This window comes from Dreissena polymorpha, chromosome 9 (genome assembly GCF_020536995.1).
Source record: "Dreissena polymorpha isolate Duluth1 chromosome 9, UMN_Dpol_1.0, whole genome shotgun sequence".
Taxonomy (NCBI): domain Eukaryota; kingdom Metazoa; phylum Mollusca; class Bivalvia; order Myida; family Dreissenidae; genus Dreissena; species Dreissena polymorpha.
The window spans coordinates 91,791,661-91,863,749 of NC_068363.1; the positions used below are offsets into that span (position 1 = coordinate 91,791,661).

Consider the following 72,089-nt stretch of genomic DNA (forward strand, 5'->3'; position numbering starts at 1 on the left):
CTATGAGCATATGTGCGACGGTGCACTATTTGGAATTTTGATCTCACCCCTGGGTAAAAAGTAATTGTCATGCGCGTCGCATGTTGTTAGTAAAATGATTTTTTTACCCATTTTACACATTCATTTACCCATAATTTTTGGCACAGGGGTCAGATCGAAATTCCGTCGCCGTCACCGTCGCACATATGGTCATAGCTAACATGGATGTAAGTTTCAAGGTTCTAGTGCTAATAGTGTAGGGGGATATAGTGGCCGGGCGGACGGACAGAAAAGCGGAGATCAATACAATATCCCCCCGCTTTTAAAAGTGCTGGATAATTATGTAGGTTATTTGAGAATGATTACTCAAATATAAGTCCTTTGCCAAAGATTACTTTAATTATGTAGGTTGTTCCATAATTATTATTTAAATTGTGCAGGTTATTTTATGATAAAATGCTTAAGTTATTTGGTTCTTTAATAATTATTAACCCATTTATGCCTAGCGTCTAGAAAAAAAAGTCCTAACAAACATCGTAGACCCAGATGAGACGCCGCATGATGTGGCGCCTCATCAGGGTCTGCGCTGTTTGCTTAAAGGGATTTGTGTAAAAAATATTTTAAATATAGCAATACATATAAATGTACTAGACATCCCTAATTTTGGAAATAATTTGACCCAATTTAGAAAGATGGGAGAGTACACTAGGCATAAATGGGTTAATTCTATTATTTACGTCCTTCAATTATATAGGTCCAAGCTGAGTGGGGAAAGGCAGACCAGCTAGGGTATAACGTTGTTCTAGAGATCAAGGAGATCGCATTCTGGAGGACTAACCCGGTATGTATTGTTATTTAACCCATGTATGCCGAGCGGACTCTCCTACAGTTCTAAATTGGATCAATTTATTTCCAAAATTAGGGATGTCTAGTATATTTGTATATATATTAAGAATATTTCTTACAGAAATTCCTTAAAGCAAACAGCGCAGACCCGATGAGACGCCGCGTGATGCGGCGTCTCATCTGGGTTACGTTGTTTGCCAATGCATTTTTTCTAGACGCTGGGCATTAATGGGTTTAATGTCATGATATTACTATTCAGTAAAATGTTATTGAAATGTATTTGTGTTTTCTTAAAAGCATAGCAACAACAAAAACTAAACACTATACGTTACGTTTTATATTATAATAGCATGTTGAATTTGTCATATGTTAAATGCATTGCAGGGGATAAAGTGACATGATTCAAGTTATTTCTGAGAGTAAGAGTGAAATTAAAATGTCAAAATGTTCTTGTTATTCATGCTAAAACATAATAAACGGTGAAATATGAGATGGGAATATACAATTTCCTCATTTTCACCAGGGCAATACGCATAATAGAGCATACCCTTCTGTATGCTCTATCAAATTCTATATCGTTGATACAAAAGAAATTGAAGATCCTCTTTTGCTATCGAAGTTTCTTAAAAAGAACGAGTGCGAAGCCATAATTAAATATTTTGTGTCTGGGCAAGAGTAAAATAAATATTCCATCATTCACCTTTTTTAAGAACTGTTATTATACTTTATATCGTGAAATAAACAAACACTTCACCGCTTTGCCTCTGTGTATTCCGGTGTCCTCAAAATGTGTTCCAAATGACGTAATTACTTGATTCTTCATAATTTTGACGAATAATAATAATTATGTGTGCGTCATTGTAAGGAATTGAAAACCTACACGATTTGTGGCATTGATTAATAGTGATCACATTTTGTTGATAGGTTAAACGCATGCTTATTTTTAACCCATTTATGCCTAGCGTCTAGAACAAAGGCCTTGACAAACAGCGTAGACCCAGATGACACGCCGCATGATGCGGCGTCTCATCAGGGTCTGCGCTGTTTGCTTTAAAGGAATTTCTGTAAGAAATATTCTAAATATAGAGTCCACTAGACATAAATGGGTTAAGGAGAGTAACGAAGTAGACTGATTGAATTGATAGACAAAATATGTGCTTTGTCATGTTTATTTGTTTTCTTACATATCTATCTTATATTTTCACTGAAATCGAGTTTTCCTTTCACCAAAACAATATTTTCAACAGAAAATCATGTAGTACGCTGTAATATAAGTATTATGTCGTAGTTAAACGCAAAACAGAAATGCAATTCGACTAGAACTATATTTATATATTTGTGAGAACTGGCTTTAACACAAACACTTGAAGTCGTACAATTTCGCATCAGGGAATGCTTAATTTGTGCATGTTTATTACATTGATTTCGAGTCTGTAACAATTTGCTACGAGTAGATTGTGATTTTCAGACTTGGTACGTGCCCAGTAAAATACTAGGAGATACACTGATTAGTGTATGCAGCGGAACAAATTCTTACAACCTATATATGGAGTATGACCATATACATTTATACACAGGGTATGTACAAATATTCTTTTGTTCGACGGTATTGCGCTATACTGAACACCTTCATGTTGTTATTTAAAACACGTCCATGAACTCGTTTTGTTACCAGTAGATCTACCTAAATTCAAATGTATACTGCAGACGAAATAAAACATTTATGATAATTGTGTATATTATTGTTTAAAGCGTTAACTTACCACGAAACAAAGTTGACAGTGCAAAAAAATATTAAGATGACTTGGCGTTATTTTCAATATTGTCGACTTTCATGTTTAATAGCTTATTCATTTATAATGTAGTGTCTTTATGAAAATTCCCTGAGAGAAACATCTTTGGGTTTACCTTTTTTTGTTTAAATTAAGTTACACGCAGATGGCATTCAAATGCTTAATTTTTCCTCTAGTCTTAAAACAATATAGTTCGTTGTTTCTCGTCGTTTTTTTAAACAAGTCGAACATGGCATTTTAAATATCCACCGTCGTGCTATGATAATCTTTTGCAACGTACTGCATCATAAAATGTGATTGCTATACGTTATAAAAGTGCAATTCGTGTTTATTTGTACAGAGAAGCTCATTTCACATGTATTAAATCTTACAACTCACACAGGCACAAACCTATCGTGTTTTATCAAGGTATGTTTACACTCGTAGCATCACGGGGACAGATGTGTCTGGAAATGCGTTCACAGGCAAAATATGCAGCGATGGTTATAAATGTGCAGTTTCTACTGCAACTGGTGTTACAGAGTACGTCACTTCTGCCCACGAACTTGGTCACTGGTAAGACTCTAAAAACGAATTGGTTCTACGGGCCTGTTGTGCTAATTATCTTAATTCAATGACGGATACAGGGACTTCCTTGTTTCGAAATTATCTTTACAAAAAAAAGCTGATTTTACGTTCTAAGTGTGTACCGAAGTGGTTAGTGGAGTTTAATTCAGTGTCGGTGACAGATCGATGCTCGATTTTAAAAGCGTGTTCTTCTTATTGCAGTATGAACATGAATCACGACGCTGATATGGGGTGCCCTTCTCCCAACGATGGCATCATGGGTAGCAAGACTTCCGGTTGGAGCACTTGTAGCGTCGACAGTATGCATTCACTTGTGCAGTAGGTTTTTATTTTCGCACAGAACCTTTCGTCTTCCCTTAAAAGAAAAAAATTTAAGATTACATTCGAAATGTTTAAGCATCACCCGGATCCTTTGCATTAGATCAGGCCGAATCGAGTTATAATCGTTGTGAGTGTGTACATGTTGTTGTAACTATTGCATTGAATACGAATTTTTGTCTCAAATTAAAGGTTATTCAATGGAAACGTGTGCGTTATTGGCGTAGGTGTTTGACCTGAATAAATGACCTAAACATTACTAGTTATTTTACCGCTGTAACTATACAAAATTGTTAATTTTGTCAAATTTGATAGAAAAAAATCTGGACTTATTGTCCCGATGTTTCTCATTTTAAATGAGGTAAAAATGCTCATTGATATGAAGACACTGTAAGTCTGGAAAGAATCTGATGAAAAATGTTGACAAAATCACCTAACCAAGCAGTTTTTCACTTTTATCTTTAAATTCGAAGAGACATAATTCTGGACTTATGGTCCGATATTGCTCATATAGAGTTTGGGTTGGGTCCTCATTGATAAAAAAAAACCTGTGCAAGTTTGGGAACAATCGGATGAAAATTTTGGACTTCGAATAAGGATTTCACAATTTCTCAAATTCTAAGGAAGATAATTATGGGCGTAATGGTCGGATAATGCTAAAGGGCCCATACCACCTGGATAGTAATACGTGTCGCGCTACGCGCTCTATATGTGGTTCTTAAAAAAAAAACCTCCGAGAAGTGCTTGACTCTAGGGAAACGGGTTGCTGGGACACAGCTCCTCCTTGATAAGCGGCTGCTTTCTTTATCGCAACTCGTTGTTACAATCAGTAATACATGTCGCGCTTCGCGCTCTATATGTGGTAGGGGAAAGTACTTAAGGCCTATGATAGACAACCATAAAAAACATGGATAATAGATGTGTTGTTTGCATTTATTTGTTAATACAAAAACACGTGTATTTTTATGAGATATTTAAGTGATGTAAGAAATTAACGTAGTCACCACGTTGCATCCATTAATTTTAATAAAAATGTCCAATTATATTTAAATGGATCTTAAAATGTCTACATAAAATAAAGCTTTATTATATTTATTAACCTGACTGAAAAAAATTGTCAGCCGCCGAAATGTTCCGATCGTGCCGAAACCCGGGATTGAACCGGGGGCCTTTAGATGACTGTTGCGTAAACTACTTCAGACTAACGCTCTCCTAACTGAGATATTCCGGCTGACATTCAATTATGTACTGCTATTTGGTGAAGTTGTGTATATCGATCGTTATTATATGTCTATTAATAAACTAATACATTGTACGTTTTCGTACCACTACGCCTTCCAATAAACTTGATTGCGCGATAGGTCGTAAAATATCGTACTACATTGATTCTCCACTAAATAAGCAAATTAGAAAAAACAAAAAAAAATATATTTTGATTATGTTTTGTTTTTATACAAAACATCATTTGTTTTTATACAAAACCAGAAAGTTTCGCGTCTTTGCCCAGTCCCTGTGATCTTTCCCCTGTGATCAGTTGTGGATCAGTGATTAATTAAAACAATTAGCTTTGCATTATTGGCAATAAATGTTGTAATAAATGTAATAGGCACAAATGCAGTACTTATTTACACTAATTTACACAAAACATCACCACTATGCAAAATATTCTTAAAACAAAAATATATGCATTGATCCGTAAAATAACTTCTCCTTCCATAAGCGAAAAAAATGCATAATAGTCGCCGCACTCCAGTGCGACGCCAATGATATGACAACTCGTGCCATATCCTATATTTACTTGATAAAAGTGTAAATATTTATTGTACTATTCAGGAATACTGCTCAGGCTGGCTGTCTTACTACAACGGATGTTTCATCAGCTCTCGCCATGGAACTGTCTGTGAAATGGCCAGGTTAGATTATATATACATTATATCCCGTTCTATTCAATGGGTATGCGTAACTTATTTTGGTTTGAGCATTTATGTATCTTAGCCATGTGTACGCTTAGCATGCGTTTTCAACATTTACCGATTATATTGACCAGTTATTATATTTATTTGTAAAAATATTTTGATAATATGTGAATTAATTAATAGAACAATAGAGCATAACTGTCTGATTCTAAGAATCTTTACTACATTTGAATAGGATATGGGCATGTTTACTGCTATCATTGTATGACAATTCAATTCAGTGTTCACTGTATAAACCATATGGGCTACCAATATATTGAACATTTATTGATTACAACCAATATTTAATACGTCTCTTTCCTGCATTGGTTTTGAAGGGATGATTTACACTAACGACGAGATTTGCGAATTTAAGCGCGGCCCCGGATACAGATTCAGGAAATTTCCACTCAGGAAAAATGCACACACAACTTTAGTAAGATGTGTTTTTTATTGACAGGCTTCAACGGATCTTATTGTTTTGTTTGATACATCAACGATGATGAATAATACATGAACATTATTTAGCGCTCAATTTTATTGCGTCGGGATTTCGTCGGCAGTGTTGATTGAAACAATGACTTTCGTAATGAATAATGCAAGCATCAAATTAATACTAGTATGTGACATACGTGTAACGTACTATCCGCGTAAACATTGTTTATTATTTGGTCAGCATATTAAGCTCAATTAATAAATATTTAACATTTTGTATTTCGTTACAGAGTTCTTGTAGCTTGTATTCGTGTATCAATATGAATGTCAATTCGACAGACTACAGTATCATGTTCAACTACCCTACCCCCGCCGACGGTAGCTACTGTGGTCCGGAGATGGTAAGAGATTTATCTTTTATTTTCATATGAAAAGCGAATGTTTTCGGAGTACCTATTTAAAAGAGTTTTGACTAGGATTTAATGCGACAGTTACATGCAAATCGACCTGAAAATATATTTTAACATTGTTTTGTGTATATAAAAAAAACTGTTCGAGGTTAAAATTCGCAACAGTTAGAATTAAGTAAAATAAAGTAGTCGACCATCATTCTTAAATTGAGCATGTTTCTCAAAATTAATTATTATGATGTCATGATCAGAGGCAGAAGAAAACAACTATTTTAAATAGCCTTCACTTACATAACATTCAATGCTGCACTTCTTTGGTTGAGCATTAGGTTGCTTGGGATCTGTATTATCTGTGCATAATGTGCTTATACCTCGTTTCATGTTTTATTAAGTACATGAACAATTGAACACACATATGATATGCAATGTGATCGATATTATATTTCTAATTATAATTGTCGAATTTTTTAAAAATAATTGTATATGTTTTATCTGACTTCCGAAATAGCTGGGAGTCACGTGCTCCCACGTGTTCTTGCAGTGAAATAAAATATGCATATGTGCCTTGTTCTGAGAAAACTGGGCTTAATGCATGTGCGTAAAGTTTCATCCCAGATTAGATTGTGCAGTCCGCACAGACTAATCAGGGACGACACTTTCCGCCTAAACTTGATTTTCGGTAAGGAAGGACTTCCTTGAAACTTAAAATACCATAAAAGCGAAAAGTGTCGTCCCTGATAAGCCTGTGCGGACGGCACGAGCTAATCTGGGATGACACTTTACGCACATGCATTTATGCCTAGCGTCCTGAAAAAAAGGACATTGCAAACAGCGTAGACCCAGATGAAACGCCGCATAATGCGGCGTCTCATCTGGGTCTGCGCTGTTTGCTTAAAGGAGTTTCTGTAAGAAATATTCTAAAAATAGAAATTAATATACTAGACATCCCTAATTTTAAAAATAAATTGATCCAATTTAGAAGGATGGGAGAGTCCACTAGGCATAAAAGGGTTAAGCCCACGGCTCATATAATGGTTAGGATAAGACATTTCCATCTAAAGATCTTTTATCTAAAAATATAGTGCGTCTGTTTTAATAAAAACAAACCATGAACTATGCGTATAGTAGAATTGTTCACCGAAGAAATTCATTAAATAACGAATAAATAATTGTAAGTAAACTGAATGTGTCTATGTAAACGTCCATGTGGTTGTGTTGTACGACTTGTTAAGATTTGTTTATCGTTGTGCCTGTAAAATAACCTCTCCAACCGATGGTTTTAAAGCGTTCGTTGTAAATGCCTTTATTTTAAGAAAATATGGTGTCAAAGGATGTGTTAAAAGTAGACATGCATTCTTGGAATTACATCACCGAGCATGTATGCGCTTGTTTTGGTACGAATAAAACATATTATATTACGCATAATAAGAATATGCTTTTTGCCTGATGTTCCATTGCTGTTCGACTCACGATCATGTTTTAATTGGTTCAGATTACCTAAGCAATAATGAACAGAAAAACATACATTTGTATAAGTTATTTTTTGACTGTTCAATATGAGTTGCGAAGATCTAGGTAGCCAATAATTTGTACAATGCTGTTGTTTATTTTTAACGAAACTTACATAACCATTAATTACAACGCCGATTTACATAAGTTAAACTATTCCGGATAGGCACTTGTGTAAAATGAAGTATTAAACGTGTACTTTGCTGCTTAGCGATACTATTTTGAAGTTCGTCTGTTATTATATTTTATCTGCATGAAAACCTGAGCACATTTGTCGGTTCTACTGTTCGTTAAACACACTTATATAGTCTGCACATAACTAGTTTTCTCTATAAAACCGTCCAAGTTGGGAAAACAAAGTAAAAAGAAAAAATACTGCCCGACGGCATAAATATATTTTTTTAAATATGAAACCAGAATTCAGTATTTTTTAATTAACGGTGGGTAAACTGCATATATATATATATATATATATATATATATATATATATATATATATATATATATATATATATATATATATATCTATATATATAAACACCTAATTATTGACACAATCCATTTCATGGCCATTAAGGTATGCTCCTCTAAGCTGCTTGGTGGGGTATCTCAATGCATATATTGGAACAATACCGGCCTTGACCTCTCCTTATTCGAAGTGGTTCCGGGTGGATGGTCTGACTGGGGACCTAACACGACATGCAGTCGCACGTGTGGGACGGGAATTATTTATCGGAGAAGGACGTGCAACAATCCCAAGTATGATGCACAGAATAATGACACTATTTTGTGTTGACTAGTATGCAGACAAGATACAATTACACCTACTAATAGTGTATTCCAATGCCTAAAATAGATACCGTATGAGTATTCATATGATGTATGAATTGTAACTGCTTCCAAATACCATAAATATTGCTGGTCGTTTAATTGTTATTTATATGCATGCATCATTAAAGACAAAGTTAAATAAAAACATCTTATATTTCCTTATTTGATTCGACATGTTCGTAAATTATGTAAACGATTTATTTGACTTGGGTGATCAGTTTCAAGTGTGTCATAAAGTTACAATATTGTAGACCAAAGAACAGTGCATCCTGCGAGGGAAATGAATATGAGTCAGTTTTATGTAATACCCAGGTAAGTACCGTCAGACTATTTTTTCAAACATATGTTATATATTGTATATATAATTATTAACCAAATTAAACAAACTTTCAGCCAAATAAGTATCAGCTATTCGTATACTTGTTTAAAATGAAATCCGATTTAGACACCTTATATGTTAAAGAGTTTGTCTATATTAATTTAAAAAATCTACATCTTTATATTCACCACCTCCCTATTATAAAATAATTCAGCTGTTTTTATTTTATATAACAAATGAATACATATTAACCCATGTATGCCTAGCGTCTAGAAAAAAAGGCCTTGGCAAACAGCGTAGACCCAGATGAGATGCCGCATGTCTCATCAGGGTCTGCGCTGTTTGCTTTAAGGAATATCTGTAAGAAATATTATAAATATAGAAATAAATATACTAGATAGCCTTAATTTTGGAAATAAATTGATCCAATTTAGAAGGTTGGGAGAGTCAACTAGGCATAAATGGGTTAAGGCGCGCACATTTTCGGCGCGATATTCACACGGTTTGAACCACATTTGGCTTACAACGAACAAGCATTTACACGGTACCTAACCATTACGCTATAATACTGGAAACATTTATACTATTCAGGATACGCGAAACGGCAACGAATCTTATCGGAAAATAAACAAGGTAAAATGCAGGATGCGCCTAGTATTGGAAGCGAAATTGGCAACAAAACCGCGTTAAAATGCCAAATACTATTGCTCACGGAACATTATGGTATTTCAGCTAATAGTTTACTTCAAAATTCGTTATGTAAATAAAACATTTTATCAAAACGAACGAAAACAAATGAACCATACTTACCTCAAAGTCATGAAATAGTTTAAAATACTTGCTTTTTTGTAACTGGAGAGAAAAAACGTATAATACTACTACTTTACATTGTTGTTATAATCATTCAGAATTACATGTATAATGACATTGTAGGAAATTACTGGCATCTTCAAAAACGTGAGTATTTGCGTTTAAAAAGGATCGCATATTGATTTCACGGGCACCGGATAACACAGGAAACCACAAAATACTGGCACCTTCACTCATCATGGCAATGATTTAACAATAATTATGCTGCCGTTTTCATCAGGCAACTAGCTCCGAAATTTGAATTCCATTGTAAATATGGACCAATATCTGCATTTTAATTCGTTTCCACAGGTTGTGTGCATAACCTGTTGGACAATATAGGTTCCCACTGCATAATGACGTTTTTGTTACTGAGCACGAGTATACAATTTACTGAATAAATGTCTTAGTTGTTCCGTGGAATTTTGGTTTGGTGAAAAATGTTAACGTAAAAAAGAGAATATTGAAACAAAAGAGCACACTTACCTCAAAACAGTCAATATATTTCTGATATGATCCGGTGCCGTTTCGGGTATTATCCGGAAACTTTCAAATGTTTCCGATATTATCCGTATTGGTTCGGCACCGTGAATTACCCAGTCTTGATCAATTCATTTGATGTTGTGCTTGGCCTTGAATTACATGGGTAACTGATCACTGGCCCTTAATAGAAAATACCAGACATTTACATATATTTTTCTAGATATTGTTTTTGAATGTGTACGTTCGTATTTTAATGTTGTAATGTATTGTAGGCGTGTGATAACGACCCGGATGATGAGAGTGAACTGCTAATTGCCCGCGCATCAGAGACATGCGCAACGTTAAAGGCCAACAGGGTGTACGAAAAACTCGGCTTAAGTGCTTCAATCTATGGTGACTTCGGGGAACAATTTAATCCGTATGATGGTGAGTAAGCCGTATATTTATATTAGTCGTGTTCTGAGAAAACTGGGCATAATGCATGTTCGTAAAGTGTCGTTCCAGATAAGCATGTGCAGTTCGCACAGGCTAATCAGGGACGACACTTCCGCTTTTATGACATTTTTCGTTTAAAGGAAGTCTCTTCTACGCGAAAATCCAGTTAAGGCGGAAAGTGTCGTCCCTTATTAGCCTGTGCGGACTGCGAGTTTTCAAATTCTACAACTGTACCCTTTTCCTGCCCTCACATTTTTATAACCGCTCTATATGAATCGTTAAAAGCGTTTGTTGCGTTTCCGCTTCATACTATCTATACTAATGTTATCATTTTAAAATACAAAATGAGGATAGTTGCAAGTTATAACATATTGCCGTTTATATAAGATGTGTGAGTGGGTTGAATTAGTTCAACCATTTTCATTAACGAACAATTTGTAAAACATTTTACCATATCTATTCTTGAATGTTGAATATCAAAAGTAGTTTTCAATGTGAAATATTCATTTAAATACGTCTTGTATTTTTTTAATATAATTTTACATATTTTCAAAACGACAGCATATTCAATATATCGTGGTCAGGTAAATGTTGGCGATCATATTTTAGTTTTGCGTAAACATAGCTATTGCATCTCATAAGACCTATTATATTTCAGTTGCCAGTATATTTAAAACAAAGCAAATGAAATTACAAGTAATAGCTAAACGGATCATTTTTAAGTAGTTAACAAATGTTATTTTCTTTCATTTACTTATTCATTTAATAATTGATATATTGAACACTCACAGATTACGGTCGATGCGAGGTTAGGTGTAAAAGTCATTACGGGCACAGTGGTTACGACTATTACCAGAGGTTTGGTCTGCTGCCTGATGGGACACCATGCCAAAGTGTCGGCGATTATGAAAACATTGTACTTGGTCTTAGGTCTGGACGATACGGCCAATACGGCCGATGCGTACAGGGCTACTGTCAAGTAAGTGTTATGTCATTCGAAATTTGACCTTTAATTTTACACGATATGGGCTTAGACTTGGCAAATAACGTTGGCTGTGTTTGTATTTGCAGATGTTCGGTTGTGATAACGTATCGGGTACGAAGGCAAAAGACGAATGTGGGTTGTGTGGTGGAACTAATACGACGTGCAACGTTGTTACAGGAGTGTTTACCGAGCGTGTTACCAGTTTGTAGTTCTACCCATTCTAATACGTTTGTTATGAAACTAATAATCATGTGATATGTTTTTTTAAACAATTACGCGTTAAATGCAAACGGGTCAACTCACGTGTTCAGACGTCTAAATATGCGCTATAGGTTTTAAAAAAATATAGAATTAAGAACAGAGACCGCAGGTTTTGACACTGCGCAGTTTCCATATTACAGGGATCAGCAATTAAATTCAGACTCTCTGAATGTTATGGACAGGGTAACGAAGATTTTTACGAAGGTTATTTCCTGTATACCACAATTTTCACTTTCGTCTGACGCCAAAAATAAATTTAAAATCTTTTTAGACTAGCATTCTTTTGTGATTAATAATTGGAGTAAGTGTGAGTTTTTGGGAGCCCGCAAAACCGTTTAAAACCCCAAATGCTTCGAAATGCCTTTTCCGATGCGGTTATCAGAGGTTTAATTATTTAATGTTTATAATTAGTGTTATATTATACAAGTAGTAGAGAATAATAGTACTGATTTGCTGTATTAATTGCATCGTTTGTTGTATTAAACACGTTAATAGTTTGATTCGCGCTATGTTGATGCAGTAAAATACATCGCCGTAAGATCTTTAACCCATTTATGCCTAGCGTCCTGAAAAAAGGACATTGCAAACAGCGTAGACCCAGACGAGACGCCGCATAATGCGGCGTCTCATCTGGGTCTGCGCTGTTTGCTTAAATGAATTTCTTTATGAAATATTCTAAATATAGAAATAAATATACTTGACACCCCTAATTTTGGAAATAAATTGATCCAATTTATAAGGATGGGAGAGTCCACTGAGCATTAATGGGTTAATGATGTCATGTGACAGTCTTCTGAGGCTTGATGTAGTAGAACAAATGTCCGTTATGTATACAACACATAGTAAGGATCTTTCTTAAACTTAGTTTGTTGAAAAGATGCATGAAGATACATCCTTACCCTGCTAGTTTGATATCTTGTAGAGGAATCATATTTAAGTGTATTCAAGTCGCTTTAAAACATATCCCCAAATAGTTAATTTGCGTATTTATTTGCATATTCAGCACTATTTTTTCCCAAAATACAGTTATCCAGTTGTACAAATATATATTTATGATCGTCTGATTATTTTACTACAAGTATATATGAAATGAATTTATTGCGTGCGACGGACGTGTATTAACCCATTTATGCCTAGTGGACTCTCCCATCCTTCTAAATTGGATCCATTTATTTCCAAAATTAGTGATGTTTAGTATACTCATTTCTATATTTTTCTTACATAAATTCCTTTAAGCAAACAGCGTAGACCCAGATGAGACGCCGCATCATGTGGCGTCTCATCTGGGTCTACGCTGTTTGCCAAGGCCTTTTTTCTAGACGCTAGGCATAATGGTTTAATGACATGCATATATACAATCAAGAGGTAACATGAAGAAACAATATACATTATGAATAGGAACACCAATTTATATATATTTTTCATATCGATAAATTTCAATACTTTGTAAATACCTCTTACATAAGTTCATGGCCTATTTTTTCGAAGCCGTCCAATGTATTAGATCAAAGCTGCTTGTTGAATTCGACCATCAGATCTCTTTATAGATGAAAAATCATAGAAATAGAAATTGTTATTTAACCATACCAATATTGCACACTGTATACTTACGATCATGGGCGTATAAATAAGTATTAAATCTTCCTAGTTTTTGTTTGAAAGATGCAAAAGTAATAGAAATCTACTCGATGTAATTCTATGTTTTTCATTTTCTATATAAATCAAGTAGCTTACCTACTGAATTTTTTATTCAATGTGGTATACTTTGTAAGCTTACCTACTGAATTCTTTATTCAATGTGGTATACTTTGTAAGCTTATTTTTAATCTGTATGTATTGAAATCAAGTTTGAATGTTAATGTCGATTTCTTGATACTGGTATAATTCAACATTACTGAAACTAATCGAATCAATTACAGTTCCAATTGTATTTAGACCAACGTAATTGTATGAAAACAATCTAAAAAGTATATTTACATTTGATTTTTCGAAAAATACACACTTTTTGTTTCAGAAATATGATTGAGTTTCGATACTTATGACAATAATACAATACATCTAGATGCATCATGCGGCGTCTCATCTGGGTCTACGCTGTTTGTCAAGGCCTTTTTTCTAGACGCTTGCCATAAATGGGTTGAGCTTTGTGTTTGTTGTTCATCTTGATAGATTAATGTTCGTGTTACAAGTTTAAGGTTTAGTTTAAACATTATGCCATAATAAGAATTACATTTTTAAACATAAGGCAAAGATAATCATATAAACTGAAACTATTAAATATTTACACAATTTTCCTTTACAGGAAACACGAGAAAGGTGGTCGATAATTTGCCGGCCGGGTCATTCAACATCTTAGTATATTTCTACTATCCTTCGACAGACAATGCCCTAGGTTGTAAATTTAGGTCTATTGTTTTTTATTATCTTGCTATTATACGTTGTAAGAAAAGTTATTTATCAAATGAAATATGTTTATATAATTCATAATGCCGTGTTCTAGCCATCATCGGTCATTTTTGTAATGACTTGTACATATGACTTATTACGTTTTGTTTTTTGCACAAACCGCCAAGCACACATAGTTGTCATATTTGTTAGGTCAACATAACATTAAAATTAGCAAAGTATTATTTAAAGATTGTGCAGCCTACATGTAATTATATTTCATAACTAAAAGTGGGTGTTGTAGAGTTGTACACCCTGGAGGACATGCTTGTAAAGACAATCGTATACGAGCACTTGACAAACCCGTTCAACTATGCAGGGGGCTACTGGTATGGGTCCTACTACAAGAAATTCCTATACACGGAGGGTCCTTTATCACGGCCAGTTGTCATTAAGGTACACGTTCTTATGTAAAATAATCCACCCTCTTTAACAAATTGGTAAAAGGTAAAAATTGACATTGAAACATTAACATAATAATAATAAAAAATCCGAAGCATCGTGCAGTTGGCTGGAAAATATTCACTTTAGTTTCACTAAATTTTGAAACCCACCATTTAAATACATCCTTAATATTTGAACACATATTTGTCGAAACAAGAAGCGTCCGGAAGCAATTATATTGTGCAGTGATATATAAAATAACAAAACAAAGATATACATATAGTAATGCGATGTGTAAGGGACTTGTTAACTCACACCTACATAATTTCAGAAATCACAAGCCTACTTTATACTATGTGTAACGTAACAGTCCCGGATTTGTTTATTCAAATAACATACATATTATGTTATATAATATAATAATATGATAGAAATTTAGTTACATATAATACTAATACTGTGATAGGAATTTATAAGTAAATTTAATTACTTGTATGTCAGAAATTATCAAGAGATATTTAAATAATATGACAAAATCATGTATGCATTTCAGAAATTAAATAGATGTTTTAATAATGTAAGAAAATGTTGAAATTTTATTTACATTAATATTTATAAATAAAAATAACTGTTGTAATTATGATTCATCTTATATCATAACAATAAGGGTTCTATAAAGAAAATATTTGAATGTTAGAAACAATAATAACGTAAATCAAGTTTGGAAATTTAATAATAAATCTTTCTGATATATTGGACATAATTATAGGATTTGAAAATTATTCTTCTTAAATTAAGATCTCTCGCAAGTAAAAACAAGACATAACTTTACATGCATTGTTAAAGTAGGCTAAATCAACAATTTGAAAGGTAAAAAGATAAGATACTATAGACAAATGAATCTGTTACTCTGTGAAGTGTATTTAACAAGGTATCTAAGTTGATAAAATGGTCAAAAGTACTGCCGAGGGAATCCTAATCTTTTTAAATTATCTCTTACATCCATTGAGCTATACGATGAAGACAATACAAAAATACATTATTATCACCAAAAGTAGTCAAATCGGATGTCTGAAAGGAATATCCGATAAATGGGTAAACACGTGAATAATTTGGTTACATCATTCCCGGGGAGTGTCATTTTGGAACAATACTTTAGAGGGCAGCTAATCGGCAAGTAACAAGTAGAAATGGAACTCTTTGACCAAGCCAATTAAAAATCAACGAGTAGTCAGTAAAACGCTTTGACCAATCAAATATGTTATAAGGAATAGTATTATTTTATGTCTATGCGTATTTCAGTAAACAAAACTAGATATTTTATGTAAAAAGGACATTCTGCGGTTAGATTTGATAGCTGGGCATTGTTGCTTGCTTTCGCGGGCTGGGCCCGTTGCGGGCTTCGCGTGTTATCTTGAATTTGATAAACGATTTGAAAACGGTGTGTTGTCTTAATAAGCAGAAATCAAACGTAAAGAAATTAGAAATTGACTCTGTTTAGCTTTAAGAGGTCACGACGAACTATGCGACATATATATACAAAGTCATATACAGTTAATACTCATGGGCATTTGCAGTTTTATGTTCATGTCATTCATAGAGAATTTACCACTTCTAATAGACTGATTTGCCCCTCAGAAATACCTCCACGACAAAAACTAACAACAACTACATTTTTAAATATATTTTGCTTTCAAGGTCGTTGTTAAGCCGTCCATAAAACACCTTAATGACTATACTGTTGTTTCAATGCACAATCATTTATAATGTTACCAATGTGAATTATAAATATTGCAATTGTGTGGCTTACTATTTTGAAATATACTTTGTATGGCTTGTTTCAGTACTACCAGAGAGGTTCGCATCCTAACTTAGGAGTACATTATGCCTACTCCTTACCATGTACGAATATGTTTTATATGATATTTACTTTCAAAACATTATACATTTGTCTATAAATTATTTTTCAAACCGCTATTGAATAGAGAATACATAGCTAAAAGCACAACATGGTGGCTCCGTGTCTTTCAGCCATGCCCAATTTGTGGTGTGTCGCAAGTATTAGCTTGCATTGTATTCATACGTTATCACTTGTCTAAAGTTAACGATCAGACGACTGTAAAGTATTAGAGTTTATTTAAATAAGTTGTATGTATGAACTATTGAAACTATAGGCATTTTAAGATGCGCCATGTGGAATAATTAGTCTTTTTTCCAGTGGATAATTGTACAGGTTCATGCGGAAGTTACGGCACATGGAACCAAACTCTGTGCGGATGTCAATGCAATGCCGGCTACTATGGTAACGAAAAGAATTGTCATGGCCGTGATGGTATTTTGTTCTGTTTTTCTTTTAAATAAGAAGAAACAATCTTGTTTAATTATCGCCATTGTTGATTTGAGTATATTTAAATCACCGCCTTATTGAATGTAGTTTATTTTAATTCCATATCAATATACCGCTTTTTTCATGTATTGTTTCAGTAAAACTTTTGATTGTTAAGTTTTGATTAGTTTGTCTTTGATGGCGAATAACCTGTATGCATGGATTGCATTTGGTCCGATTGATCAGTTTTATTGTAGTTTAACGTACTCATTCGTACCCTTTGCATGCTGGGAAATTTGTCGTCTGCTAAAATGTCGTCTGCAGAATTTCTAAAATTAGCATTTTCTTCGATTTTTTTCAAAGAATACTATCAGAATAGCAAACAGTTTGGATCCTAATGAGACGCCACGTTTTGTGGCGTCTCATCTGGATCCAAACTGTTTGCAAAGGCCTTTAAAATTCAGCTCCAGCGCTTTAAGAATTAAGTTCAGATCTTAAAATGTCAAATCCAGGTGTTCTTCAGCAACATTTTAAACTGATTTAAAGCACATGATCAAGTGATTCAATCTTTCGTGAGATTCAATCTCTATTATTATTGCTGTCAATGTGCTCGTTTAAATGACATTCAGTTCTATTTAGCGAAATATGAATCTCGGGTTTAGTGCTAAATAACAGATAGCTCTTGACAAAAAGCTATTAATATCAGAAATAGTATTGATCAATTCGTCAAAATCTTCCGCTTAACTTTGCACAATTTAACTATCTCTATAAAATCATTCATTATTTTACCGATAAGCGTTTGTATCATGTTAATTGTCAGATATTATGTTATTGGTATACTGCCCTACCACAAGACCGAAATATGTTTTCAGGTGCAGCGTGCGATACCACGTGTAATAAGATTTGCAATAACGGAATGGGCCTAAAGTCGACTGAGTGCGGCTGTGACTGTCAGGGTAAAACGTACGGATCAACATGCGAATGCAGGTAACAATCTATAGGAATAATTAAACTTCAAAAAAGTATCGAGATAGAAATCTCCTCCGTAGTCTTTTATTGAAGACACATGCCCGTTGTTTTGATAAATATAGGACGCTACAAAACCAAGACATTAAACATAACACATGAATGGACATTGGATTTAGATTTGAACGGCTAACGAACAGCTTAGTGAGTTTAAACTGTGAAGTCAAGAACAATTATTTGCTTTCAGTTGGTGAATCTACTTTTATGTATATGTAGTTGTTTCACTATATTTTTTATTGATCGAAATCGCTAATTATAAAAGGGTTTTTTAACTTCTATAAAGAGTGATGCTCCTGTTGTCACAAAGAACAGCAATAAGTCGCCTTGGCGAACTAAGTCTGCTATACGCATAATTGCTTGGGGGTAACGGGTTCGCTTCCCACTGTTGGGCCTGGGGGTAACGGGTTCGCTTCCCACTGTTGGGCCTGGGGGTAACGTGTTCGCTTCCAACTGTTGGGCCTGGGGGTAACGTGTTTGCTTCCAACTGTTGGGCCTGTGGGTAACGGGTTCGCCTCCCACTGTTGGGCCTGGGGGTAACGGGTAAACAAAATACCATAAACAAGATCCCAAACATATTTAATATTGGATAAGCTAGTAGATATAATGGTATGATTGAGAATGCGATTAAAATAGTATATTAAAAAAATCCGTGTTTTGTTTTTGAAAATGTGATGTTCTTGTACAATGTTTGTATTAATTGCTTTGATGGTATTGTGTCAAAGCCAGAAGCACATGGTATTTTTGATAAATATTACAGCGGCTTATATAAAGTTACACTATATTGACGGCATCTATAAAACTATTTAGATCCGATTAGATTGGAACATACTTATTTCATGTTTGCTGTAAAATAACAGTTAAACCTTTTATTGAAAACACACGTATTCGCACTTGGTGTGTGGAATTTGTTCGCATGATGTATGTTTCCGACTAACAGGTACCCGTTTAAAGGCAAAGACTGTCAAGACTGCAAGATTAGAACGTGCAAGAACGGAGGCACGTTTAATTCAACCGCATGTCGGTGTTCATGTCCACAAGGGTACGGCAACTTAGACTGCAGCTGTGAGTTAAATTTGTTGTACATATTTTATTGAATATAAGTCCACAACAAATTGATGATGTGTTCTACGGATTTTAGCCAACCAAAAATTGAGCGAGCGAGCAAAATAAAAATAAATTTATTTGTATTCCATTTTTTTATAAATCGCAGGCGAGCGAAAAGCGAAAAACACACAAGAGGGCCATGGTGGCCCTGTCTCGCTCCACTGTTGTTTTATGCAAAAAAGCGTGCAATGCGCATGGGTTGAAATGTACTCAAGCATGTGACTTTCTCTTCCTATCCCTCGTCCCACTGGGCGCTTAAAGTTGGAAGGGTGAGAATTTTTATATATGGAAAACGTTACTACGGTGTTAACTAAACAGACTAAAAGTCCGGGAATTGTCGCACAGGTCTTTTGCTTATAACGTCGGTACATTTATCTCTCCAAAAGATATTGTCGTTCTTTCTATTTCACATATTTTTAGATGCTGAAGATCAAATCTACGCATGTTCTACAAGATTAATGAAAGTTCCTTCATTCAATCATGAATCTTTTTCCAAAATTCCAAAAAGTGTTTGTAGGTTTCAAAGTTTCTGTTACTTATATAGTTCATGACATATGAAAAAAACCAAATGACGTAGATCACCTGAACTTTACTTCATTCTTGAGGCATTAGTCAGTGTAGCAGGATTGTTAACGTGATGAAGAAATTGTTTATCGTAAAAAGAAGATATTTGCTTGAGGAAACATAAAGTTACGAGTTGTTCAGGTTCATGAGATGCCGAAAGGCAGTAGGAATGATAACTTTGTAGAGGTTGTTTGTTAAACAAGGTCAATGTTTATGAGACAAAAAATTGAATGATATTTCATCAAGATGTTGCGATCATGGCAACACTACTTGCATATGTCGTGAGGTTTAAAGAGATATCATGACAAACAATTAGCTTGACCGAACTTTCCATTACTTTTTCCATCTGACATTGGTTACCTGGCATGTTTGTTTTTGAAAATTACTAGGATTGCCATATATTGAAATTAGGTATCTGACATATTCTCTGATAGGTTGCTAGTAATAGACTTAGCGGCAGTCATGTTATAAACAAGGGAATTGTTCACGGCATTGGTAGAATATACTTTTAATAGATACATCTTTTTTTAAGTTGGATTCTCCTTACTTTTTTGCTACTGAATATTAAAATCACTTAATTTCAATGTAACAATTTGTTGTTAAGTTTATCTTGAACAAAAATATTTTGCAATCTGTTAATAAATCATAAAATGATGTCATTAAAAAAATTGATAAATAGAGCCTATAATAAAACAAGAATTTTGAGAATGTTAACATAAAAGAATAATACTAACCATTTGATGAAAACAAACAAAACAATACATTTTTTTTATGAAATGTTATATACAAACAAGGTTAATGGATTAAATATAAACAAACACTTGAGTGTTCTTCTTGTGTTAAAGATGTATTAAACTTAGTTAAATTAATATATATTATTTGTTTACATTTCAATATCTTGCATTTCACATCTTTAGTTCAATGCTATTTCAATTAACTGAACAGCGTGACAAACATAATAAAGCAGAATATGCATATGAATCTGATAATACACAGATCCACTATCATATAAATCGAATGATGTTTGTCTATTTGCATGTTCGAAAGATCCTCTTCTAAATTGTTTCACTTCGCGAGTAGACTGAACTCCCACTTTGCAAAAAGAAACACTGATTTCCGTGACACAAATTCACTGTGCACATTTCTAAACAAAATATGTGTTTCTTGTATCTAAAACATAGTCTTTTTCGTTGACATACACATTTCATTATTCCTATCAAACTATGATGTCAAGTCGTTAATTCGATTGATATTTGTCATTTCAATAATCTTAATTTTCGCTTCACAACGGCGCCATTTGCATACAAAATACCAAACACATTTTATGAAACCGATTTTAATTGGAAGATTGAGAAACGACAGCCAATTATATCGCTCGTTCTAAAAATGCTTAGGCAGAATCTACCAGTGTAAAATACGGAGAGATTTCGCGGGCCGCGGATATATTAAGCATATGTTCATTTGTGTAACCCCGGGGCAGGGTCAAATTTGATTCCAGGGACATGTCACTACATACCGAATTTGGTAAGCCCTAGGCCCTACGGTTATAGACAAAAAGATTTTTTAAAGTTTGCACAAAATATACTTTATATAAGCATTTGTTCAATGTTGTGACCCCTCGGGGCAGGGTCAAATTTGTCCCCAGGGGCATAATTTGAAGAAATTTTGTAGAGGACTATTGGAGGTCTCTACATTCTCAATTTGATTATCCTAGGCCCAATGGTTATGGACGATCAAATTTTCAAAGTTTTTACAAAATAGGCCTTATATAAGCAAATTTTTAATTTTGTGACCCCCGGGGCGGGGTCAAAATTGACCACAGGGGCATAATTTGAACAAATTTGAAAGAGGTTCACCCAAGGAACATTCCTGAGAAATTTCATCAGAATTAGACCAGTACTTTATGAGAAGAAGATGTTTAAAGAAAAAGTTAACGCACACACGGACGGACGCACGCACGCACGACGGACACAGGACTATGACATAAGCCCCGCTGGCCTCTGGCAAGTGGAGCTAAATAAACAAATATTGTTTATATAAATTGATACTATATTTTAACATAGGATGGACGGACAACGCCAAAGCAATATCCCTCCGCCTATGGCGGGGGATAAAAACATTATACTTTTCAAAGAAACATGCAATCACGAATGACTAGATTCAGCTTAAATATGAAGGCAAAACAAATAAAATCTGTAGAAATAGAAGTAAAACTGGTAAAGACAAAACACTTATATTTTTAAAGTTAAAGCATTTGCTGTTTAATCCAATCCATTATGTTTCATTTTCAATCACAACATGTCAACACTAATACATCATATGAACATAATTTTGCTTTAATGTCCTTTTCAAACCAAAAGAAAGTAGGAATGGTTGAAGACCTGAATGAGTTCACTTGACTGTTTGCTTTTTTAACAAACTTCTTGGTGTCCCAAGTTTTTGCCTCTTTTCCAGAATGTCAACAAGACACACAAATTGGTCTGACTATGGAAAATTTTGAATACAAATTTGCAACATATGCATCATTGCCATCTAACAAACTGTCAGGAGTTCCACAGTGGATGCACACTGGCAGTAGGTAATGCTGACACTTGGCTGAGTAATAAGCTGTTTCCACCTCAGAGTTTCAGGTCATGCATCTCCGGACATACAGGTTAGGTGCATCTTTTAACTGATCTCCACAGATATACGACTGGCACGTCTTGATAATCTGCAATAATTCCTCCTGCAAGAAAAGGAAATGTTATGGAACTTTTTAACAAAATCGACAGTCATCATAATTCTCACTATTTCAACAGAAGAAATATAGCTTTTTTTATAAAGCTTTCGAAAATTCCCATATTAAGCGACCTAATGTGCTTGTAAAATTCATTAAACAGAAAACATGTTCTACTTTTATTTCCAGCATTTTTTTCCAAACAAAACTTTGAGAAGCTTTAATCAAGTGCCATTAGAAAACTACTTTCAGAAAGATAAAAACTAACACTAAGTTGCATGTTGATGTTCGACATTTTTATTTTATCACTACCACCTAGTTTACCACAAATTTTTACCGCATTGACGCATTCTGGTGATATTTCGCATCCCGATGCAGATGCTGCTTCGAGGACCAAAGCACGGAAATCATCAGTAATGCGATAATTGATTGCAACTCGCGAATAAATTACGTTGCCATCAACATCTTTCGCCGACACAACGAAGCAGACGGACGCCGCCATTCTTTTACCATAAAGGACACAATATACCAAAAGATTTCCTAAACAAATTGAATTTAAAAGCAATAACTTTAACAAAAAATAAAGTCAAACTTTTGCGCGTAGACACCCCCATAACCCTACCTTTTCTTAAAGAGCATTCCAAGCCGTAATAATTTAAACAATAAAAAAGATAGGTCATCCAGTATGTAAGAAGAACTCAATGCGAATCAGCGGTCACTGTTTTATGGCCATCTTTTTAACGGCATCTCTCCAGTTGATGATGGTTTCCCGCCAACTGTCAAAGTCTCATGTAGTCTCCAACCTAAAAGAAAAACAGTGAATTTGTAGTATACAACAATGTTTTCCCTACCACATGAACACAGAAATATTCAAAAAAAAGTCATGGCAAGTGCCCGTACAGAGAAATGTGTCTTCAAATAAATGAAGATTTCGTTTTTAGAGGGTATAGCATTGAACATCAAAAGTATTTAGTATATTGTAACCTAAACCAATCAATATCGGAAAGCGTTATAACAGTCTGTATCGTAAAATACGTAGGTCAAATTAAACTAAACCATTGCATGAATATGTGCGGAGCACAAATTGTTGCTGCGCGCGCAAAATTAAACTAAAGATATTTTTATTTCGTTTTAAGATTTTTAGATGGACATTCAATGGGAAATCCATCGAACATGTAATCAATGTGTTGTGGCCTAATGGTATATCAGAAGGAATATAATTTATGGGAAATCCATCGAACATGTAATCAATTTGTTGTGGCCTAATGGTATATCAGAAGGAATATAATTTATGTCAGTTTCTTCATAAAAGAAGAAGCGAGCAATTCTTACTCAGTGGATCTTGTAAACTATTATGAGATATATTGAAGTACTGGGCCATGAGGTAATGTTGCCCAGAACTTAAGGTGTCATAGTATTTGAAAATGTATTAAACTAAATTATGAACACTTTAAAACACGTTAATAACTTGTTAAATAATGTTCATATCATGAAGTTCTACTATAAGCGAATGTATGCTTTAACCCATTTATGCTTGGTGGACTCTCCCATAGTAGTATAAAAACAAGTTAAGTTAAGGTCAGAGTCCAGCTGCGAGGGTGTAAGTTGTTGGTTTTCACCTGTTGTCTGTTATGCATATATTCGCTTAGGGTTATGGTAATCAATCGCTGTTTATTGTTGTCGGTGTAATGAGCGTGTATTCACCTGCAAGGTGACTTTTGGTATTAGAAGCGATTCCATATTATCGAAGCGCTATCGATTTGGCGCTTTTTTACGAACCCGATATAAATTTGAATGTATTAGAAAAGCGAGCGGTATTGAACCACATTATAGGCGCACAGAACGTTTGCATGATTTGGCGCTTTTTTGTGTGCATTCTCTGTACACTAAAACGTATTTGAATAGCGGTCATTCCCAATGCAATTTACATTACATGTATATTTTAATCTTTAGTAGCCGAGTTACGATACTCTTACTTATGTTAAATATCAATTGGAATGTTCGAGTACACTGTCAATACACTTTAATGTAGAAGTTAAATACAATTCAAAACTTTAGAGACCCGTTGTTTTCAAAAGTATCGTTCAATGTTTACAGTAAGATAAAACATGTTGATTGGTTCGATCATGAGTGTATAATTGATCGAAATCAACACCTTCACGCTAAACAGTGTTTTAATTTGAATACGCCTGATTTCAATGGCGTTTTGTCGACATAATAAACAACAAATAAAAAGACAGTCACATTAAATTTCAACGAAAGATTAAGTAACGTTGAAAAGTAAAAAGTAAACATGAATTTCGGAAATATTTTAAAATAGAAACAAAAATAGCAATAACATTGTCTATTCAATCCATAATTATTTTGAAAGCTTCAGTTACACTACTGCTACTTTGTTAACGCTGAAGCTGAAGAAATCGGTCCCTATAATACGTTTAAAGATTCATGTCGATAATGCTGCATTATTGAAACGAAAACACACGTTTGCATGTTATTTTTGTTTATCTGCTTACATGTTTTGATATAAGGCGTATATGTCGTAGAGAATTATGGCTTAGCATGAAAAATCTGGTATGCACATTAAATTATTTACAATAATTAAAAATATGCATAATAATTGTTAATCATGTGTTAAGTCATGTACATCCTTTCTGAATAGGAAATTTATGATATTGGTCTCAAAAGAGGATGGTAATACCATTGATTACATTTCTCACAATCTGTAGACAATTTTAAATTTTTGTGAGCAAAACACTTTCTGGAATAAATAGAGATTCCACAATACTAACTTCATTGTTATTTTCGAATGAGAATGTCATGATGGTAAATCACCATCACAGAATCAGAACCATTCAGATAAAAAGTACCTGTAGTATAATTATTGGAGGCTAAATGTGACTTTGAACACAACGATGATGTTTTATGTAAATACGGTAAAATCCGATCAATATTATGGTCACAACATCGAAATGGTCCATAAGTTAAATTATATTTGCACTTGCATTAATGACTATGTTACTTTCTCTTTAAACCAATATCATCTGCTCAGCAAAGTCCTAAGGCTATATTAAGTTTACTTTACGAATGTCAACAGTGTGATTTGAGGCCGAAATTAGTTCGTTCAGTTGTTTTATTCGTTTGTTAAGTTTGTTTTATGTCATGCCTCTAAAATATTGAAGTTTTCATAAATTACAAAATATCAAACGCATTTGTTCATTTTTTGGCAAAATATTGTTTCCTATTAAAGTTAAAATATACAAACGTAATACTTCAATATATGTAGAATTAGGCAGATAACATTTATATGTAAATATTTGTACGAATATTTTAAATAGTGGTATAACATATAAATAAAAAATACCATAGTACAAGCTCTTAGCATTCAAACATAAGATGATTTTTTTAAAGGATGCAAAATTGGGCTGGAAATGTTGAATACTTACAAACAAATAAGGATTTGCAAACTTTGAATATAACTAATTTTCAAGCATTTGTATGTGAGTTTACATGCAGAATCATTGGTATGTTCAATCAGGAATTTTTTGATATCATGTAAAGGAATGATTAAAACTTTATAGTTCTGTATTACCTTTTTTTAAATGAACTAGACATAAAAATGATTTCTATGAAATGATGTAATGAAGAAATAAAGGTAAACACAATTGATAATTAGCGGGTAAGCCCTGAAACTTGTAACAATAGCCTTAGTTTTAATTGTTTACCGGTCCCATTACATACACCATAATGTTGACTTTTTAGCTAAAACTTTCTGTATGATCGAGTGCAATAAGAAAATGGCATCAGATGTAGAGCGTTTATCTCTAAAACCATATTGACTATTGTTAAAAACATGTTCTTGTTCACACCAGCTATTAATGCGATTTCTTAATATTTACGAAAATATTTTACCCATAACATTTACTTAAGTAATACCTCTATAGTTAGCAGGTACAGTTGTATCACCTTTCTTATATATTGGAATAATTACTCCTTTAGACCATGCCTCAGGATACCTACACTTATCATATACGTAATTAAATATTTACATAAAAAAGGCGATATAATATTATTAGCATCGATAAAAAAGTCAGACACATTGTTATCATAGTCACCACTCTTGTATAAAATCTTTATTTAAAGAAGATAGACTTGTTAAGAAATACATCAGACGAAATTTCATAATATGCAATTTATATCATACATTTCTTATTTTCAACAAGGTCTTCAAACAATATACAATATAACAAATACATCATATTTCATCTTGAGCAATAAGAACAAAACATAAAGAATCATATATGCATGCACACTTATAATGATATATATTATAATTAAAAACAAATGACAGACATAAAACTACAATAACCATTTATGCAAGAACAGTATTCAAACTTTAAACTAATGTTATTTACTAAAACAACATGAAGCATGTTCAGTTTATTTCATAAAGTGTGGAAGAAAGATAAGCTTTTAATTTTTTCTTAAATGTAATTAAATAATTTGTTTGACGTATAGATTGGGGTAACGAATTCCAAATTTTTTTGCTAGAAAATTCAAACGATTGTTTGAAATAGTTTGTTTTGGGTATTCGCACTAGCTTTAAATCCCCCTTTTCGCAAGATCGCAAGTTATAGTGATTATTTTGTGAAGGTGTCAAAAGGTCACGTATGTATGTTGGGGTTTGATTGTGGAATGCTTTCAATACAATAACTGACGTGAAATAGTGATTACGCTGTTCTAAAGTCAACCATTTTAGATCTTTAAATACTGTTTTTGAATTTTTGTTGTACTTTTTATTTTAAATATGTGCACCACAACGTTTTTGTATTTTGACTATTCTATTAACGTCCGTTTTGGCCGCTGAACTCCAGGTAACGCATGCGTAGTCGAATATAGGTGAGATATAACATGAGATATAGATATAATGTATCTTTTCAAAGAAGACATTGTTTTCTTAACTTCTTCAACAGAAATTTCTCTATCAAGATATTCAACATTTATATTTTCCCTATCTAAGTCTAAATATCGATTGTAACCGCACTTTGACTATCATTGGATATATTTTGAAAATATTTTTTAAAGTCATCTAGACTAACATTGGCATCATAACTTTTACTATTTATATTCTTAATATATTTCCAAAATTTACGAGGAGACGCTTTGCTCATATAAGACATGTTAACTTTTTTTATTGTGTTGTTTAATAAACAATACACAGTAAACATCTGTGAACTAGTCATGTATTTTTCATCAAAATAGACCGCACGATAAGTTGCTTAGGATATTTATAGTATGATAATTGTTGATCAAATATTGATCTCACACATGTTTGTTATATTTCAAGTGCTAAATACTTGCATACATTGTCATTGTCCTTAGTACTTAACAACAGATACATCTTCTGGTGATTAGCTTCTATGTGCTCGCAACTAGTTCCATATTGTGTTTCTGTTCATGCATGACTCAAACAATACAATTTTAAAACTGATTTTATCTTGGTTTTTTTCTCTCTGACCTCACAACAAACAAAGAAATCACTCATGTTTGTATTCTCGTCTTGTAAATATATTCGAAAAATAAAATGTAAGTCTGAAATCATGAAAAATTACGTTATAATATATACCATTGATTTTGTCAACCATGAAGGTCGTTCTCACATAATGCAGCCTCGGGGTACACTTAATAAACGTACAAGTTTAATTTCCTCAGAGGTTGGCTACAACAAAAACAAAACGAACCAATTAACCGTTTGTGTTTTTGTTTAACTGTTATCTCAGATACTATGAAATTTATTACAGATTACAGTGATAATGATACATTTATAATATATAACGAAACAATGAAATATTTCTATTTAAAGCAATTACAATTACAACATATTGTTTTCGTCTCACATGCATGTAAGTAAACATGAAAGATCGATTATAAAGCAGTGAGCGCAAACAAAACAAAGAAAACTCTCGGCATTAATAACTATCAATAGACACACAATAACATCGATAATCTATCGATATGTACATCACAGGCCTTAAGTCTCTTAAATCGTTTTGCGATTTTAACAGTTTGTGAAATTTTCGACTACTCTCATTAATGTTTTGTGATTTTTACAGTTTGCTAAATTTTCAACCACCTTCATTCATTTCGCTTTTATCAAGAGAATGTACTTGTATGAAAATAAGGGACTTTGTGAAAAATACACGTTTAATGCTTTAACAAATTAAGTTTGAGAGTTCGTTATTTTCATGGTAATATCATATTTTCCACTATTAAATTAAAATAAATCGGCACATAAGTTACATAATGCTCAAACATAATGCCTTAATAAAGAAAAGAACAGAACAGAACAGAAAAAACTTTTCACATTTTTAATCAGTGGATAGCTAATTGCATTCTAGGCATATAAATGGAGTAGCGTTAAGATTGCACGAGTGAATACAGGAAAGCATTATTATATCGTTATGCATATCATGGTGGAAATGTATATATCAAAACAATAAACTCCTATCCGCTCTTCTTATTTTGGCTTTGTTTTTATAATTGTTCGAAGAATTGTCTGTGAAAATCGCTTGCTGTAACTGTCGAATAATTGCATTTAGATCTTATAAAGTTAAATCTCGCAAATACTTTATGCATTCTTATCTCCCTTACAGCCTTAAAATTTAATCGGATATAACAGCTTTACATTTATAACAATAACTATGAATATGAACGTTAATATCTGGAAAAAAACGATTTAACCATTAACCACAAATTGAATAAATTCAAAACACTATTCATAGAAATTAATACAAACTTCGACTTTAAAGTTGTAATGGGACCGGTAAACAAGAAAAAAACTTGGGCCATTGTTACAAGTTTAAGGACTAACCCGCTAATTATCAATTGTGTTTAAATTTATTGCTTCATTACATCCTTTCATAGAAATCATTCTTTATGTCTAGATCATTTTTAAAAAGGTAATACAGAACTTAGAAGTTTTAATCATTCCTTGACATGATATTAGAAAGAATGAATATTCATATAAGAAAAAAATCCTGCTTGAACATACCAATGATTCTGCATTTAAACTCACATACAAATGCTAGAAAATTAGTTATATTCAAAGTTTGAAAATCCTTATTTGTTTGTAAGTTTTGAACATTTCCAGCCCAATTTTTGCATCCTTTAAAAAATCATCTTATGTTTGAATGCTAAAAGCTTGTACTATGGTTATTTTTATTTATATGTTATACCTCTATTTAAACTATTCGTACATATATTTACATATAATGGTTATCTGCCTAATTCTACATATATTGCAGTATTACGCTTGTATATTTTAAATTTAATAGGAAACAATATTTTGCCAAAAAATGAACAAATGCTTTGATATTTTGTAAGTTATGAAAACTCCAATATTTTAGAGGCATAACATAAAACAGACTTAACAAACGAATAAAATAAACTGAACGAACTAATTTCGACTTCAAATCATACTGTTGACATTCGTAAAGTAAACTTAATACAGCCTTAGGGCTTTGCTGAGCAGATGTTAATGGTTTAAAGTGAAAGTAACATGGTCATTAATGGAAGTGCAAATATAATTTAACTTATGGACCATTTCGATGTTGTGACCATAATATTGATCGGATTGTACCGTATTTACATAAAACATCATTTTTGTGTTCAAAGTCACATTTAGCCTCCAAAAATTATACTTCAGGTAATGTTTATCTAAATGGTTCTGTATATGTGATGGTGATTTACCATCATGACATTCTCATTCGAAAATAACAATGAAATTAGTATTGTGGAATCTCTATTTATTCCAGAAAGAGTTTTGTTCACAAAATTTTAAATTGTCTACATATTGTGAGAAATGTAGTCAATGGTATTACCATCCTCTTGTGAGACCAATATCATAAATTTCCTATTCAGAAAGGATGTACATGACTTTACACATGATTAACAATTATTATGCATATTTTTAATTATTTTAAATAATTTAATGTGCATACCAGATTTTTCATGCTAAGCCATAATTCTCTACGACATATACGCCTTTTATCAAAACATGTAAGCAGATTAACAAAAATAACATGCAAACGTGTGTTTTCGTTTCAATAATGCAGCAAAATCGACATCAATCTTTAAACGTATTATAGGGACCGATTTCTACAGCTTCAGCGTTAACAAAGTAGCAGTAGCGTTACTCAAGCTTTTAATATAATCATGGATTGAATTACACAATTTTATTTCCATTTTTGTTTCTATATTAAAATATTTCCGAAATTCATGTTTACTTTTCAACGTTACTTAAATTTTCGTTGAAATTTAATGTGTCCGTCTTTTTATTTGTTGTTTATCATGTCGACAAAACGCCATTGAAATCAGGCTTATTCAAATTAAAATACTGTTTACGTGAAGGTGTTGATTTCGATCAATTATTCACTCATGATCGAACCAATCAGCATGTTTTATCTTACTGTAAACATTGAACGATACTTTTGAAAACAACGGGTCTCTAAAGTTTTGGATTGCATTTAACTCTTACAGTAAAAGGTATTGACAGTGTACTCGAACATTCCAATTGATATTTAACATAAGTAAGAGTATCGTAACTCGGCTACTAAAGATTAAAATATACGTGTAATGTAATGACCGCTATTCAAATACGTTTTAGTGTACAGAGAATGCACACAAAAAAGCGCCAAATCATGTAAAACGTTCTGTGCGCCTATATTGTGGTTCAATACCGCTCGCTTTTCAAATACATTCAAAATTTTATCGGGTTCGTAAAAAAGCGCCAAATCGATAGCGCTTCGATTATATGGAATCGCTTCTGATACCAACAGTCACCTGGCAGGTAAATACACGCTCATTACACCGACAACAATAAACAGCGATTTATCACCATACCCCTAAGCGAATATATGCATAACAGACACCAGGTGAAAACCAACAACTTACACCCTCGCACCTGGACTTTGAACTCAAATTGACCCGCACCTCAGTACACCTCAAAACATGGCGGCGGTTTACTTGTTTTTATATTATTTCCCATCCTTCTAAATTGGATAAATTTATTTCCAAAGTTAGGGATGTCTATTATATTTATTTCTATATTTAGAATGTTTCTCATTGAAATTTCTTTAAGCAAACAGCGCAGACCCTGATGAGACGCCGCATTATGCGGCGTCTCATCTGGGTCGACGCTGTTTGCCAAGACCTTTTTCTAGACGCTAGGCATAAATGAGTTAATATTCCAATATAATTCAAGCATCGTGCAAAGACAAAACGGACACGACAACGTGTGTGATCAACGTAGGGAAGGGCTGGTGTGAGTCGAAAAACGAACAGATGGAGACGGATTGCTACATGTCCTGTGGACTTTGTGGTAAAGGGGTTTACTATTACTGTTTCTGAGAATATTGCCCACTCTCGATGGGTTCACAATTATTATCAATTATTTCAATTATGGTAGTTAATGTGTAGTTGATACTTATTACAGTAATAACAAAAATCGTTTAATAGTGTTAAGTGCCGAAAGTGTGTTAACTTTCATTGAATACCTATCATGTTATCTGTAAGCCTGAATATATTGGTTTATTGGTTTGGTTTATTCAAGATACATTAGACATTACAGTCCATGAGTACACATTTATGTTGAATATATTTATACAAACGAAATGCATGCAAGTGGTCATCAATAAATACAAGTTCATGACATGATTGATCATATTCAAACTATATTATGTTCTATACATATATTGTTAAAAGGATACATGTATTTCAACATAATGTTATCATAAATAGCGCTATTGACAGCGAGAAGTCAAATTTTCTGACTTGTAACTTACTCAAAATAATATTTATAGACATTTCTTTGAATAAATGCTTTAGGAACATAATTTGCTAAATTTCTGTTAATTGTTTGGTTATCAGATTGCATTAAGTCTATAAATTTTGGTCTTTTCAAGTAATATTGCTTTATGTAATTTTTTTTCTAATATCATTGTATAAGGAACATTCAAACAAAAGATGAAATTCATCCTCCAAGACATTGCAACGTTGACATTTTCTTTCCTGGAATGGTATAGATTCTGGTTTATGCCATCTGCCTCATTATTTCTAATCTATGAGAGGATACCCTTAGTCGGCACAGATTAAACCTAAACTTATCAATAGTTACATCATTTAAATAAGGACTGGAATTTAAATTAACAAAAAAGATTATAACTTACTGCTCTTGATGAATTACTTATTATATAAATCTATATCAATGTGTACTAAGTAAAATGCATTGTGTTCGTGTTGTGTTATAATCTAGAAGCCATTGGAAATTTGAATTTAATTATCATACTATTTAATGCATTCTTTCTGTAATAAGCACTAATTTGATTTTGTTTTTAATTTGTAGTGCCTGATCCTACAACAGTACGTGTAAGTATGTTGATATTCATTGTTTTATTTGCACGTATAACGCCATTTGATTTCTTCAAAATGAGGTATTTCATTAATCATTATGATCTACTGAGCACGCATGATGAGTATAAATAAGAACAATAAAATATTTATTTTAAGTTTTATATGTTTCCTTACGTCGTTATTTCAAGAAAATATCAGGCAAACGTCTTAGTGTATTGGAAATTATCCGACGAGCTAAAGAAATAACTACTCTACGAGGCTTGCTGAGCCGTACAATTGATTCTAAGACGAGTCGGATATCCTTGATTGTTTTGTAAACATATTTTATTGATTTAAACAACAGAGCTGCTACCTCAACGCAGGGTTTTCAATAAAAGCCGGCCGCAGGACAGGCCGTTTGATATCAGATTTTGGCCGGTTGAAAATCGCTCAGATTCGGAAAATCGGCAATAGACTTTTCGAAATTTGCTGCAAAGTTTTTGCTGTTGTGAAAGTTTCCCAAACCAAAATCGAAGCTTTTTCCTGATCTGAATAAAATGTCCCAATAGGAACCTTGTGCAAAAAAAAACGTCAAAATCGTAAACATTGACCCTAAAAATCGAGTACAATTACGTATCCGAAAGTCGTATTCTACCGAATTATGATACACTTTATTTGTGAAAAAATCGCATTTTATATGAGTTAATATTTTACCTAGAAGGCCTGTTGGTTTCACATTTTGGCCTTTTGGCTCAAAAGTTATTGAGAACCCTGTCAACGCATTAAATAAAGCGAAAATTACCGTACGTAATAATATTGAATTGTTGTCATCTTTAATTCTTTCAGTGCTGGAACCGAACTTTGGATGCCTTTGCAAACAGTTTGGATCCAGATAAGACGCCACAGAACGTGGCGTCTCATCAGGATCCAAACTGTTTGCTATTCTGATAGTAATCTTTGAAATGAATCGAAGAAAATGCTTATTTTAGAAATTCTGCAGACGACATTTTAGCAGACGACAAATTTCCCAGCATTCAAAGAGTTAATGTCTACGCCTCTCGAACTGGCTCTCAACTCTTAACTAATCCATACGAAATCTGTAAGATAATAGATATGTCGCTTTATCGCTCGAATTAAATTTAATCAGCATTCCAAAATTATCAGGCAGAAAACAGCAATTTTGTTTTCAAATATAAATTGTTTAACCTACACACCAATGGCTGTCTTATATTAAGTTATTATTAGGGTAGAACGTATACCTAATAGATTGACTCTTCTCCAATCTTTAATCGGTAAAATCTTCAAAACAAAAATAAATAAAGTCTTAACATCTTGCGTTAAACATTACAATAGCCTATATAAAAAGTATATTAATTCACAGCTTCTTCACTAGACTTTATGACGCAATCATTCAGGATTTGCAAATGGACACGCCATACAGACTGGGTAAAGACAAAAATAGTATCAATTCACAATAACTTGAATATTTCCATGTAATAATAAACTATACCAGATATCACCAAACTGTAGCCTAAAGTCAATGTAATAAATCAACAAGTGAAATGAAATTTCTTATCTAAATCTTGCTTCATGCGGCGTCTCATCTGGGTTTTCGCCGTTTGCCAAGGCCTTTTTTTTAAACGCGAGGCATAAATGGGTTAATCTGACTGCGATTTAAAATTCCAGACCTAACGCATCCTTGAACTGAATGATCATTATTTTACTTACATTAAAGATTGTTAAGGCCGAGGTTTATGGCATATTTACAGATGGTGTCAGAAAAACATTGACTTTCATAAAATACCTAGTTTGTGCGAGGACAGGGGTTTTCTGATAAACAATCGTTTAGAAGCGGTAGGATAAATTGCTGTTATGCTCTGTCAGACTGTTTGGAACTTCATAAATAATACGCTTTTTTCTTCTCATCGTGTAGCTGATGTTCCACTTTGTTTATATTTGTTTCGATATTTGACAGGCTGTTACACAACCCAGCACGATAGGCGGTGGAGGACAAAGCATTACGGTATTGCTTTTTCCCTTATTCGAGTCCGATAGACGGAATGTTTGTATAGACCTCACGAACAATTTGTATTTTTAATATTATGCGATTATTCATATTGTGGAACATGTGCATTTAATTGATAACTCTTTTATTGGAATTTCCTTTAAATTGTATTCATGATTAATTTTCTTTGCAGACCATTCTGTCAACTTCTATCAAGGTATATACGTGTCCCTGTGTATTCGTGGTCTCTTATTTTGATGTTTCACGTTTACTGTCATATACTCGTATGTTCCATTGAAAATCGGAATGTTCTGATGTATCTGAAACTGCTTATTCTAGAAATATTAGTTAAACGTCTGCGAATTGATTGTAGTACATTGATATTAATAATCATATATGCATCTTTACAATGCACTAGTTTATGTCAGTGTGTCATTTCTCTCCGTAAAAATGATATGGTATAACTTACTGTATTGTAGTTATGTCAGAAAGACGTTTTTATTTCATGGATGCCACGCGTAATGGATTACATACACTTTAAATTATTATATAATTACATTACAATTCAACTAAATGCATTTTGTTTTAGCTATGCCTCGAGTTTCACGTTTTTTTTATTTTTCTATACGTTAGTTTGACCTCTCCATATTCCATTCCACATCTACCCAATCGCTGAAACGGTATTACTTTGTGATCATGTATACTCATCACCTTTGTTTATTAATGTAGAATGGGTGGTGTACCTAACCGGCATTTTGAATGTTACCATACATGATATATACCTGTAGTCCGCTAGATGACGGTCTATTGATACATGATGCACATACATGTATATAATATTGTTTTATATATGGCAATGTAAAGTTATGTATTAACTTAATGTTAACATGTTTTCAACTTTATATTACTATAAATATTCTATGCTTTTTCATTCTTTCTCTAAACGATCACTATTTACATGAATAATATCGGTCTTTACACTACTTTATACATGTCACACATATGTAAATTAAGCTAGATTCCAGCATAAATTTACAGCGCACTACAAATTTGTATTAATGCATGACAAAATCATACATGTATTGAACATGTTTGACTTTGTCCAAAGACAGTTTTAGTTACCTACATAATAAATAATTTGTTTTCATTATAAAACGAAAGTCGTGTTATTATATAAATGTGTAATAGGTATTCTTAGCCCGTGCCAAAGCAAACATAAACAGTCACAAATAAAATGGTATTTTGAATTAATTTCTACGGAACAAGCTTTATTTCTTGATTTTTTTAATACTTAGTCATTGAGTTAACTAATTATATACGGATTTCTACTAAATAACGATACGCGAATGTACGACTCCATGTATGCAGTATATGCATATTTAAAATTAAATGCCAACGTTTGTGAAAGCTTGTGGACGACAAAGATATTATTATCTTCAGCAGAAAGTTTAAGCCCATTTATTCCTAGTGGACTCTCCCAACCTTCTAAATTGGATAAATTTATTTACAAGATTAGGGGTGTATATTATATTTATTTCTATATTTATAATATTTCTTATTGAAATTCCTTTAACCAAACAGCGGAGACCCTGATGAGACGCCACATCGTGCGGCGTCTCATCTGGATCTACGCTGTTTACCAATGTCTTTTTTCTAGACGCTAGGCATAAATGGGATAAAACCAATACATAATACAATCGATGATCGACGTGTCACAATTTTCAGCTTCATGAATTTTTAATAACACAATTTACTTCGCGTTATCCAAACAATAAAATGGTATATATAGGATGCATAATGCATATTTGCTGCAATAATATACATACCGTTTATTGTCAAAATGTGTGAGTTAAAGGTGATTGTGACGTATAACCACTTATACTTAAAGGGGCCTTTTCACAGATTTTGGCATTTTTTAACTTATTCATTAAATGCTTTATTTCGATAAATGTAAACATTGGATCGCAAAAAGCTCCAGTAAAAAATCAAGAATAACATTTAAAAAAGGAAAAGAACATTGCCCGGACCAGGTTTCGAACCAGTGACCCCTTGAGTCCTGCCAGAGTCCTGAAGTAAAAACGCTTGAGCCTACTGCGCTATTCCGCCGAGTTACACTTACATGATGTATTTTATACCTTATATAAGCAATATTCGTAGTTTCACAAAATTTAACGACAAAAACAGAACTCTCCAAATTATTCAATCGTTTCGCGTTGCAATGCTTTATAATTTTTAGGTTTTAAAATCGCCAAAAGATGCATATAATGGCTATGTTAGACCATGGTAAATGTTCAGTATTACTGTTTCCTCACAAATATCATAACTAAAACGAAAATTTGCGAATCTGAAACAACTTTTTTCAATTTTGTCAATTTACCAAAGCGTGAAAAGATCCCTTTAAAGCAAATTAACACATTCTATCGTACAGTTCAAAAGCATGTAGTTAAAGGCAAAATGTTTAAACTCTAATCTATTAAACACACTATATATGTATTTGCATAAGCTTTGATTTTCTACCAGCAAAACTCTATGCATAACACCATACTATTTAAACAAAAACGTGGACACACTCATATATTATTATGTTAACGGTGTCAGACGCCTCTTTGCGTTGTATGCATTATTTATTGTTTATTATTTACTCTTGTTGGGTACAGTTTTTCTTTGTTTTTATATTAACAGAATGACGCAGCGTTTGACAATTCACAGGTAACTTTGGTTGATACTAATCAGAGTATTGGTGTGATTCCTTATGTACATACTATTAAGATCTCTACCTTCATGTAAGCCCTACAATAGGTATCTCCTCAGAATAATGCTTGTTCGTTGTATTACTCGATACAATTTGTGTCTTGTTCTGTGAACATTTGGCAAAATGCATTTGCGTAAAGTGTCGTTCCAGTTTAGCCTGTGCCGTCCGCACAGGCTAATCAGGGACGACACTTTCCGCTTTAATGGTAACGCCACCACAACAACTAAAATCAAATGACGTCGTCTTCTTTCATTAACTGCGCGCGGACAATCAAAGTGACGTCACTTTTAACAACCGTTGGTATATCGGGGTAATAACCAACAGTAGTTTTCTTTCCTGTATATAGAAAACAAATCACGTGCCGCGGTAGAATATATAATAACTTACGCATGTCGGTCATCTGGCGCGGATATTTCTGGTTTATATGCTTTTCGGATTGAGAATCTCGTCTTCAGCAAAGTAATAGTAACTTAATTGTAATAAAAAATGCACTATATTATTATAACTTCAATAAAAAAAATCAGCTTTCTATTAAGTTTTCCCTGTCCAACCATAGTGTTGCTATATCCTGATTTGCCCAGCTATGATCTGAATATTAAACTATACGATACTTTGTCTCTGAAACATTGAGCTACAGATGCGATGTGCACACATAGTTTATACTCGCTTTGGTTTGATTCCAACGTGCTTAAGAAACGTACGTTTCTCGTGCTCTTGTCCGTATATTATGATTGAGTAGTTAAATATGTATGTATGTATAGTATGTTATACATCGAAATGCTCTTTTTTTGTTATTCAATTTCAATTGTGGCGATATGAGATAAATATTTACAGCTTTTATGAAATGCAAGCTTTCTTTAATTATACATTTCTAATAAACTATTAACCCATTTATGCCTGGCGTCTAGAAAAGGGGCCTTGGCAAACAGCGTAGACCCAGATGAGACGCCGCATAAAAATGCGGCGACTCATCAGGGTCTGCGCTGTTTACTTAAATGAATTTCTGTAAGACATATTATAAATATAGAAATAAATATACTAGACATCCATAACTTTGGAAATACATTGATCCAATTTAGTAGGATGGGAGATTCCACTAGGCATAAATGGGTTAAGCAAACTTATCGGAATGTGAACGCATGTCATTATATACTTGTTCAACTTCGTCAATCTTTAACAGCTCTTTACTTAACATTGATAAGACCAATGCGACTTGCTGTGTAGTTTTCCAGAACTTTATCTTAGTGCAAATAATAGCGTCTGATGATTCATGCTTGTCCTTCATATTTCAGAAATCCAGTTCAGAAAACGACGGTTTGAGTACGTACGCAATATTTTAAATTGAATAATACCACTCCCGGAAACCCGATATGCTGTGAAAAGTTGGATGTGCTTGGAAAAGTTGCCGATAAATTTCGCTGAATTTTTGGTTATATTTAAAACTAAGCTTCAGAACGGATATTATTATGAAACCTCAAAGTTTAATGGCAATGATCTAACATGCATCACAGTGGGCATAAATCAGCTGTAATAGTGAGCTTTTAAGTTTATAAACGAACTGCACTCTTGACATCTTTTGAACTGCACCAGGTCATATCATTTTGTATCAACATGTTGAATGTAAAGTCGAATTTTTCCACCAATACGCTTTTGTTTAAGAAACCCTGGTGGATATGTTACTCGTGGATATTGGTTGATATAAGTGTCTGTGTAAACACTTTTTCTTTCACTGGCATACCTTTAAAGAAGTTTGTATATAAAATGCTAAATATGGGACAAATACCTGCATCGTCGACTTAAAATAGCCATATTTCAATAAATCCTGAATAATAATAACCAGGATTCAAAAATACCTTTAAACAATTATAGAACTGGATTTACTTACCCTACCAAAATTCAGTGAAATCTATCGGCATCTTTTCCAAGCACATCCAACTTTTCACAGCATATCGGGTTTCCGGGAGTGGATACATTTTCGATTGCAATGTGATTTTGTATCGGTTAAAATCAATGTTTTTTAAATATAATGAGTAAAATATAAGCTTTACGGACGCCAGTGGTTAATGAATGCATTAAAATGACATAATGGAAGCAATACTGACAATATGATGCTGAAAATAACTTTGCTTATTATAACTGCAGATTTTATTAACCCATTTATGCTTAGCGTCTAGAAAAAAAGGCCTTGGCAAACAGCGTAGACCCAGATGAGACGCCGCATGATGCAGCGTCTCATAGGGTCTGCGCTGTTTGCTTAAAGGAATTCATATTAGAAATGTTCTAAATATAGATATAAATATACTGGACCGTCCTAATTTTGGAAATGAATTGATCAAATTTAGAAGGATTGGAGAGTCCACTTAACATAAATGGGTTAATTAGTTCTGTCTTCTTCGGCATTTCTTTTATGTGTTTTGTATTGAATATGTAATATGGATGTTATAGTCTGTAGAAATCGATTTTAAAATAAACGTTATCAAACGCAAGGCACAAACGCAATCCTGGACCTCGTTTCCATATAAAAACAGGAAACACCAATAACAATTTAATGGTGTCAACATGTGCAGCGGCTTAGTGGGCCCACACGATCATCTAGTCACTCACTGAATATGTGTGTGTGGTAGGAAAGTAATTCACGTGTTTTTTCTTCGTTTTCCAGCTCTGAATAATGCGGTTGTACTTCATGTCCCCCTATTGCTGCTGGTGAATGTGTTGTTTTGGCTGCTTCTCTCTGATTCTTCACAGCAATTGCTATGATCTAATGAGGCTGTTCGGCATCGTGAGCTAAATGGTGTTTCATGCACCTTAATTGAACCTTTTATATAAGTTTAACCCATTTATGCCTATTGGACTCTCCCATCCTCGTAAAATGGAACAATTTATTTCCAAAATTAGGTATGTCTAGTATATTTATTTCCATATTCAGAATATTTATTATAGCCCTTTTTCTAGACGCTAGGCATAAATGGGTTAAATATTGAAAGATCAAGCATTGTTAAATAAAAGATTCACACTCAGAGAGTATACAAACTACCGGACGTATGGGTCCGTAACCCCTTTAAAGCAAATGCCTAGATATGTGTTGGTGATTCCATATTTTTGCAAGAACCACAAAAAAGATATATTACACGTCATTTTTATGTTGTTGCATTCAAATGTGCACGGCTTATTGTGACAAAAAGTGTATTTATAAAGTACGGTAATAAAAATATCGAAATCACACTAAGAATGTTTGTATAATAACATTTTTATGACGTCGTTTGTAAAGGTTTTCAATCTGTTATGCATCGTATTTCATGAATACAAACCAGCATTCGGTGAGTTCATTACAAACGTACATTAAACGAATGTATAAAAGATATGTAATGATGTTTATTGTCCCCTACCGGTTTCACCGGAGGGGACTTATGGTTTGCGCTCTGTCTGTCTGTCTGTCATTCAGTCACACTTTTCTGGATCCTGCGATAACTTTAAAAGTTATTAATATTTTTTCACGAAACTTGAAATATGGATAGATGGCAATATGGACATTATGCACGTCATTTCATTTTGTTCCTACGTCAAAAATTATGGTTTCTATGGCAACAAATAGACTAGAAATACTGCTGAAAATGGTGGTTTTCTGGATCCTGCGATAATTTTAAAAGTTCTTAATATTTTTTCATGAAACTTGAAACATGGATAGATGGCAATATGGACATTATGCACGTCATTTCATTTTGTTCCTACGTCAAAAATTCTGGTTGCTATTGCAACAAATAAAACAAATCTGACAATGGTGGAATTCCTGACAATGGTCGAGCCGGTAGGGGACTATATTGCTTGGCAATAGTCTTGTTAATAACTGGTAACACACTAAGTGTCTTAATTAATTATTAATAACGTTACTATGTATTGAAAATTGCGTGATAAGTCATTTTAAAGAAGCGTGTTTTGAAGTGACACATATTCAAATACACTTTAATTTTGTACTGCCATTGAACGAAATTGTTCAGAATGGAAACAAAATTCGTTCATTCGTTATGGGAGACATTTTACTTTTCATTTTTTGTTCGCAGTGCAAAGATAAGTGTTAAGTTCAAAATTAAACTGTTCAAATAGAATAGAAACATTCAATACATTTATGTTAATAAAAAAGCAACAACCTATATATATTAAAACACAACATAACATTTGTTTCTATGGTTATTCGATTTCTTGTATTTCTGTGATTTAACATTCGATTAAAGTTTCACGAACATTGATAAAGGGCGTAAATAGCATGTACTGACGTATGCATAAAGGAACTGATTTTTAGACTATGATAATGTTTTGTTTTTGTTTATTCATAAGTTCATTTGCGTATTTTATAACTATTTCTTGTTTAAAATTCAATAACGTACGTTCGCACGGCTATTTCTAGAGATTGTATGCATAGTAGTGATGCGTTACTTTGTATTTGAAAATTCAAAATGGCGGCTTTTTTCAAGATGGCCGCCAATACTCTGTTTTTAGCAAGAAGTACTAGTAGGGTCAATATGCGTTACTTTGTATTTGTGTTGACTGTTGTTGTCAAATGTGACTCACAGTGGCGTAATGTTGTTGTATATAAATTTTGAATACCATATGGACAGCTTCAGGTATGTGCACATCGTTTTTTCAGTGTTTCGTTTTCGATAATGTTCAACAAAGTCATTAAAAGTCTCATTTACTTCAGCTATATTTAGATTCACCCATTTATGCCTAGTGGACTCTCCCATCCTTCTAAATTGGATCAATTTATTTCTAAAATTAGGGATGTCTAGTATATTTATTTCTATATTTAGACTATTTCTTAATTCCTTTAAGCAAACAGCTCAGACCCAGATGAGACGCCGCATTATGCGGCGTCTCATCTGGATCTACGCTGTTTGCAATGTCCTTTTTTTAGGACGCTAGGCATAAATGGGTTAAGCATCACCCCTTTTCGTAGTTTCTTCATTATTGTGAAGTGATGGAATAAGACACAATATTTAAAACAGTATGAATTTTTAACCCAATTCTCTTACCACCATCTAATTTACCTGTGTATGTATTATATATTTGATATTTGTCTACAATATGTAAAGACTATTAAAATGTTTTTAGAAAAATGCATAAGAACTTTGTCCAAAATTAAATTTGAGATCAACTCGATGGTGTTTTTATGTATACTATGTTGTATAATTTAAAGATCTAATAAACTGCCTTGTTATATGTGTGTTGTAATAAATATTTCTAGAGATTATTGTGTTGTTAAACGTACATTAAGGTGACGTACTTTTGTATTTGTTACAAAAGAACGTTAATCGGTGCAACGAATTTTTCAGATACCACATTCTTTGTTTTGAACGTAGAATGTACAAGTTTAATGCGTGTAATTCTAAAGATACCCGAACGATTCGATATGGATCTACAAAAAATTATGAATGACCGACGGACAGATGGATTATATGTGTCTTGTTCTGAGAAAACTGGGCATAATGCATGTGCGTAAAGTGTCGTCCCAGATTAGCCTGTGCAGTCCGTACACGCTAATCAGGGACGACACTTTCCGCCTAAACTTGATTTTCGGTAAGGAGGGACTTCCTTGAAACTAAAAATACCATTAAAGCGGAAAGCGTCGTCCCTGATTAGCCTGTGCGGACTGCACAGGCTTATCTGGGACGACACTTTACGCACATGAATTATGCCCAGTTTTCTCAGAACAAGACACATATACGTCAGGGTTGATTGATGCGAGAGTTAAATATCGCATGGCTGTGATTGATATGGTTTTCACGTTATATCCTTCCGATTCCTTGTGGAGCTATGCACTTCAACACCCATGTATCACATTAACAAACTGCCAAGGATCAAATGTTTATAGAAAATATAACGACAACCCAGATATCGTCTTAGCACATGGACACGATCCATTTATATACAAATGTAATTAATGTATTACAGCTGCTGAATACGTGCACAACAACCGGGAGGGTATGGCGACGTTAACAATTAACTCCTTTACACCATGCTGCGTTTTATTTATTCCATAGTTCATCTACAGGTTGACATGTGCTTTTTATAAGTATCAACTACGACAGACAGTTCACGTTTACATAAAATAATTGCATGCAAAGGTCAGCATATTGCTTGAAACCAAATTTTATGGTATATTTTTGTATCGTATATTAAGGACATGAATATTAACATTACACAAAAGTATATTAGGGAATAAAAGTTGCTTGTCAACTTCTGGTATTTAACCCATGTATGCCTAGCGTCTAGAAAAAAAGACCTTGGCAAACAGCGTAGACGCAGATAAGACGCCGCATGATGCGGTTTCTCATCAAGGTCTGCGCTGTTTGCTTACAGGAAAGTCCACGAGGCGCAAATGGGTTAAACAAATGTTATTTCCTTCTCACAGGACGATACAAAATGTAACAACGTTTATATGTGTACAGGAGTTTATTGGTCTAAGATTTTAATCCTTCAGTAATCAGTTAAAAAAGCGTCAATTAATTGTTAAGAGTGATGAACTTATTCGATGTTCAAACTTATATGAGTCGTGTTCTGAGAAAACTGGGCATAATGCATATGCGTAAAGTATCGTCCCAGATTAGCCTTTGCAGTCCGCACAGGCTAACCAGGGACGACACTTTCCGCTTGTTTTTTACTTTTAATGAAGTCCCTTCTTACCGAAAATCCAGTTTAGGCGGTAAGTTGTCGTCCCTGATTAGCCTGTGCGGTCTGCACAGGCTAATCTGGGATGACACTTTTCACACATGCATTTAGCCCAGTTTTCTCAGAACACGACTTATATTTTAACTACGCACATTGCGTAATTAATGGTTCGCTTGGATTTTCGTTTGATCAATATCGTGTTTAAATATAATGATACATTCTTCAACATCGTCGTTGGTGTCGTTAATGTTTAAAATGGCCATTGTATTTTACAAATTCGAACTGGAATTTATCACAGCGTGTCTATTACACCAACTTTATGCTGCAAACAATAAATCTTCAAAGAAGCTAATGCGTTCGTCGTTTCAAGGTCGCAATTACAAAAACTTTCTGTATTTTCGGATTTCGAAAATAGCATAAGCATTGTACATACTACTAAAATAATACGTTTCAAGAGTAACGCAATGGTGAAGACCTCTCAAAAGTTACGCAATGGTTAAGACCTCTCAAAAGTAACACAATGGTGAAGACCTCTCAAAGCCCCAATCGGTCTGTTGTGTAATTCTGTTTATTTTTTATGGAACTATCAGTTAAGTTCAATTTCAGCTCTAGATAAAATAGGTTTGATATTTCGGCCAGGTGTGGAGATTGTGTTCATTCGAAATGTTCATGTTCTTGAACTGCTTGAAATTGAGAAAGTAACATAATTAAATATATTGTATATCACAAAACATATAGTTATGTGTTCATTGAAAAACAAACAGGATTGTTGTTATGTTTCTAATGATTCTTAAACAAGGCTCGTGTATTTGACATTGAGGTCCTCTGTAAACCCATACAGGACAGGGAGCTCGTATGTATGGGGCACGCCTGGAATCCATTTGACTTGACGCGCAAAATAAGTCTGTTAGTCATATAAATGAGTCGCGTTCTGAGAAAACTGGGCTTGATGCATGTGCGTAAAGTGTCGTCCCAGATTAGCCTGTGCAGTCCGATCAGGGACGACACTTTCCGCTTTTATGGTATTTTAGTTTCAAGGAAGTCCCTCCTTACCGAAAATCAAGTTTAGGCGGAAAGTATCGTCCCTGATTAGCCTGTGCGGACTGCATAGGCTAATCTGGGATGACACTTTACGCACATGCATTATTCCCAGTTTTCGCAGAACAAAGCTCAAATAGACATAAGTTTTGCCAGCTTTCCCCATACACTGTTTCGCAAGCCCGTGTTCGAATATCGTTGGAATTGAAAGCATGATGTCAGTGTGAAATTCATTAAAAGCGTACGTAGACACTTCAATAATATCCCATTCTTCTGAAGCTTGTTTAGGAAGTTTTTATATTGATGCACTTATTAGTCTTGATGAGTTTGTTTGAAATAAAATAAAGGTACAGTCGATTGGTGTATAACGGATAGCTAAGGACTTCGAGTCTCATTTCAACGTAAACACCATGCATTCAGTAATTAAATCTTTAAACCGCGAAAGACAAATGTCTTTCCTATTGAAACATGCTAGCGGTTTTAAAATTCCGACAAACATTTTTTGTTTTCAGCGCAAATTTCAGGGTAAACTGATTCAGCCATTACCGGATCGCTTAGGTCTTTATCGGATTACATGTGTATCGTGTTATTTCTTGAAATTTTACCCAACATTTGTAAAACATATTGCAAGATATGTACATTTCAAGAAAAAGTACTTCATTTCTGCGTTTAATAAGACCGAGTTCGTGGAAATCGCTGCACAATTAATGAAGTAATGGCTGTTCAAAGCGATGCACCCTATATTCGGGTCGTTTTGAGTTGAATACCTTGTTATATATATAGATTTTATAGTGAAAACTATGTTTTCAGAGATATCGATTTTTCGTTTTATTTTTATTATTTTTCATTCAAAGTGATGTTTTTACTAATAAATATCATAGCTACACGCTACCCACGTGTGTATTGGACAACTTCAATTGAGTTTTCATTTAGTTTGAAACAATCCCCACATTCCCGAATATGTGTTGCCAAATGTCCGTTATTCACTTAATCACGAGTCGCAGCTCTCATGCTTATTTTATGTGGTACGCATCAATTTGGTTGCTGAGCATTCTTACTTTTGTAAAGGACACATTATACTACAATATTACATCAATGAACGTAATGTTTACCAAACAAAATCTGCAAAATTCAGGAATCCATACGTCTTCACTTTTCCTTTCGTCACAAAAACGGTGCGTACATAACGTGACCTTGTTTTGCTTTCGAAAAAAGAAACAATTGTACACATTGACACACGTCAACTAAAACATGAATCGACTGAACAATTATAGGCATTTTGTATTCAATTCATACAACACTATAAATCTTTACATAAATAAAAGTATTTTGCAAAAAACTTTAAACCTATCCGTTACTCACTAAAATCCGCTATACACCAATCGAATGTAGCCAGAAACTAGAAAAAGATTTTGATGATATTTGATAATTGACTACAATTGAATAAGTTTGACAAGCTTTAACAAAATGTAGAATGTCGGTTAGTTTCTACATTAATTAAGGCAGCCATTATTTTGAACAATTAAGACATAATTTTTGACAAACGTTAAAACTGCATAAACTATTATCAGGGGAGAAATTCGTGTTCTTATCCAATACTTTATGAATAGAACACCAACTATTAACTTAAAATGATACCAGCTGTGACTAACGCCTTATCACCCACAATGCAATGCAGTGTGGTTTCAAATTTACCTTAGAACCTCGCATTTACCCGAGAAGTAATCACAAACCAAACGCGTGTTATAAACGATCTCAGTCATATGTACCTTTGCAGACAGAAAACGAAAACATGAATGCAAAAACGTGAGGACACATACTTCGTATATAGGTATCCTCTGGCTAGTCGCTACTATGTCAATTGAGGTTTCTATTTTGTATAGCTTACCAAACGTTGTTATCCTTTGTATCCGCAACTGTAAAATCAACAATTTTGAAGGGGCATTTTCACAAATTTTGGCATGCATTGAAATGTGTCATTAAATGCTTTATATTGATTTATGTAAACATTGGATCTTGAAAGCTCAAGTAAAAAAACAAGAATACAATTTCAAAAAATAAAAAAGTAACCCTCAATAGGTCTTGAACCACTGACCCCTGGAATTCTGGAGTAAAAGTCACCCCACTTAGACCAATCGGCCATCCGTGCTCATGCAATTAGGGATGTATTTTATACTTTATATAAGCTATCTTCGTAGTTTTACAAAATATAACGACAACAGAACTTTCCAAATTATTCAATCGTTTCGCGTTGCAACGCATGATCATTTTCGGGTTTTTAAATCGTCAAAAGATGCATATAATGGCTATCGTAGAGCATGGTAAATGTTCAGTATTACTGTTTCCTCACAAATATTATAAATAAAACGAATCTGAAACAACTTTTTTATTTTGTCAAAAATACCCAAAACGTGAAAAGGCCCTTTTAATAGCACTGTAAGAAAATGACAACAGTTGTATGCATGTTACTCTCTAGATACGTTATTATACAGATCATATTCACATGTTTTAAATATATTGTATAGAAAATGTGATACGTCTTAATATATTGAAATAACAATTGATAGCATTTTCTTTTTTTATACAATCGCCATCTTAATATAATATAGTGATACCTCACTGTGATACATACTTATGTGTGACACGGGTGGTGACTTCATACGTCAAAACTTTACGCGACCGGCTTATATTAAACACGTTAGCTGCGCTGATTATTGATAAAAAATCTTTCAATAGTGATGCAAGCATGAAATTTGGCATAAATTACCTTTAGGTACCCTTTTCTTCAATTAGCACGTTAGCCACTTGAAAATTTAAAATGGCGGCTTTTTTCAAGATGGCCGCCAATACTCTGTTTTTAGCAAGAAGTAGTAGTAGGGTCAATATATGTAAAAAATACCTTCAACCACCAAAAAATTGCTACAAAGGGTATTTTAACTGATCCTGGTAGGGTAGAAGGTCCTTTAAAACATATCAAAAGTTTACCACAATCGGACCTCCAGAAAGTTTTTTTTTTTCAAGATGGCCGCCAATTACCTATTAATGATCATAAGTTTACAAAAGTACACACAAATCCAACATGGTGTCTAAAATGGCCGCCAAGATGGCCGCCAAACCCTGTTAATAATCATAACTATGTAAATATCCACTCGAATTTGATTATTTTGGTGGATAAACATATGTTTCAAGGGGCAAAAAACACATTAAGATCATCAGACATAGTTTAAGTTTATTATATTACACACAAATCCAACATGGCGTCCAAAATGGCCTCCAAGATGGCCACCAAAATCTATTCATGGTCATAACTTTGTAAATTTCCACTCACAATTGATGATTTTGGTGTCTATACCGAGGTTTCAAGGGGCAAAGAACACATTACGATTGTCAGACATAGTTTATGTATATTATGTTACACAGAAATCTTACATGGCGTCAAACGGCACAATACGAAGGACCACAAGTCCATTACTTTTGACGTGATGCTTGTTATGTGAAACGTCATAGTTTGGACCTGCCGTGATTTTTGGATTTTGACAAGAGGATCTATATTTTTCAGCTTCAGGCAACACTGAATTTGCAGGGAATGATGCGTATCTTGCACCAGAAAATACAGTACCCTGGGCTGCAATTGCCATGCAAATTCTTGCCTATGATTGATATGTACAATGGGGACAAAGCGTGCATTCTGTCAATATAAGCCTTAGTTTGCAACCTTGCCACAACCTTCACACCATCGTCACGGTTGACCAACCCTTGTACTGGAAGGCTGCCGAAATCATCACTGATGCCCCACAAAGTAGTTTAAAGTGTTGATTAGAATTTGGGATGTTTCATAAACGTATGAACTTGCGTGAGGGGGGGGGGGGTGGGGGAGGATCCCTCATGGCAGAAACCGCTCTCATGAACTTGCCCAGACCTCAAAGACAAGCATCGTATGGCTGAATTATCAGCTTATGATTAACAATTCAAGGGTGTTGATTAAGGAATATCGTACTTGGTGTTTGCTGATGCATTGGCAGGCAGTGCCCGATTTGCTATCCATCTTTGCTGCAAATAAACGACCTAGAGGAAACGCACCCAGACGTTTATCGAAAGTTCGGTATTGGTTTTCACGTTGTTCGTAGGAACCATCAGTGCTATGCTGGGCTAGGACGTGATCTTGTAATTGAGCACACACTGGTGATGTGTTTATAGGGCACATGTGGTCTAACTCGCGTCAGTGAAATGGCCGAGGAAATGCAGACCCCTTGGGCCCTATCTGCATCATCCGAGCACAACAGTGGGATGCAGGATTTCACAGATCTGACTTATACTTCAATTCCACAACACAAAGATTCAACTGAGGCGTGCATCAAAGGGCATTCTTTTGATCTAGAGAAAATGCAGACACAGATTACAACCTTGTCACCATACACAGCTAACCCTACTCTGAGAAACATGGTCAATAAGATAGTGGCTGGGTCAGATGTGAATGTTCATGCAGTTGAGGCGGTTGGGAACACGACCATAAGAGATATCATAGGAAAGTCGGTCTTTGCTTATAAATTCACGAGAAAGTACAGAGCCAAAGCTCTTGGGAATAGCTTGGCTGTTAAGCTCGCTTCTGATCGTGCGTTTTATCCGCTCTTCTGTTCCAGCGTTTCCTGGTGGTGTCAAAATCTGGTGATCCTTCCCTTGCAGTCGTATTGTCTTTTGAACTGAGCTCCCATCCTGCTGCCTTCTTTGAAACCAAGAACATACCGTGTACTGCAGATAAGCCTCAGATCGCTCAGGCAATTTGAGAGTATGCTATAGACACATCGTGTGAGGCTTTGATGAACTGTATTCATGAAACAGATGCATGATGGTGGCACTTTGCTGAATCCTTGACCATGGAGAAGTGCGACTAATATAACGCAATAGCCGAATCTTATGTAGATTCATAGAAAATGCATTACGGACAAGCGACAGTGGGGTTCGATGGCTACGAAGACGGTCATTATAACAAAGACAACACGCACCGGAGACGATGAAACGAACGTGAATCATATTGTGAGTTTCAGCAAAGAAACAGAATGCTCGTGTAAAAAGGGAAGACTTTTTGTCTCGTGACAGAAACAAGGCCGGCATGATTGCTCTGATCAGCACAACTCTGCCTTAAAAGGGATGCTATGCGGTTCTGTCTTCAGTGGATGCAGACGTTGACATTGTTAAAGAAACAGTATAACGATCCCGTCGTAGCACCACACGGTTGGTTGGCGAGGATACAGATTTGCTCATCTAGATCCTGCATTTCTCCGAAAGGGACAATAGGACCATCTACTTCTGCTTTGATGTAAATAAATAGTCAAAGGAACACAAAGTGTATAATATTAACATTTTGGAAGAACTCGTGCTTATTCAGGCTGTAATTATTATTCAATGATTTTCAGCAAAGTTAAACAATGAAGTCTACAGAAGTTAGTAAAACCTGATCCTATTTTGAAGTCATGTGCTAGTTCATCCTCTCTTCCAAATGTCATAAATTGGAGTTTATGATTATTCAACTGCTTAATGATAACCACAACTCGATTAAAGTGTTCCTTGTCTCCTAAACTATGGCGTTTTACATAACAACCATAACTTTTGAGTAAACAGTTATGGACTTGTGGTCCTTCGTATTGTGTTAACGGCCACTTTGGTCGCCGTGTTGGATGTTTGTGTAACATAATAAGCTTACATTTGGACTGATGATATAAATGTGATATTTATGTGTTCTTTTCTCCAAGAAACCTGGGTATAGACACAAAATTAATCAAATTTGAGTGGACAGTTACATAGTCATATTTTATTATCATAAATAGGTTTTGACGGCCATTTTGGCGGCCATTTAGGATTTGTGTGATATATAATGAAGTTAAAAAATGTCTGATGACGTAAATGTGTTTATTGCCCCTTGAAACATATCTATAGACATCAAAATAGAGATCTAAAATTGAGTGGAAAGTAACATAGTTATGATCATTAATATGTTTTGGCGGCCATCTTGGCAGCCATTTCGGACACCATGTTGGATTTCTGTGTGACATTATTAACTTACACTTTGTTTGACGAGATAAATGTATTCTTTGCCCCCTGAAACCTGGGTATAGACACCAAATTCATCAAATTTTAGTGGATAGTTACATAGCTATGATCATAAATAGGTTTTTGCGGCCATCTTGGCGGCCATTTTTGAAGCCATGTAGGATTTGTGTGTACTATATTAAACTTAAACAATGTCTAAATTTATATTCAAACTAGTCAAATTGTTGTGTACAAAATCAAAATCGAGTAATATTCACAGCAGTTAAACCTTTCAGAGAATTTGTTTCTTTTTTCTTTTTTTCAATCCTGACGGCGGCCATCTTTAAAACGGACGCCATTTTGAAATTGTGGCTAACGTGCTTTATCAAATCTATAGTTACTGAAGAGTATATGTGCCAAATTTGGTGCTTGCGTCACAAACTGAAAGATTTCTTGGTATATAGACTTAATCTGCTGAGCTACGTGGCGCGATCCGGATATTAATGATGTGACTGGTCAATATGATGTGTATTACCTTACTAGTAGTTTACGTATCATATACGGTCATATGTAACTTTAATATAATACGTACTATTTGTACATATATTTATATGTGTGTTTTTGTAAATAAATAAATAAATAAATAAATAAATAAATAAATAAATAAATAAATAAATAAATAAATATATATATATATATATATATTAGCTGCACAATGTTAATGGAAACACGATCACAGTTCACAACGTCCATATGTCATAAAGATTTACATGATATCTATGCATCAACAAACTTCCATAACATTTTCATTTCGTTAAACCAATTTCAAACACCAATTCTTTTCAACACAGAACGTTAGAAAATGCAATTTTACCCATGTATGCCTAGCGTCTAGAAAAAAGGCATTGGTAAACAGCGTAGACCCAGATGAGACGCCGCATGATGCAGCGTCACATCAGGGTCTACGCTGTTTGCTTAAAGGAATTTCTGTAAGAAATATTATAATTATAGAAATATATATATTAGACATCCCTAATTTTGGAAATAAATTGATCCATTTTAGAAGGATGGGAGAGTCCACTAGGCATAATTGGACTAAGTATCAATCAACATGAACTCTATTAAATGTGTTCCATCAAAATACTTCATGGTTTTTAAATCTTCATATCCAGAATGTGTTATTGACCTCTTTAAACATCTTCATTTGCCTTGGATTGTCGCCCCCGGACACGCCTATGGAGGATCAAACCAAGCCCAACGCAGGCCAGCAAAGAACTGATGGCGATGTATGCTCCCCCTGTAACGATAAACAAGAGCATTTAACCCATTTATGCCAAAGCCTTTATTCTAGACGCTATGCATAAATGGGTTAAACATGTCCACTTTCCGCTTAAATTAAAGTGTTTGTGTCAAGACAGTCTCTTCTTAATGAAAATTCGATTTAGGCGGAAAGTGTCGTCCATTATCAGCCGATGAGGACTGCTGCCGCTAATATTAGACGACACATCACGCATATGCATTAGATGAGGACTGCTGCCGCTAATATTAGACGACACATCACGCATATGCATTAGATGAGGACTGCAGCCGCTAATATTAGACGACACATCACGCATATGCATTAGATGAGGACTGCAGCCGCTAATATTAGACGACACATCGCGCATATGCATTAGATGAGGACTGCAGCCGCTAATATTAGACGACACATCACGCATATGCATTAGATGAGGACTGCAGCCGCTAATATTAGACGACACATCACGCATATGCATTAGATGAGGACTGCAGCCGCTAATATTAGACGACACATCACGCATATGCATTAGATGAGGACTGTACCCGCTAATATTAGACGACACATCACGCATATGCATTAGATGAGGACTGCAGCCGCTAATATTAGACGACACATCATGCATATGCATTAGGCGCCTTTATCCAAGAGCATGGCTCAATAATATAATAAAAACAGTATCTCTTTAATAAAGAGTCTTGTTATGTCACGTCACGTAATGCAAGAAAAGCAGTGATATATTTTTTATTCTTTTTTAATAAAAAAATTGTCTAGTCAAACTTGACCAGTCTGAATAAAAATGATTAAATCATCGAACAACAACTTAAACAATAAAACAGTATTTATTTTAGACATTTAGCTTATACGAAAGCGTTCAACCATTAATAACTACATATACAGAAAAGTAATTTTATTCTGGTAAATTGTGCTGTAATTGCTAATTGGAAAATGAGAGAAAACACATAATGAATTGGTCTGGAGTCAGTAAACATAATGTGATTTGAGTGTGTGTTATTACTTGATTGTATATATTTTTATCATGGGCATGCATCACTGTTATCAATGTATTGACTTGAAAACTGAGTAGTATGCCATTATTACGTATATAAGTATTAAACAATCATAACGGAGTAACAAAATACTGCGTATAATATGAATAGTCATGATATTTTCATAATAAGTACCAATACGTGTATTTAACCCATTTATTCCTAGCGTCTAGAAAAAAATGCCTTGGCAAACATCGTAGACCCAGATGAGACGCCGCATAATGCGGCGTCTCATCAGGGTCTGCGCTGTTTGCTTAAAGGAAATAAATTGATCCAATTTAGAAGGATGGGAGAGCCACTAGGCATAAATGGGTTAAATAAAACACTATTAGTCGGACTGAATGTATCATTTATAACATCGCTTACACCACGGTAGCCCTGTTGAGGCCAACATTGGATGAGAACAGTGGCCCACATAGGTGCTCTGAGATCTGGAGCAGCAGCATTGCCCTTCCTCCATACTTCCTCCTGTCTTATTGCAGCAATACGGAATCTCTAACGTATCTGAAGGGAAGGTACGAGTAAGTATTGAGACCATTATATCAATCATATGTACACACATCAATCATATGTACACACATCAATCATATGTACACACATCAAGAATTCCAAATAACAATCATATGTACACACATCAAGAATTCCAAATAATCGGTTGACGCTCTTAAATACCAAATGTTTGACCGTTAATACTTTTTACGCAAAATAAAACTTTAACTTGTTGTTTTGTGAACATCGATAAAAGGGAAATGTGAGTTTTGATAAAATAGAAATTGGATCGTATAAAGAATGACCATGTGAAAATAAATAAATTATATGTGATCTTCACCACAATCGAACTGTGATCATAAATAAGTTGAACATGTGTTCATCAATAAAAAGAAAAATGTATCATAAATAACAAGGAACTAGGATGATTATGGACATCTTAATTAGGTAGAAGGGAGATGAAATATCAAATAGAAGCAAGTCGGAACTGATTGTTAATTATATTGCTTCTGGCCCTTTCAGGCTTGCAAAATATGTTTTTAAATGAAATACTATCGCAGTATGTTCCGAACAACTCGCATCTGTCAAGCCAAGTATAAACCAACTGTAGGGCTGAGATTTTTTATCTATACACAAAGCTATTTATACATTGTATCATCGGGTTCACCTACCATGACATTGTGTCTGCCCACAGGTCTTGGATTCCTAGAAATAAACCATTTAATTAAGCTTTTATTTGCAAACATGTTTACAGTTAGAACGTGCCAACATTTCGTTTGAGATTTGCAAATGACTTATTAGTTATTTAAATAGGAAAGAATGCTTTGAACAATAATATGTATTGAAAATGAGTGATGATATAAATTCAGAAAGAAAACAGTGATCAATGAAAACAATTTAAAATTAAATGTCAAGTACGTAATTAGTTTCATAATTATACGTGTGTCATGTGTATTTTACCAAATTAAGAACTCATGAAACTCTAGTGATTTACTTCAGTTGATTTCTTTCATTTTTATCCTTTCAACTATATACCTAACGTAAGCATAAACAGCCACAATTCATACACTACGTACATACCGAGAAGTGAAATCCAATCATAAAGATTGTAACTAAAATCCTGAACATGCTTGTGATTGTAACAATACCAACAATTGAATTGCAGCTGTTAATGTGAAAGATGTATTATGTTTCATTAACTATATGAATGCATTACAAATCGGTCAATTGGCTTTGAAACAAAACCCAAGAGCAGATTAGTTGAGATAAAGACGTTGCGTACGTAGCTTCAATAATGACTACACGGTACCCGCTTTACACACCCGATATTTAACCAATTTATGACTAGTGGACTCCCCCATTCTTCTAAATTGGATCAATTTATTTCCAATTGTCTAGTATATTTATTTCTATATTTAGCATATTTCTTACAGAAATTCCTTTAAGCAAACAGCGTAGATCCAGATGAGACGCCGCATGGCTTTTTTTAGACGCTAAGCATAAATGGGTTTTAACCCTTTCAGTGCGGGAACCGAATTTTAAAGGCCTTTGCGAACAGTTTGGATCCAGATGAGACGCCACAGAACGTGGCGTCTCATCTGGATCCAATCTGTTTGCTATTCTGATAGTATTCTTTGAAAAAAATGAAGAAAATGCTTATTTTACAAATTCAGCAGACGACATTTTAGCAGACGACAAATTTCCCAGCATGCAAAGGGTTCACGTAGCAAATGTTATGTTGGTGCTTAATGTACACAAGTTGCATTTTTCAAAAGTTTTCAAAACATTGATCTCATTGCAAGCTATAACGTCATGTTATGTGTATAGTGGACTCATAAGTGGACAGGGTAGCTCCTGACGATTCTTTTCGGATGGATATGACATAAGACCCATTTTCGCATGACGCGGCTCATATTCGTATCTCATTTTTCAATTTATTTCCATAATTTTACGGTAAAGTCCAGTTTTCTAATTAGCACGAACTCTTTGTTTTCGAAGATAACGAAGCAACTTTTCCAACAAAAGATAATATTTTACGTCGATAAATATTGTTCATATTAAAATAGGTCGGTGGAGAAAATTCAGGTTATTAAGTGCTAAGGTCTGAGTGACCCTGTGGTTTGATGTTTGAATAAGCTCTCAAACAACCCAGGTTCGAACGAAAAACAAAGCATGATACAATCTATAAATACAACTTACATACGAGGTGTTACAAATTAAACATTAATATAACTGACTGCCCGGACCGCGCATGCTAATATTGGACGAGAGCTTTTGAACATGCAATAAACCCGCTTTTTCAAGAGCACAGCTAATTTAATTTTTAATGAATGTTATAACAAATTACCCCTTGCAGTTATGTTCTCTATATTCCAACACAATGAAATTACCCGTATAAATACCTTTTCGTGTATTCTTGCAATTCGTCAATTCGTCTTCTACAGGTCTTACCTAACTTCAGCGAGGAGCTATGCTACGCCATGAATAGTAATAACTAATTAATACGTTCATTCATCAATTAGCGAATGAAGTATAAGCAAATACATCTAATACTAACACCTAAGTCTACACCAGTTGCTACTTAATACCCGTACGAATTTAAGCTTTGGGGGAGTTGGTAAACAGCTATATTACAACAATGGATGATCCAATACATTGCTAGTATTGAACATAGGTACAGAATGGGGACGTCAACCTGTAGCGCACACCGGCATAGCGTTTTACTTCATAATTTAAATAGCTGTTCCTTTATCGAAATTTAGTAGGTATGCGTTGTATAATAAATGTAGCCTTGATATAATTGGAAAGAGTACAATATTCACAGCGCTTTATACACTTAATACAATATTGTTAGTCATCTGCATTGTATAAAACAGGTATTGGCTACAGCCAATATTTGTTAAATAATTTGAGACGCGTTCTGTGAAAACGGGGCTAATGCATGTAAAGTAAAGTGTCGTCCCAGATTAGCCTGTGCAGTCCGCACAGGCTAATCAGTGACGACACTTTCCGTTTCTGGTATTTTTCGTTTAAAAAGTCTCTTCTACACGAAATCCAGTTAAGGCGGAAAGTGTCGTCCCTGATTAGCCTCTGCGGACTGCACATGCTTATCTGGGACGACACTTTACGCACATGCATTATGCCCAGTTTTCTCAGAACGCGACACATTTAAACAATACAAACGGAAATGCATTATAAGTAATTATAATATAGGAATTAACTGCTTTCAATACGCACATAGTTTCAACGATATTCAAAATATTCAGCCCCACCTACTCGATCAAATGTGAATCTTTCAAATTCAAATTGTTATGCTATGTGTTATATAGATTATTTATGTACTTGATTTTTTATTTGTTTATTTTAAGTTGTTGATGTATATGCCTGGTCAAATAATGCAACATGTTTGTTGCAGTAATATAAACTCACTATGATCTACATTGAAAAAGAGAAAATTTTAAAGTTTTATATCAAAGTGGCGTAGTTAACTATAGATAACAGCAGATATGCCCGAGTTACAGGTTCGACCCGTGCACTTGACATGAAGTATAACGATTCAAAGGAATAAAGATGAAACGAGTTTGTATTACCATAATGTTTTGTGGTATCGGGAAAGATTTGATTTGGATTAGTTTAACTCAGCAGAGAACTGCTACAGTTTGACTAAAATATCCACCCTACTTTAATTGTAAACGTGAATCCATATACATATATACATATAGATATAACGGCTATATGTCGACTCATACCTCGATACACATTTCAGATATAACAAAGATTGTATTGAAGTCATTTGCTGAAGCAGCAATGATTAAATTAAGCTACTACTATCGAAAGAACCGTTACATGACTTAGTTCCTGACCTTGTAATGTTTAAAAGAATCTTAGTTTGCCTTTTTCTTTCTCTTCGGATCGTCCAAAAAAGAAGCAGAAAAGAGCTTTTTATGGCTAAATGGCATCTTATCTCGCACACACTTCAACAAGACCGGTTTTCGTCAAGGGAAATGGGCTGGGTGATTCAAGTGCCAACGGCAAACATAGAGAGAAGGCGGAGATTACGGCGCCGCCATTTCGTATCCCACAGAAACAATGTCTGAATGGTTATCAATTTTCAGTCAAACTTTAACTGTTCTTCCACATATATCGGTGGTGGAAGTGAGACTTTGTTTCTAAAACAATGGCAGAAAATAACTTCAGATCAATGGGTTCTTTCAATCATAGAGTCTGGTTACTCATTAGAAATTCTAGAAATGCAACAGGATACAGGTATCCCATTGTGATATCTGTTCAAATCGAGCCTCTTATTTTAAATGAGATAAATACGTAACTTCAAAAAGATGCGATAGAAAAAGTGAATGCAAAATATACCCACGAAGGTGTTTACAGTTCTCTCTTCCTAGATTAATAACGAAACAAAATGAGGTCAGTAATTAAGCTTAGTCCACTCAACCGATAACTTGCAAAGAAAAGTTTTAAGATTGATACTTTGTCCAAATTCATTAATCTAGTGAAACCAAATGACTGGGCAATCACAGTAGAATCGGCCGTTGCCTACGTACAAATTCCTATTTTGAAGGGTCATAGAAAATATCTAAGATTCAATTTCAAGGACATGGTCACCAATGGAAAGCGATGGTGTGCTTTGGTCCAATATCAGGAGTGTTTACAAAGTAAGTTTCTTTAGTTGCGGCATATTTGAGAACAATAAGCAATTGTCTAGCTATTTATCTCGACGATTGGATGAACTTGTTTTAAAAAGGTAGCTTGAATCAACGATCGGAATTTATGCACACAACTGATGCTGAGAAATCTCTAAGTTAGTTACCACTAAATAAATAGTGCTTCTGTGAGCTATGTTCATTTTAAAGGCAAAAGGAAATATTGTAGGAAATTTAATAAGCACTACAGTTTTGCCTTTAGTGGCACCTCAACTATTGCTCCATCTTTTGAGTCTAATGGCGTCGTGTAAAGAACAATTTCCTAATACCCGCTTATACATGCACACAATTTAGTTACATCTTTTGGTTGTAAGATCCAAACCCTTCAAAGATCTATCTATCTATCTATACTGTCTGACTCCCCTTTCGGGTATTATTGACAGGTGCGCAGTCAGTGCAGATAAAAGTGTTAAAAGTGAAAAAGTGTGAAAGATAAAATTATGTTATATTTATTATAAGGTGAAGTGATTAAAGGTTAACAACTGATAAAATCATGTCTCCCGGAGTTCAAGGGGCAGAAGGGGAAGGCAGGGACTGCTTAAACCCTTCAAGATCAGGATGTAAAACTGTAGTGGCAGGGAGGTTGTTCCACATCACAATAGCGCTTGGGAAAAATGAAAATTTATAATAATTTGCAGTGGTATGGATCTGTCTGTAAAAGAGGGGGTGCTTGTGACGAGTGAATCTGGTTGGTCGCTCGATATATGATGACAGGGGCACAGCTACTATACCTTGAACAATTTTGTAAACAATTATTAATTTAGTGTCATTTCGTCTGTATTGTAGGGTCTGCCAACCAAGGTCCTGCTGCATCGTACGGGGAATAGTTACGCTTAACCCAGCGGACTGCTCGACGCTGTACATTTTCAATTTTATGTATATTTTGCAATGTGTGAGGACTCCATACGGAAGAAGCATATTCAGCATGTGGTGTAACTATGGTCTTGTATGCGAGCTGGCGAATGTTGGAATTTCTTGTCTGTATGTTCCTGCGGAGAAAACCAAGAGATTTATTAGCGTTATTTGTAATTCTATTTATATGGATGTTCCAGGAAAGGTCTTCTGAAATGTCAACACCTAAGTTTTTTGCATTGTCAACAGTTATATATATTTGTCCATGAAGTCTGTAGTTAAAAGAGAATTTTGATTTATTTCTGGTTATGTTTAAAACTTGGCATTTGCTTGGGTAGAACTCCACGTCCAAAAGATGTTCCCATTTCATTAGTTTATCTGGATCTGGATCTGGATTGGTACGTCAAAGAAACCAATTCTGGCTTTTACTCGACGGTGGTTGAGTGTGCGATAGCTGCACTATTGATGTTTCAATACACTGTCTTTGAAAATGTCTATTGTTGAAGAGTTCACAATGTCCTCACTAAGATTATTCCAGTCAATCACAGTTTTTACGAAGAATGAATTTTTAAAAAGAACAGTTTTTGACGGAATAGCTTCAAAGCACTTAATTGGAGTTATTGTTCACAAAGTTACACACAATGTTTTGATGAATATAGCCCTCGTATTGTTTAGCCCTTATAGTACGTTTAGGCCTTAGTGGCTTAAGGTATCGTTCAATGGAAATGGCCGGTACGTGCCCTTCCACCACCTTGTACAATAGTGTCAACCTTTGGGCGCGCCGTCTGTCTTGGAGTGGTGGGAGTTCCAGCTTTTTAAGCATTTCAGTCACACAACCAGGCTGTCTGGAGCGGTAGTCTCTGGTTATGAACCTTGCGGCTGATCGCTTGATACCCTCTAGGCGGTCAATGTCTGATTGGTGAAAAGGGTCCCATACCACACTGGCATATTCTAATTTGGAGCGGACTAGTGCTAGGAAGGCATTTTTTGCGGCATTCTAGAGGGCAGTGACTGAGGTTTCTTCTTAGGAATCCAAGAGTGGAGTTAGCTCGCTTTGTTATGTTGGTCATATAAGTTTTCCATTCCAAGTCTTCAGATAAGGTGATCCCAAGGTAGGGGTTTTCTTGAACTCTTTTGAGGATTTCTTTGTTGATATTGTAAAAATAGCTAGATTTGTGTTAGGAGCTTAGAAGGTAGCATTTCTTTCCGTTAAATTCCATCCCCCATTCGTTGGCCCATTTGTGAAGGTTATCTAGGTCATTTTGAAGAGTTTCATGGTCTTTAAATGTGTTTATGGGTCTGTAGAGGAGACAGTCATCTGCGAAAGTGTGATCTGGGACTTCACCCTCTCAGGTAGGTCGTTGATGTGACACAGAAATAACAACGATCCTAGCACTGTCCCTTGAGGAACTCCGGAGCCTACTGTTACATGGTGTGATTTCTCCCCGTCTACGACCACACACATTTCGCTGCGGGTGAGGAAGTTCGAGATCCAGGACAGGAGGTTACCCCGGATTCCGTAGTTCTCAAGTTTCAGAAGCAGGCGTTGGTGTGGGAATGTGTCGAAGGCCTTGCTGAAGTCCAGGATGATGGTATCGACTTGTTTGTTTTGGTCATAGAAATTAAGTAGATCGTGGGTTGTTACAACTAGTTGAATTTCACAGGAGTATCCAGAGCGAAAGCCATGATTCAGGGAGGTGAGAACTCTGTGTTTGTCGAGGTGGTTTAGAATGTGGTAGCAGATGATATGTTCGAGAAGTTTGGAGATGACACTGGTAAGGGATACAGGGCGGTAATGTTCAGCCGCGTGACGGTCTCCCTTCTTGTAAACCGGTGCTATGTTGGCCTCTCTCCAATCTTTCGGCAGTTCTCCAGTGTTGACTGAATGCTGGAAGATAGCGGTTATAGCTGGGGCTAGCTCCGTAGCACAGGTCTGGAGGACTTTGTTTGGTACATCATCAGGGCCTACGGCTTTGTTGACCTTAAGGTTCTTTAGGAGTTTATGTACGCCTTCTTGACCGATCAAAAGTGTAGGGATGTTTTCGGTAACATGGCCTGAGAGTACTGGTTTCTGTTGTGAGCCACCATCCTTGGTGAAAACTGATTTGAACTGGTTTAGTAAGATTTCAGCTCTGCTTTTGGAGTCGGTGACTAGGTGACCATTAGAGCGTAGAGGTGCAATACCGATGTTATCCTGTTTCTTTAGATTTACGTATGACCAGAATGGTTTTGTATTGTTTGTCTGAAGACCTTCATGGATTATTCTGTTTACATGCTCCCATTCTGCCTGGCGGATTTTTTTCTTACTTTCCTTTTAGAATTTTCTATAGTTTGTCCAATTGTTTGAGGTTCGAGCTTTTTTTTATAGAGTCGTGCTTTCTTCTTTATTACTGATTTAACTTTCCTTGTGATCCATGGGGTTGAGTTTTTGGTTGTTTTCATCTTTGAAGGGATGTTTGCGTTGATGGCAGTATTGAGATCTGATTTGAAGGTATCCCAAAGTTCATGGACCGAACAGTTGTTGTTGAACATGGTGGTAATGTTTCCTGATATTTCGATGGCTTTCACCTTTAAGAGATCCCAGTTGGCTTTGGAAAACAGGTAACAACGTCTTGGCGCCCTCTTCGTGTAGAACGGTTTAGTGTCTGAGTTTGCAACGACTATATCGTGGTCTGAAATCCCAGGTGCGTTTGATGTGGATTTGATGAGAGAAGTGTTAGTGGTAAAAATAAGATCTAGTAGGGTATTCTCCCTGGTGGGTTTGTCGTGGACTTGAGTAAGATTGAAGTCAGCTGATAAGTCAAGGAGAGCTTGTCGGACATCTTTGTCTTGGGCACTGTTCCTCACAGCTAGGTTCTCCCAGTCGATGTCAGGGCAATTGAAAGAAATCTCCCGCGACTACCATTTGACGGTTATGATCGAGTGTAGCCAGTTCAAGTGATTTGCGAAGTTCTTGGATGTCAGACATGTTTCTATGTGGCATATAGAAAGAGGATACTAGGAGGTCTTTCTTGCCTTCCATTTTAATCTGTACCCATTCGACTTCACAGTTTGTCACGAACTCAGCTTTCTCCTCAGCGATGAGGTCTTCATGGACTAATACAAATACTCCACCCCCAGTGTGCCTCTGTCATTTCTGAATGATTTGTAATGGCTTGGGAAGACTTCGCTTGATTGGATAGCGTCTGAGGAAGGCGGTATTCCAGGTTTGATCCCCTTGAGCCAGGATTTTGTCCCGAACACTATGTCGGGTTTAATATACTGTAAGGCTGCCTATAGCTCAGAGCTCTTTCCGCCGCCAAGGCTTCTGCAATTTACGTTCATGAAACGAAGATTCCTTTTGTCTGAAACGCAGTAGAGAGATGAGGTATTCGTCTTAGATGTGCTGGAGGAAGATAAGTGTCTGGGTAAGCTGGAGGTACTACGTCTATCGATTGGGCTACTGACGTGAAGTGGACTAAATACAGAGGTTGAGGTAAATGAGTCAATGGTTGAATCTAGTTGAGATAGGGGATGAAACATGTTTGAAGTGCTCAATTCATAGCTGTGAAAGGTGAAGCTTGAACAGTTTATGCTGTCGCATTTACAGCAGAGCCATTGGATGTGAGAGTGCTTGGCTAAGAGGTCATAATCAGCGCTGCATAGCTCGATGCACGACTTGTGGTGCCAGACATCACAGACATCACAACATAAGGCATCATAGTGTTCCCACTTGACAGGCAAGTCGCAGAGTCCACATGGGAAGATCTGTGAATTTGTTACTGGGCCTGGGTTCGATTCAATGTCGCCACATAACAGGAGCAACGAAACGAGAAGGGCTTTGTTCTTGGCAGGGTGGGCAGAATCAGAAAAAGCAACATGGTACCGATGTTTTGCTGTTCTGGCAGTTAGGCCGGCAAGGAGCGATGGAAGGTGCTTATGGGGTGAATGATGTTTCGTCTGGCTATAGCTGATGACGATAGTTGTTACTAGCAGCATACCGAGCGTGAGTGTGAAACCGTTCTGACTGCTTTTTGGCTTCATGTTCATGTGGAGTGGGTGGGGAATGTAACAAGGTGGCTTCCAGGCAACGTACAAGCACAGTAGGGAACGCTAACAGGACATAATAGGGCTAGTTTAACTTACAACCAGTGTATTTACGCGTTTATTGGCAGAAAACACGCGTTAAAGTACTAGAAATTAATAAAATTTAATAATTTTTCTTCCGGAAAAAACAAGCGATTTTTTCTTCGCGCATGCGCACTCCAACGATCTAGATCTTCCTGTAGAGTATGGCAGTCATGCATATTGTTGATTGGTATGTATACGGCAGTGTTATCTGCAAATAAGCGAACTTGAGAAGTAATAGATTGAGGTAAGTCATTTATATAAAGGAGAAAAAGTAACGGACCAAGCGTACGATATGAAGTTGGTCGCGAATGAATTAAAATAATATATAAACTCATAAAGTTATTAAGGAAATAAATGATATTCAAAATAAAACCAAAAAATAAATTTAAATCAAACAAAATACTTGAAAAGAAATTAATATTTGATATTATTATGCTCGGAACCAGTCAAACTCTTCCATATTTATAGTGTTTTGTAACCGAATTGAACTAGTTCCGGTTAAAGTCTTTGGCGCGAAATGGCCTGGAGAAAAATGGTGAGACTGAATCCCTTTCAACATCGACCAGACGTTTTTAATTTGCATGAAGGACAACAAGATTAAACAATATAATTCTAAGGTATATTCAATTTAATTTCAACAGGCAATTTGTGAAAAATGTCCCTATATATGAATACCAGCCATTCTCGTTTTTCTTGTGCCATTTAGGCCACGGTGTCAAATTAGTCAATATAAATTGCCGCCTAAGAGTCTTTTGATGATTTTTGCTTTGGCAGACTCTTGGCGTCCATAGTCCACTCTATCTTTTTAATAGCGAGAGTTTTCCTTCTTTGTCTATATTGATGCGCAAGGAATTTGGTGCGCAACATTCAAGCCCCGATATCAGACAGTTAATATCAACGGATTGCAATAATATATACATACCTGTGTAGATAATTCATTTCTCAATAATGTTCCGTAAGAATTATGTAATGGCTCTTTCAATTTTGCATGCCTGACCAATTTAAATCAACACACTACTCACATTTTCAATTCCAATCGCTGTGCCCACTGTATACGGCAGGTAGATTTTAATCGATAACGCAGCCTATACCACCGTAATGCCTTCTTCTGATTGGTTGATATTTAAATATTTCATAACATGGCGAGAGGTCAGTGATTGTATTGCGATTAAAGCAGAAGTTTAACTGAAACAAATTATGCCTTTTAACTTCAAATCGACGCTATTTGAGGTAAAAATTGACTAATTAACTAAAACTTTATGAGTTGGTAATGTTATTTTGCAATTTTAAGCATATTGATATAATAGTATTGTATTTATTTTTCGTTATGATTTTTGCAGACCGGAGTTTCAGCGTTCAGATTTATTCTGAACGCGAATTATTTCAGCTAGCAGCGATTTTCCTCCTTCTTTATAAAGTACCGGTAAACGGTACTTTCCCAATCGAGCGAAAATTCCCAAATTCCCAATCGGCATCTGAAAAAATCCCAATCGGCGTCCGAATTTTTTCTCAAAACGATTGAAAGTTTCGTAACAAAACCCAACTTTCGGCGAGCGAACAAAGAAAATCGAATAGTTGTGTGTAACCACGCGCTCGATTAATATCGGGTTTTATTATTCAGCGCGTTCAATCAATAGAGTCGTTACTGTTTGCGGTTCTTTTGTCAGGCAGTTTGACTTCGGTTTGAAACCTTATCATAGTTTGAAATGCCCTCCAGCACTGCCTCTGTGGAAAGGTTGTTCAGTCTAATGAACAATCTTTGCACGACCAATCCGAACCGTCTATCACAGGACACATTGACAGCTCTAATGATGCCAGCAACTGAGTGATGATCAAACATCAAAGATTGTTGAAATTTTCAAAAAAATTTAAGAGAGACATTGCTTTATAAGAGATTAAAACAACTATTAATTGATTTTGTGTCGTCTATATAATATTTTGTTATTTATATCAACTTTATTACTTTAAGTAATGGTCATTAAGGCATGCCTGCAAATGATTATTTTAATGGGTATGTTCAATTAAGTTTGAACTGTATGATGTATTCAATAAGACCCAAACTTAACGGCGCGATTTTCCCAATTTAAGGATTTCACGACTCGATTTTTCCCAATTTTGAGGTTTTCACGACTCAATTTTTCCCAATTGGACCGGTACGGGTACTTTTCCCAATTGGACAAGGAAAATCGCTGGCTAGGTGTCAAATATGCTAGGTCGGGTAGGGATTGAGTTTTATTTTTATTTTTATTTTTTTAACCCTAGAATCCACAGATGGAAGTAACATACCCTGGATAGTATATATATGTATATATATATATATATATTTATTTATTTTACGAGCCAAATATATTAAAATAAATATATAATTTATAAAATCATGTTAAATGAGAAACAAATTGACAAAGAGCCATGAACAAAAAATCCCCACCCTTGATATTGGAATCATAACCTGGATAGTATATATATATATATATATATATATATACAGGGGTTTTTTTTACTAAGAAAGTGACGCCGATATTCGGCGTCTTCCCCTACCAGAATTTTTCCCCTAAAAATACCATTTCCCCTCCAAAAATATAATTTTTCACCAAAATATAATATTTTACCCTCAAAGAATTTTTTTTTTCTTTTGGGAAGTCGACGCTTATCCAATTTGTACCATGTACAACGATCTCTCTCTCTCTCCCGACGAACATTCAAATCTGGGAATCCCAGTGATTCTATATATAGCTCTTAAATTACGTCATGGAAACCGGGCAACTAATCGTATTAATCATGTGACTATTTTACTGGATTCCGGTCTTGCGCGAGAAGGGTGTTTCGTCAATTAATTACCGGAAACCAGTCGAATTTTCATCCGGGTTATGTGAAAGCCAAGATATAAACGTTAAAACAGAAAAAGTCTCACAATTGGCGTTCATACACGAACAAAATAAAACGTTCGGACTCGGAAAATATTAATTGCGTTGACGTATTTTTTAAGAATGAATCATCAAAAACCGTTGAAACCTAGCAGGATTCGGTTGTACATGTAATCAACATCGATTAATACTGTCGGATTATTGTGAAAGTGAAAGTAGACAATCAGGCTTTTTCCGCTCCATTTTGGGAAAACGCCACACTGGAATTTTGGGAATTTCGCGTCGCGAAAACCTCCATTTTGGGAAAAAAAATAATCGCAAAATTTGCTCAATTGGGAAAAATTATCGCATGTAAATTATTTAAAACAGTGTTTCTTATATTTCAAAGAAGCCGTTAACTGGTAAATAACGACTATTTTGATAACTTATTATTAAAATTTTACAAAATATTATGAACATGTGTGATTAGTGCAGGTTTTTTAATCTGAATTTGGGGAAAAGGCTTGGCCTTTTTGAGGTGAAAAAAATCGCGGGAAGCGCCGGATTTTGAGGAAAATAAGGAAAGTCTTAAATAATCATTAACATATTTTACATTTCTTAAAACAAATTCAAGGCAACAGATAATTTAATTATGCAATACTTTCTATTTTCTACACCAGATCAGGTCAACTTATATATTTATTAAAGGGTAAAAAAAAAAAAAAAAAAAAAAAAAAGTTTTGTTTTTTTTTTTTTTTTGGAATTGGGAATTTTTTTTTTCAATTGGGAAAAAAACAACCAGATTTGCATTGGGAATGGGGCCGAATTTCGGACCCGTGGCATAGGGCGGAAAAAGCCTGACAATCGGCAGCTGCCGCACCTTTCCCTTCCAATACTGTAGCAGATCTAGATCGTCAACCCATTCATCATGAAATTGAAATCACAATATTGACATCGTTCCCCGGCCCAAGTTGAAAACATTTCCCATTATTAGATCTACCCCTGCAACTTTATTTAGGACTTTGACTTTAATATCATACTTGTTCATATGTTTAAGAACAAAAAGGTCAGAGACATGACTCTTTTTCTAAAAAAAAACCTGAAGTCTGTAGGTCAGTTATAGACATTGAAATGAACAGTTTTTATTTTTTCCCCAAATATGTCTCTTTCGCGCTCGATTTTCCCCTTTTACCCAGCGTCCAGCGTCTTCCCCTTTTTCTAAAAAAAACCCCTGATATATATAGATATATATATATAAATATATATAGATATTAATTTTTTTTAGGAGCCCAATATATTAAAATAAATATATAAAATCATGTTTAATGAGAAACAAATTGACAAAGAGCTATGAACAAAAAATCCCCACCCTCTGATATTGGAATCATAACAAGGTCATTACCTAGACTTTATTATAGACCAGGAGCCGTATTCACCAATGTATCAGGGCCCTCAATCCATTTTAGGGGAAGCGGGTCGCTACCCATAGCAGGGGAAATTTTCGCGATGTTTCCCTTTTTGGGGGGATTTTTTACTTACTATCTAATTATTACATTTGGACATGTTTGCACTATATTCATTGCTCATTTCATAATTTAGTATGTTTGACAAGATTAAAATAGAATTGAGATATAATAATCATGAGACATCCATCATTAAAAAAAAAAAAATTAATTTTTTTTTAGGGGGAATTTTTCCCCAAAAAAGGGGAAAAGAGTATACTTTTCAGGGGGGGGGGAATGCGGCCGAATTTCGGCCGTGGATTTGACAGATTGAGGGCCCTGTGTATGTAAGTCTCAATTCTTAGACTCAGCTTCAGTTTCTGACTCAAACTCAGCCTTACAAAACTTAATTCACAAAACATAAAATGGAAAGTTTTAGACTCAGACTCAGTAAGATGAGTCTCAAATGCTAAGTCTTACGTTATGACGTAACGTCGTTTGCGCGTTTACTTTAGAAAATGGCCGCCGCCGACGCTACTTGCATAATCATAATATTAGAGTGGAAAGAGTGTTTTTGGATCGGTCAAACCCGTTGGAAATGTATCGTGATATAGAACTGTACAAACGATTTCGTTTCACACGACCGGGGATTGTAGTAATTTATGATCTTTGCGAGGATGAATTAAGTCGCAACACTATGCGGAGCCTGCTAGTTCCGGTCGCCGTGGCAGTATGCACATTCCTCAGATACTTGGCCAGTGGCGACCTCCAACTAACTGTGGGAGACAGCACTGGCCTGTCACAGGCAACGGTTAGCCGTGTTTGTGCACAGGTCAGTGACATTTTGGCTTCTAGAGTGCCGGTTCGTGCCAAACAAGAACTTGGTGCCATCACTGGTTTGTAAGAATAAATGCGATGTTTGCATTTTGCATGTTTTCTTATTTATTGTAAACAACTGTGAAATTCATAATTCTCCGCGTTTGTTTGTTGTCTTCGTGCAGGCTTCCTGAAAAGGCAGGACCGCCGGTCTTGTCCGGCAAAATTCTTTACGGTCCGGCGAAGTTTCTCATATTGCCAGTCCTTGTGACAGGCCAATCAAAATATGACTTAATACTGAAAAGTCTAATACTTGCCAAAAGAACGATTACACCCAATTGGAATCACTCTTTTCGTGAATTTCGAGCCTTTTTGTCATTAAGAACACTTAACTTGTTACCAGTTCTTAAGAGTACTCTCCCTTTGTTGTTGTTTTTTCAAAAACGTCAATTTTCATTGTTCCGACATATAACCATCTATCCAATTACAAAGGTTGTAACAAAAAACTAAACATGAAAAAAAAGCCAATACAAATGATCGAAATTGTCAAATTTGAAGTTGTCATCATCATATATAAGCAAAGTTTTGCTTTATGTATCGTCGGAACGCATGAAATTACACGGAAATGTGCTTATATCAGTGTAATATCGCATTATGTCATAATCATTTTATTTTTGATAATATAAAACAGATAGTTTTGTAAAAGATTGATATTGTACGAAAAATATATAAGAGTATGTTTTGTACAAGTTGACTACATAATTACATATTATATTGAATGAATCCCATATTTTAAAATTACAGTGTGTTACATTTGCATAAGAACACATAATGATTTAATGTTATATGTTCCAAAATCAATTACTTATAGTTGTCCAATACTTATACACAGGCTGCACATTGCAATAAATATGAGTTAAACTAAACTAAATTCGAAAGTTATAAACTCACGCTGTTCGGTCAGGTGAATTTTTGTCCGGACAGGCTTACTTTTCCATCAGCCTGTCCGGTTGACAGGCACTGTGTGGGACTTTTCAGGAAGCCTGCTTCGTGAAAATAATCTCCAAACTTAACGAACGTTAACTTGCCCTAATTTTATGGATAATACATGTTGATTGAATGCAAAAGGTAATGACATATTCTCATGTATCATTGACTTGACATTAACATTAAGTTTTGATTTTATTACTATTTTAAATCTATTTATAGATGTAGGAATTAACCTATAGATAAATATATATGCCAATGAAAGATGCAATGCCATGAGGCAGTTGGTAGCGCATTGGTGCTTGTAAATTTTTTGCACTGACTGGTCGATGGTTCGAAAAGACATCATGTGACTTCTTTCCTCGAACATTTTCAATATAAATTATGCCTTTTTTTATTCTTGGTCTTTTATGTAATGGGAATTAAATATTTATGTAATGGGAATTGAATATTTATTTCCGATGTTAATTAATACTAATACTAATTAATTTTAAAAAAGGCGCTACATGTACAAATAATTTGTATATTATAAACCCTGTTAAGAAGATATAGGGTACACCTGAATCCATATGTGCATATGTCCGTCTGTCTGTCTATGTTTTAATTGAGTTCCAATACAAAATGTATTTTTGCGACAAATGCTGTAGAATTTGCATTTGTTGATGGCAATTGAATTGTTGAACTGCACTTTATTTGTAAATTAATAAATAACACTCAACCACAGAAATAATATTTTATTCTCACATGCACATATTATTGCATTTTAAATCAATAGTAGAATGATGACATTGAATTTGATTATCAAGTTGAGACACATCAGCATATTGCATAACTTCTGACATAAGGCATATCTTTCATTCAATATAATGCACTTAATTAATCCATTTAAACCAATATCAATTAACTTATAAATATCGTAAGTTATCAACCAAATATCTATTAACTTATAAATATCGTAAGTTATCCAACAATTTGTCAGTGTTAAATGATTAACTTTCAGGTTTTCCAAGTACTTTGGGGTGCATCGATTTTACACATATGCATATCAAGAAGCCAGTAGACCATGTGGAAGACTACATAGGGCGAAAGGGTGTTCCCACCATCAACGTTCAGGTATGGCTTAACAGTCATGTGCAATGCTAAATGTAATCGCTTTTCTTTGATACAACTTTAGTTTTAACACACATATTTAATGAAACAACTGAATGTTAATTTTAACAGTTTGCCATTTGCAAAATAAGAAACATATCATCAGCATTTTATCAAATACCCAAGAAAAAATATACAAAAATATGTCTTATTTTCTACCGAATAACGAGTTTCAGTGCCAGTTGGCCAGGGAGGACACATGATGCCAGGATTTGGCGAAACTGTGAACTGAAACAGCAGTTTGAGAATGGTAGGTTTTCTAACAATTTACAAATACAAGTGAACACAATTTATAGTTTCAATATAGGAAAAGATTTAATGTGCATCAATTCACTAAAATGACATTAAACACTTGCTATAAGATATAAGTGGAAATAATTTTAACTGTTACATATTTTAATCTTTAAATACATTTTAATATCAAATTAAAATTCAGTGTAATAAAATTAATGAACTTTATATTAAAATTTTCAAGGTCAACACGATGGACTATTGATTGGCGACAGTGGGTATGGTTGCTCGCGACATTTAATGACACCATACCTTAGACCGGCAAATCAAGCTCAATCGTTCCCTGTGCAGAACAAGAGTAACAATAGAACAAACTTTTGGAATTTTGAAAAATAGGTTTGGCATACTCAGGAAAGTAAGAACACATCCACAAAGGGCTGTAAAAATCATAAGTGCATGCATTGTGCTACACAACATTGCAATCATTCACAATGAACTGAATGAGATTCCAGAAGAAAATCACATTTTGCCCGTTAACAACAATCAAGGCAATGATGATGATAACATGGATGGGAGGGCAATGAGGGATTACATAACCAGGGCATTTTTTTTAGGCTATTTCTGAACAACATATTAAGTATATGTGAACTTGCAAAAGACAACGTATACACTAAATATGGTTATTTCAAAATGTG

The 72,089-nt window shown here is 34.7% G+C and overlaps 3 protein-coding genes and 1 long non-coding RNA gene across 5 annotated transcripts in view; 3 read left to right on the top strand and 1 right to left on the bottom strand.

Annotated features, from left to right (window-relative positions):
- The window catches only part of LOC127846261 (uncharacterized), a 9,450-nt gene extending 8,229 nt beyond the window's left edge, over positions 1–1,221 (top strand). Inside the window, exons 6-7 of the mRNA XM_052377431.1 lie at positions 734–820; positions 1,210–1,221. Of these exons, the coding sequence (XP_052233391.1) occupies positions 734–820; positions 1,210–1,221 (99 nt within the window). The remainder of the gene's footprint in view (positions 1–733; positions 821–1,209) is intronic.
- Positions 1,222–3,391: 2,170 nt separating this feature from the next.
- Positions 3,392–42,897, top strand: LOC127845031 (A disintegrin and metalloproteinase with thrombospondin motifs 16-like). The gene is made up of 22 exons (XM_052375653.1): positions 3,392–3,503; positions 5,337–5,416; positions 5,797–5,894; positions 6,184–6,294; positions 8,390–8,571; positions 8,895–8,955; positions 10,567–10,720; positions 11,521–11,708; positions 11,801–11,915; positions 14,278–14,367; positions 14,665–14,816; positions 16,649–16,706; positions 17,023–17,106; positions 18,003–18,117; positions 19,094–19,218; positions 31,800–31,916; positions 32,940–32,962; positions 34,902–34,949; positions 35,125–35,148; positions 37,614–37,640; positions 38,976–39,003; positions 40,343–42,897. The coding sequence occupies exons 1-22, from the start codon at positions 3,394–3,396 to the stop codon at positions 40,438–40,440; spliced, it is 2,088 nt and encodes a 695-aa protein (XP_052231613.1). The 5' UTR covers positions 3,392–3,393; the 3' UTR covers positions 40,441–42,897.
- A 9,318-nt stretch (positions 42,898–52,215) lies between these two features.
- LOC127843968 (uncharacterized) lies at positions 52,216–55,408 on the bottom strand. Its single transcript, XM_052373892.1, has 4 exons — positions 55,327–55,408; positions 54,918–54,951; positions 54,124–54,261; positions 52,216–52,708 (listed from the first exon to the last, which is right to left on the bottom strand). Exons 1-4 carry the CDS (start codon positions 55,372–55,374, stop codon positions 52,602–52,604), a joined length of 327 nt encoding a protein of 108 aa, XP_052229852.1. The 5' UTR covers positions 55,375–55,408; the 3' UTR covers positions 52,216–52,601.
- Positions 55,409–64,427: 9,019 nt separating this feature from the next.
- The window catches only part of LOC127844993 (uncharacterized), a 22,612-nt gene continuing 14,950 nt past the window's right edge, over positions 64,428–72,089 (top strand). For both annotated transcript variants that reach the window (XR_008032995.1, XR_008032994.1), the window contains exons 1-4: positions 64,428–64,543; positions 71,015–71,127; positions 71,340–71,413; positions 71,639–72,089. The exon at positions 71,639–72,089 is cut by the window's right edge. This is a non-coding gene — a long non-coding RNA (uncharacterized LOC127844993). The remainder of the gene's footprint in view (positions 64,544–71,014; positions 71,128–71,339; positions 71,414–71,638) is intronic.

What these genes read in the sequence shown, in the direction of transcription:
- LOC127845031 (XM_052375653.1), top strand. Translation starts at nt 3,394, where the DNA reads ATGAATCACGACGCTGATATGGGGTGCCCTTCTCCCAACGATGGCATC. An exon ending in GCGTACAGGGCTACTGTCAA is followed by an intron (nt 11,709 to 11,800) that starts GTAAGTGTTATG and finishes TTGTATTTGCAG; the next exon opens with ATGTTCGGTTGTGATAACGT. An exon ending in TTCAGAAAACGACGGTTTGA is followed by an intron (nt 39,004 to 40,342) that starts GTACGTACGCAA and finishes TTCGTTTTCCAG; the next exon opens with CTCTGAATAATGCGGTTGTA.
- LOC127843968 (XM_052373892.1), bottom strand. Translation starts at nt 55,374, where the DNA reads ATGTTCAGGATTTTAGTTACAATCTTTATGATTGGATTTCACTTCTCG. An exon ending in TGGGCAGACACAATGTCATG is followed by an intron (nt 54,262 to 54,917) that starts GTAGGTGAACCC and finishes CCTTCCCTTCAG; the next exon opens with ATACGTTAGAGATTCCGTAT. An exon ending in CTCAACAGGGCTACCGTGGT is followed by an intron (nt 52,709 to 54,123) that starts GTAAGCGATGTT and finishes TTATCGTTACAG; the next exon opens with GGGGAGCATACATCGCCATC.